General features: G+C 33.2%; 1 long non-coding RNA gene across 1 annotated transcript; it reads right to left on the bottom strand.

The window, feature by feature from the left end:
* Positions 1 to 20,237: 20,237 nt before the first annotated feature.
* Positions 20,238 to 71,749, bottom strand: LOC129615836 (uncharacterized). Its single transcript, XR_008697489.1, has 4 exons — positions 71,625 to 71,749; positions 30,387 to 30,446; positions 30,150 to 30,329; positions 20,238 to 20,379 (listed from the first exon to the last, which is right to left on the bottom strand). It is a non-coding gene; the product is annotated as an uncharacterized LOC129615836 (long non-coding RNA).
* Between the last annotated feature and the right edge of the window lie 340 nt (positions 71,750 to 72,089).

The following is a 72,089-nucleotide window of genomic DNA, read 5'->3' as shown; positions in this document are numbered from 1 at the left end:
GCCCCAGATCCCCTCCGCGCCAACTCATCGGCAACTTCGTTGCCCGCATGGCCACTATGGCCCGGCACCCAAATGAGCATCACTCTGTTTTCCGATGCCAGTTCCATAAGTGCAGCAAGGCAGCTCCAGACCAGCTTGGATGTAATCTGAGCTGAACGGAGCGCTAGCAGTGCAGCCCTGCTGTCTGAGAACACATAGATGGTGCGGTTTCTATACCCCCTTTCCAAATTGATTCTCAGACAGATCTCTATTGCATGTATTTCGGCCTAGAACACTGTGCAATACGGGTCAAGGGTTGCATATACAGGCGTGTCCGAGCGGACACCGTATACGCCCGAACCCACACCCGACTCCGTTTTGGACCAGTCCGCATACCACACGCTCGAGCCCGACCTAAGTACCGGACCACCCCGATCCCATGTCCATCGATCAGGAAACAGAACCCTGTACTTGTGGTCGAAGTTGTACCGCGGCAGACAGGTATCTGACATGGTTATCCTTAGAATCGGATCGCCCTCAATGAAGTCTCTGTGAGTTCTGTGGGCCAACTTTAGCCCTGCCCCGTCCTCGCCAGAGAGAAGTCGGTAAGTCACCAGCCGAGCTTCCTTCAATATATGGAGGTGCAGTGGGGGCAATCCGATCATCACCTCCAATGCAGTGGTGGGAGCCGTCCGCATCGCCCCGGTCACTCCCAGGCAGGCCAGCCTCTGTAGCTTTTCCAGCTTGGCCCGCACACCCGCCTGCTGAGCCTTACGGCACCATACAATCGACGCATAGGTGACGATCGGCCTAGCAAGGGCCGTATATAGCCACAGTGCTATTCTGGGACCAATTCCCCAGTCCCCCCGATGAAGCTCCTACACGTCCACAAGGCCGCCGTAGCTCTCCCGATAACTCTATCGATATGGGTATTCCAAGAGAGACGATCATCCAGGGTTACCCCCAGATACTTCACCTCCCTCGAGTAACTAATACGTTCACCAAACAGAATTGGGCTCGTTAATCTGTTCCTGCTTCTGCGTCTGGTGGAGGCGACCAAAGTGCTCTTGCTTGGTTTTATATTTAACTCAACGCCTTTGCACCACCTTTCCACAACATGTAAAGTTTGCTGTAGAAGATCAGAAATAGTGCTCTCAAATTTTCCCCCCACGACGAAGGCCACATCGTCAGCGTATCCCCAGACACGCGCCCCGGAGCCCTTGAGAGCACCGATTAGATCATCCACTACAACGGACCAAAGGAGAGGCGAAAGAACCCCGCCCTGCGGACATCCTTTTGCAGCGTAGATGAAGAGTATATCGTCAGCTATGGCGGACTTAATAATCCTATCCTGTAGCATCCGATTAACCCATCTGCTAGTCGTCGCATCAATCCCTCGTTTGTGCAACGACTCACAGATGACATGATATGGGGTGTTTTCAAAAGCTCCCTCTATATCAAGGAAGCAGCCAACTGCCACCTCCCGTACTTCCAGTGAGTTTTCAAAGACCCCCACCAGACTCTGCAGAGCGAGTACAGTAGACCTTCCCGACTGATAGGCGTACTGAGATTCGTGCAAGGGATTGCTTCCCAGTGCATCGTCCTGTATAAATCTATCAATCACTTTTTCCATGGCTTTCAATAGAAAAGAATGATTGGACGGAAAGACCTTGGGTGGTTGCTTGGTCGCTTACCCACCTTCGGAATGTACGTCACTTTAGCCACCCTCCATGCCTGAGGGATGTAACCCCACGCATAGCTGGCACGAAAAATTTCCAACAGTGCTCTAGCGATATGTTGGAAACCCCTCTGCAAAAATGCAGGATATATCCCGTCATCACCTGGAGATTTGAAGGGCTTGAAAGAGAAAACAGCCCATCTAATCCTGCCCATCGTGAAGACTAGACGGGATCGTTGCCAGTCATCCCTCCTGGGTCAGGATGCCCTCGGTTCGATGACCACATTTGAGTGATTCCGAAGAATCTCCGAGTCAGGAAAGTGCGTTGACGCCATAAGCTCCAACTTTTGCCTTCCGTTCTCAGTCATGGAGCCACCAGGACGTTCCATTAGGGCCAACCCGCTAGCATACTTTTTGGAAAGCACCCTGTGAAGACGCGCACTGCTGGGGAGTTCATCAATGCCCTTGCAGAACGCCCTCCACGAGATTCTCTTCGCTTTCCTAATTTCTTTATTGTATTTTGTGAGTGAGTCCTTATACTCTTCCCACGAACCTGACGCCTTGGCCTTATTGAATAGCTTTCTGGTCTTTAGTCTAAGCCTTGAAAGCTCTTCATTCCACCACGGGCACTTCCTATAGCTCCGCCTCGGCTTAGCGCGGCAGCTCCCGTGATAGGCATTAGTAATAGCCGCCGTCAGGGCCTCGCTGGCCAGTTCGATATCCATCACCGTCCTGACAGAAGTAGGAACGAATCCGATCCCATCCATGAGGAGCGTTTCGAATTGACTCCAATCTGTGGATTGGGGCACCCGGTAAATTTCTTCTGCCAGGCTCCCGGAGACCATGATATCAAACCTAATCTGCCTATGATCGGACATGGATGTCTCATTTGAGACATGCCATCCACCAACCCTACTGCCGATAAATTCAGTGCAAAGGGTGATGTCAAGGACCTCTACCCTAATTGCATTTATGAATGTTGGCCTATTGCCCTCATTCATAATCATTAATTTATTGCTATATATAAATTCAAGTAGGCACTCACCTCTTTTGTTTATATTGCTGCTTCCCCAGACGGTGTGGTGGGCATTGCCATCACTTCCTATTATGAGTTGGAAGTTCCTCCTTCCACAAAAGTCCACTAGATCTTTCAGTTGCTCGTCCGGGTGGGCACAGTCCCCCGGGAGGTAGGATGAGCACACAATGAACTCTGTCCAGCCCCGGAGGACTTCACCTTCACCAACGCAGCCACTTGATCCTTAGAACAGTAATCTGGAATGGGAAAATATGTTAGCCTTTTACTAAACAAAATGCAAGCCCTAGGCCTGCCCCCAGTTGTATTATCATACAATAGCTCACCTGTTAGGCCCTTAACCTGATCCTTCACTATGTAAGGCTCTTGGATAAGGGCGATATCGAGGTGATCCTTCATAAATCTATGAGCTAGAACATCAGTGGATGCCCTAGCATGCTGTAGATTTATTTGGATGAACCTCACAGCCATATTATTTTCTCCGGCTCTTGTCTATGGGCTTTGGCCCTTTAGACAAAGGCTTTACATGAGCCTTACCTCCCATTGCCGCCTTTTTACACATCTTGGTGGGCGCCTGCCCTGCCACAGCCTCTTTTGCCGCTCCAGGTGCTACGCTAGCCTCTCCAACGGCAAATACCGAAGCAGTTCCGGGCTTCCCAATGGGCTTGAGCCCTTTTGGTTCCCCCGGGACCCTTGTATTTGGCGTGCTGGTCGATGGTCCTTCCGTTTCCCTTGCCGCCATTTTCGGAGCGACTTCAGACTTTCCAATGAGTTTTGGCTCTTTTGGTTGGCCCGAAGTGCTCGTCGTTGTCGCGGTGGGCACTTGTTTTTTATTTTGTCCTGCCCTGCTGCCAGCACCTTGAGAGGATTTTCTTCTTTTAACCCGAACGGTAACACGGAAGAAATTCAGGAAGAGTCGGAACTCCGCTTTCCGTAGATCTTCCAATCCGGAATCATCCACGGAAAAGGTGATGGAGCAGCCCCCGTCCTTTTCCTTATTCATCCTCAGCACCCTCCAGGAACTTATCTTGAGGCTGGGATTTTGCTTCCCTATCCTACTTAGAAATTTGTCCTTGGAGAGACTGACGGTTGTCTCGTTCTTTGGTACGTAGGTGACGCAGACATGCTGTTTGGGCATGCCGTCGCCATCCAGTACCACGACATCGCAACCGTCCCAAGGCTTTATCTTCCTGCAGACACTGGTTATCCACTCCCTGGTGTTTTGATTGTTGCATGTTACGGATATCCATCCGTCCCTTTGCAACGCTGCAGTGAATTGTGGATGAGAGTCCACAACCCTATCCATTTCATCAATGATGGCTACTTTGATTTTCCCCATCTGGACTTCGGATAGCCTTTCCTCTGGATGCAGTCTATGAGTGATGGCCACCTTGACCTGTGCTACTGCATCCCGATAAGAAGTCATTTTCGGGTTTTGTTGAGGAATGTTCCCAGGGACCTTTTCCTCAACATTGCCCTTCATCGACCTCTTCTTTGAGGGCCCTGCATCAGGGGTGTTGCTTTCCGACCTTTCCCTCTTTTGGGGATGGTCGGCCACAACACCCGATCCGCAGGCCTTCAGCTTTTCCAGCCTTTCCTTCTCATATCTGCGAGCTTCCTCTGGGGACATGCCATCCCTGATATAAGCCGCGATACGCCGCTTGGATGCACCAGAGAAATATTGTTTTTTTTCCCTGATGTCCAACCTTTTCAAGTGCTCCTCAGTTTTTTGGATAATAGGTCCAAGAGGATCCTGATTATCCGTCTCCATCGGAGGCGCCGCCTTTTCCTCTACTGGCGTGAGAAGGAGTTCCTCCTCTGCGTCAGTCGAGAGAAGCTCTGGTTCCGCAGACCCTTGAGCACTAACTCTGTTTGTATTAATGTTGTCCTTAGTATTGTTGTTGTTGTTGTAATTGTCACTGTTGTTATTGTTGTTGTTGTTGTTGCAGTTGTTGTTGTTGCAGTTTTTGTATTTGTCACAGTTGTTGTTCTTGTTGTTGCTGTTGTTGTTGTTGTTGTTATTATTGTTATTGTTTGCGTTCTCCATCTTGTTTCCACGAGTAGCGCGGGAAAGTGTAGTCACCCATGGCAGAGCCCGGCATACCATGGGAAGGCTCGTTTAAACTGGAGGGCACGTGGTATCCAGAGTCCGCATACTAACGACTAAGCTCCCCCTTAGCCACGCAGTCATCGGCATATGCCGTTCCACCTTGACTTGGGACGCCTGTCGTCAGCCGACGTATAGATATAGGGCTGAAACTCACAAAGCAAGAGGCTCGCCGCGAGACATGACCACGACACGAACGTAACTTTGATCGTTTCAATCACCCCTTTATCCTCCGCCATTACCGGGGCCCACCACTAGGAGGTGACAGCGCGGTTTTGGGCCCCAAACAAAATAGTAAGTAATGTTCAAAGGTTCTGTTTTTATTTTGTATTGTTTGTTTTTGTGGAGCTTACTAGTTTATATCCCAAAGGATTTCTATATCGCTTCGCCATTTTTTTAATTCTATATTCTTTGGTTTCATTCCAGTGGAACTCTATATCGGCCCAAGTACAGTTGTTTGATAATGTCGCAACTTGGGGCAAACAGCATGTCTGCGTCACCTACGTACCAAAGGACGAGACAACCGTCAGTCTCTCCAGGGACAAATTTCTAAGTAGGATAGGGAAGCAAAATCCCGGCCTCAAGATAAGTTCCTGGAGGGTGTTGAGGATGAATAAGGAAAAGGACGGGGGCTGCTCCATCACCTTTTCCATGGATGATTCCGGATTGGAAGATCTACGGAAAGCGGAGTTCCGACTTTTCCTGAATTTCTTCCGTGTTACCGTTCGGGTTAAAGGAAGAAAATCCTCTCTAGCTGCTGGCGGCAGGACAAAATAAAAAACCAATGCCCACCGCGACAACGACGAGCACTTCAGGCCAACCAAAAGAACCAAAACTCATTGGACAGTCTGAAGTCGCTCCGAAAATGGCAGCAAGGGAAACGGAAGGACCATCGACCGGCACGCCAAATACAAGCGTCCCGGGGGAACCAAATGGGCTCGAGCACATTGGGAAGCCCGGAACTGCTTCGGTATTTGCTGTTGGAGGGGCTAGCGTAGCACCTGGGACGGCAAAAGAGGCTGTGGCAGGGCAGGCGACCACCAAGATGTGTAAAAAGGCGGCAATGGGAGGTAAGGCTCATGTAAAGCCTTTGTCTAAAGGGCTAAAGCCCATAGACAAGAGCCGGAGGAAATGATATAGCTGTGAGGTGCATCCAAATAAATCTATTTGGCTAACGCATTTTCACATTCCAGATTGTTGTTCTAAGGATCAGGTAGCTGCGTTGGTGAAGGTGAAGTCCTCCGGGGCTGGACAGAGTTCATTGTGTGCTCATCCTACCTCCCGGGAGACTGTGCTCACCCGGACGAGCCACTGAAGGATCTAGTGGACTTTTGTGGAAAGAGGAACTTCCAACTTATAATAGGAAGTGATGTCAATGCCCACCACACAGTCTGGGGAAGCCGCAATATAAACAAAAGAGGTGAGTGCCTGCTTAAATTTATATATAGCAATAAATTAATGATTATGAATGAGAGCAATAGGCCGACATTCATAAATGCAATTAGGGAAGAGGTCCTTGTCATCACCCTTTGCACTGAATTTATCGGCAGTAGGGTTGGTGGATGACATGTCTCAAATGAGACATCCATGTCCGATCATAGGCAGATTAGGTTTAATATCATGGTCTCCGGGGGTCTGGCAGAAGAAATATATCGGGTAACCAAATCCACAATTGGAGTCAATTCGAAATGCTCCTCGTGGATGGGATTGAATCCGTTCCTGCTTCTGTCAGAACGGTGATGGATATCGAACTGGCTAGCGAGGCCCTGACGGCGGCTATTACTAATGCCTATCACGGGAGCTGCCGCGCTAAGCCGAGGTGGAGCAATAGGAAGTGCCCGTGGTGGAATGAAGAGCTTTCAAGGCTTAGACTAAAGACCATAAAGCTATTCAATAAGGCCAAGGCGTCGGGTTCGTGGGAAGAGTATAAAGACTCACTCACAAAATACAATAAAGAAATTAGGAAAGCGAAGAGAATCTCGTGGAGGGCGTTCTGCAAGGGCATTGATGAACTCTCCAGCAGTGCCCGTCTTCACAGGGTGCTTTCCAAAAAGTATGCTGTTTTCTCTTTCAGGCCCTTCAAATCTACAAGTTATGATGGGATATATCCTGCATTTTTGCAGAGGGGTTTCCAACATATCGCTAAAGCACTGTTGGAAATTTTTCGTGCCAGCTATGAGTGGGGTTACATCCCTTAGGCATGGGGGGCGGCTAAAGTGACGTATATTCCGAAGGTGGGTAAGCGACCGCAACCACCCAAGGTCTTTCCGTCCAATCAGCCTTACTTTTTTTCTATTGAAAGCAATGGAAAAAGTGATTGATAGATTTATACGGGACAATGCACTGGGAAGCAATCCCTTGCATGAATCTCAGTACGTCTATTAGTCGGAGAGGTCTACTGCACTCGCTCTGCAGAGGCCGGGGGGGGGGTCCTTGAAAACTCACTGGAGTTGCGGGAGGTGGCAATTAGCTGCTTCCTTAATATAGAGGGAGCTTCTGACAACACCCCATATCATGTCATCTGTGAGTCATTGCACAAACGAGGGATTGATGCGACAACTAGCAGATGGGTTAATCGGATGCTACAGGATAGGATTATTAAGTCCACCATAGCTGACGATATACTCTTCATCTCCGCTGCAAAAGATTGTCCGCAGGGCGAGGTTCTTTCACCCCTCCTGTGGTCCATTGTAGTGGATAATATAATCGCTGCTCTCAGGGGCTCCGGGGCGCGTGTCTGGGGATACGCTTACGATGTGGCCTTCGTCGTGCGGGGAAAATTTGAGAGCACTATTTCTGATCTTCTACAGCAAAATTTACGTGTTGTGGAAAGGTGCTGCAAAGGCGTTGAGTTAAATATAAATCCAAGCAAGAGCACTTTAGTCGCCTTCACCAGAAGCAGAAGCAGGGACAGATTAACGAAGCCAATTCTGTTTGGTGAACGTATTAGTTACTCTAGGGAGGTGAAGTATCTGGTGGTAGCCCTGGATGATCGTCTCTCTTGGAATACCTATATAGATAGAGTTATCGGGAGAGCTACGGCGGCCTTGTGGACGTGTAGGAGCTTCATCGGGAGGACCTGGGGAATTAGTCCCAGAATAGCACTGTGGCTCTATATACGGCCCTTGCTAGGCCCATCATCACCTATGCGTCGATTGTATGGTGCCGGACGGCTTCCACCGCTGCATTGGAGGTGATGATCGGATTGCCCCCACTGCACCTCCATATATTGAAGGAAGCTCGGCTAGTGACTTGCCGACTTCTCTCTGACGAGGACGGGGCAGGGCTAAAGTTGGCCCACAGAACTCACAGAGACTTCATTGAGAATAACCATGTCGGGCACCTGTCTGCCGCGGTACAACTTCGACCACAGGTACAGGGTTCTGTTTCCTGATCAATGGACGTGGGATCGGGGTGGTCCGGTACTTAGGTCTGGTTCGAGCGTGTGGTATGCGGACGGGTCCAAAACGGAGTCGGGTGTGGGTTCGGGCGTTTACGGTGTCCGCCCGGACACGCGTGTGTATGCAATCCTTGACTCGTATTGCACAGTGTTCCAGGCCGAAATACATGCAATAGAGATCTGTCTGAGAATCAATTTGGAAAGGGGGTATAGAAACCGCACCATCTATGTGTTCTCAGACAGCAGGGCTGCATCGCTGGCACTTCGTTCAGCACAGGTTACATCCAAGCTGGTCTGGAGCTGCCTTGCTGCACTTATGGAATTGGCATCGGAGAACACAGTGACGCTCATTTGGGTGCCGGGCCATAATTGCCATGCGGGCAACGAAGTTGCCGATGGGCTGGCGCGGAGGGGATCTGGGGCTGACTTTGTACAGCCGCTGCCTTTCTGCGGTCTTTTCCGTCGTGGGGACCAGGCTTGCCTGCCTGCTGGTCGTCACTGGCGGGACACGAAAGGGTGCCGTCATGCGAAGGTGTTTGTTCCGGCGTGCTCCGGCGGATTCGCTGCGGAGTTGCTGGGGATCAGCAGGAGCCGGGTTCGCACTATTGCGAATTTCTTCACGGGGCACTGCCCAGTGAAGTACCACCTGCATAGGCTGGGGAAGTCGGGCTCCCCCCTGTGCAGATTTTGTGGGGGTGGCGATGAGACCGCCGTACACATTCTCTGCGACTGTCCGGCACTGGCTGTTCGGCGCCGCAATTGTTTTGGATATGGGTCCCTAAGTGTTCGGGAACTGTTGTCCAACTCCCTTAGGGATATCTCCGGCTTTGTGATTGGGACGGGGATATTATAGACGGGAGAGTGGGGGGCTACAATAAATCAAAAATGGCTGCGGTGGCTTGAGAGGTTACTCCTGTCCCACTCGGTTCCCTTCGAATCTACCTATCTATCTAATATCGCATCTAAATCACTGCTCACATTTTCATCAATATTGTCATTTACAGATTTATCTGCGTCAGAAATTTATTAAGTCATTATTGAATTATAGCTTTTTAAACTGCTGAATAACTGGAAGCAATCCTTTTCCCAGCACTTAATTTCGAATCAGTTCAAAATACTATGAACATATTTCAAATGCAGTTTCAGCGATGTTTATGTAAAATCACTTTTTTTGCATATATAACACCTTGCCATTCTTAGAACAAATCTAAAAATTAGCAAATATTTTTCCAATGATTAACCTACAAACTATAGCAAAGAAAACCAAAACCGCTTTTATAAGACAGGAAATCAGAATCATTCAGGTAAAGATATTAATTCAAGTAAAGATTTTTTAAATAAAAAAAAATCTTTTAAAAGAATTTTTTAAATAAAAAAATATAGGAAACAATAAATGAAATACTAAATAAAATGTTACAAACAAGAACGAAAATTCAAAGAAAAGGGAAAAAAAACTAGCTTACCTTCAATTTCTGTTTACTATTTTGTTTCAACTTCTTTTATCACTTTTATTAATTTATCACTTTGATTTTATTAATTTTAATTTTATTTAAATATTCTTCATATATATTTTTAAGCAAATATTTGCGATTCACTTTTCAACAAGTATAAAACCACGTCTTTACCGCTAGAAAACTTTAACTTGATGACGCTTAAGAGCATGTGTGTTTTTTTCTTTTTTATTTTTTTCTTTTTGACGAATTTGTTTTTCAATCCGACACCCTCTTTTGTTTACTTTGTGCAAATTCTTCACATAGACGAAAACTTAATCAATTTGAATTTTGCTAATAAGATTTCGTCAATATGGTAATGCAAACCGGTATAATGAAGAACAGCTTTTCATTATGAAGAAAAAATATTCCTCAATAGAACAAAATTTTATTCAAATTTTAATTTACAGTTTAAACACATTATTATGAAAATATTCGATATTTTAACATAATTATCGTCATATTAACTATTTGTTTTGTCCTATTAAAAAAAATTTTTTTTTCTGTAAGTATGAATAACTGAACTTCATTGCAAAGTTTTTTGTCTTTTACATTTATAGTATAATCACTTTGACAAAACTTTATTCCTAATGAATTTTTTTAATTCTATTTGACATAAAAAAATTTTTAAATTGAAAATTTTTTCCATCAAACTTGGACGAAAATTTTTTGTCAATAAAACGATATTAATTTTTTCAGTTTAGTTATGTGAAACTTTTACAGAAGATTTGGAAAAATGGCTATTGAACACTTCTTTTTAATATTTAGGGCGTTAGTAAACTTTTAGTTAAAATTTCTAGAAAATGTAAATTTGGCTCTTAGTAGAGTTTCGTTTTGCACAATCCGAATTTCCTGAAAAGCTTGTCAGTTAGTTTCGATAAAGATCAGAGCTCAAGTAGAATTTCCATTTCTGGAAATTCTACCAATCCGCTCCGTAGATATGGTAAAAAATAAAAAATCGGGCTCCAGTTCGATTTCGCAGCCCCGATCTTTCCAAAAAATTTGTAGGTTCATTACTTTAAGACTCTAAATTTAAATATCAAATTTTGGGGAAATTTGTTTGATTATTTTCTTTTATATGGGCAAAAATCTAAAATTGACCTGCAAAAATGTGCAAGAAGTCAATAGGTCTTCACCTTGCTAAGGGTAATGGTCTTATTATAAGTTTTCAGACTTTTAATTATGACGTCTTCGTGCAATGGCGTTCTTTTGTCAAAACCATCATTTTTCAGCAAATTTTGAAAGTTTAAACTGATGAGAACCCTTTGTCATGATTTCAGTTGGCTTTTCAACTGAACAAATATATTGCAATAAACCATTTTTCACATCAATCCAATTTCTCGAATCTATGGGTATAAGTCGAGCATGTTTCGTGAATTTAGCGATAGATGTTAAATAAGGTTTGCTCCTAGTACGAAAGCACAAGTCTATATGGACTAATTACAATGGTTAACTTGAAGTTTCTGTAATTTTTAAAAATATAGTTTCAGCGAGTTTCTCTAATATCTGACTACTAATTTATTTTTTGAGAAAAACTTAAGATAAATGTTTTGGAAGGTACTGTAATCATTGATGTCATCAATCATCTCATCCGCAGTTAAAAATATTTATGAAAGTTTCTTTGCCAAAATTGTTATTTTTAAATTTTGCCCATCAGCTGCTTATGGTCAGTGCAAATTAGAAATTCGCGAGTGAATAGATATGGGCGGAAGTATTTGGTAGCCCAAACTCTAGCAAGTTTTAACAATTCGTTTTCAATGGTTCAATACTTGGTCTCGTGTTCACCTCGCGCCCAGTATATAGGACGGTTCTGTTGAGAGAGAACTATTTCAAGAGCAATTAAGATAATAACAAAAGGGTAATAATGAGGTCAAAATAAATTTTTTGAAAAAACCGGGGTACATTAAACTTCAACTTGTAGTAATTAAAAGTTTTAATTTGTTGAAAGCTTGCTTATATACAAATTTATCAGTTTTGTTTCTGCTTTTTTTAGTCGATATATGATTCTCATTGAATGCACTTCAATTGTGATTATAATATAAAGATTAAAAATAAATAAGAACAAAGAAACAAAAGAACTAAAATTTTGAATATAAAAATTTATAATATAATACAAAAAAACTTTTTCAAAGAAAAAATAAAAACTTTGGTGTTTTCGTATGATAGAAAATACAATTGAAAATAATGATAATGATCACACAACATCAAAAAAAAAGAAAAAAATTAAAATGAATGTTAAAACAAAAGCAAATTTATTAAGTGAAAATGATCATTTAAAAAAAGAAATTGCAAATCTAAAAAAAATGATTACTAAATTACAAATTAAAAATGTGTTAAAACCTGAAAGTACAAAAATCATAATCAAAATCAATTTGAAATCTTAAGTGAAGAGGCAACTATTGAAATGGAAGAAGAATTGACTAACACACAAACAGATACAATAGATGAATTTATTGAAATAGTACGATCAAAAAATAATGCAAAAAAAAATATAAATCACAAAAGTAATTCACATAGCAACAAAGAAGAAATAATTTCAACCCAGAGTGAAAGCACATGTAGCAACAATAACAATAATAACAACAAACAAAATAATAATAATATTATACGTCATGATGATACAAAAAAGACAGAAAAAAAAACAAACAAAATACCACCAATAATCTTGTATGATCAGAATATACATGATTTAAAAAAAATAATCATAGAAAAATTAAAAATTACTAATTTTAGTTTTAAAAGAATTAATGAAAACAAAAGTATAATGATTCTTAACGAAATTGAGGCTTACAATAAAGTCAAAGAAATATTAAAACAAATTGAAAGTAAATTTTACACATATACACCGAAGAATGAAAAGAATAAAACATTAATCTTGAAAGGTCTATGCACAGAAACTAAACCAGAAGATATAGAAATGGAAATTAATGAGATGAAATTGGAAAATGTCAAAATTGTGAAAGTAATGAGATTTACAACAAAAAAGTCAATAAAAGAAAACAAAATACTACCAATATTTATAGTACAGATAAGCGCTGATAGCGAATTATCAAAAATTTATAGCATCAAAGCAATAAATTATCAAATGGTGAAGTGGGAAAAATTAAGGAAATCAGAAATGACCCAACGTAAACGATGTCAGAATCTAGGACATACGGCAGTTAATTGTAACCTAGAATATCAATGTATCAAATGTAGCAAGAACCATGAGATAGGAAGGTGCCCAATAGAAGGAACACAAGACAGGAACCAGTTATGCTGTGCTCTATGCAATTTGCGTGGTCACCCCGCTAACTATAGAGGATGTCCCATATATAAAAAGTACATGCAGAACATAGAAAAGAAGAGAAATAATCAAAATAATGTAAGAATAAAAAATAGATTTAATAATTATGTTAATCCAAATATTTTATTTTCAAATGTAGTAAGGAATAAAAATAAAACTAATATTATTAATAATAATGTAGAAAATGTAGAATTTAGAAATTATAATAATACTGAATTTAAAAATAATATCGATATGAGCAATAATAATAACAACAAGTTAGACAACATTTTAGAAAAAATAACTATTCAATTATCTAAAATAGAATCCACATTAGATGAACAAAACAAGAGAATTGATTTTCTTTTCCAATTTTCAAAATTTAGAAATGACTAGTAGAGAAATTGGAGAAAATACTTTAAAAATTATATCTATAAATACGAATTCACTAATTTCCAACACCAAAAGATCATATCTGTCATTTTTTTTAGAGCAACAGAAACCAGATATATTGTTATTGTCTGAAACTAAATTGAATCAAAAACATAAAATAACATTCAAAAAATATGAATTCATAAGAAATGACCGAAAAAACTCAACCCAGGGCGGTGGCACTGGCATTTTGGTTCGAAGAGATATAAAATTTAAAACAATAATGAATCCCATAATAAGAAATTTTAAATGTATAGAAATATCGGCTGTAGCTATTAAAATATTAAATAATAAAAATTTATACATAATATCTGCCTATGCCAGCCAAAATTACGCAGATTTATTTAAAAGTGAATTAAATAAGCTTTTTGAAACATTAAAATTAGATAGATTAGAAAATTTTTATATTTTAGGTGGAGATTTAAACGCAAAGCATATAGAATGGTCAAATAGAACAAATAACACGAGAGGTAACATATTAAAATCATGGTTAGAAAATGAAGAATTAAGATACAGATGCATATTATTAAAAAGTAAAAGTCCCACATACATAAGAAGTGGATCATACTTAGACATATTTTTAATAGATGCAAGAATCAAAACAACAAATGATGTAAATACAGATCTAGAAACAATAGCCTTTGATAGTGACCATTATGCAATAATGCTAGAAATTGAAGCAAATATAAATTCCTCATATAATTTTAATGAAAATGAAGTTAAAAATTATAACTTTAAGCATGGAAAATGGAATAAATATAAAAAATACTTATCAAAAAAAATTATAGATATTCCAAAAGACAGAAATTTATCGAATTCAGAAATTGAAATATATATTGACGAGATAGAGGTAGAAATTAAAGACGCGTTTAAAATTCATGTACCTGCGAGTCAAAATGGTAACACAACAGATAAATTTATGACAAAAAGGATAAAAACGCTACAAAAATATAAAAGTTCAATACTGACTAGAATCAAAAACATACAAAGGTTAAGAATAGATAATATACAAAATACTAACGAACTCACAACATTAAAATCTGTGCTTAAAAATATAAATAACCTAATAAAACAAAATATTAAGATAGAATTAAATAAAAAATGGGAAAATACTTTAAAAAATGTAAAACCAAATAGAAATATGTTTCCCACACTTAACAGGCTATTTGGTAAAAATCATAAATCTCCAATTGATATCCTAAAGATACATAATTCTGAATCTGAATTAATAAAAGAAATAGATATTAACGATGCAGAAAAAGATAATGATATATACATAATATACAATAAAACTGATATAAATAAAATATTAACTAAATATATAGAATCTATACATAAGATAAAAATTACGAATACATTTCAAACTGAAAATATTGTTAAAAATACTATAGAACATTTTAATCAAAATATACAAGAAAATAACTTTATTCATTTTAATAGCTTGATCCAAGCTGACCAAAGAGATGCACAAAAATATTTAATCAACATAGAAGATATAAAAATCTTAATTAAAAAAATTAAAAACAAAATATCAACAGGAGTAGATGGGATACCAAATATAGCAATCAAAAATTTACCTAATAACTTTCTCACTTACTATTGCATATTATTTAATAATTAATTAAATAACAATTATTACCCAAAAAAATGGAAAAAAGCTAAAATTGTATTCATTAAAAAACCTGGAAAAGATATAACAAGCCCGAAAAATTTGAGAGCAATAAACTTATTACCTAATATGAGCAAAATTTTTGAAAGAATTGTATATTTGAAAATAGTTAATTTTACAGAAAGCAAGAACATTATACCCACGACTCAATTTGGATTCAGAGAATGACATTCTACAGTTCATGCTGTGAATAAATTAGTACCAGACATATGCTGGAATTTAAATGGAAATAAATATGTAGGAGCTTGTTTAATAGATCTAAAAAATGCTTTTAACTCAATATGGCTGGAGGGCTTGGTATACATTTTAATAAAAAATCAATTCCCTAGTAAACTAATCAAATTAATTGAAAATATAATATATAATAGAAAATTTGTATTAAAAGATGATGTAGATTTAGATACAGAACATACTATCAGTAATGGATTACAACAAGGGACTGTTTTAGCACCAATTTTATTTAATATTTTCATTACTGAAATATTGAACCGATTAAATGAAAACTCTGAAAATTTTTCTAATATTGCATTTGCAGACGATTTGATCATTTATGCTTCAGGAACTAAAGTGTCTATAATTCAAAATAGGCTACAAAATAAATTTAATAACTTACTGGACTATTTTAATATTTGGAAACTAAATATTAATATTAGCAAATACGAAACAATATTTTTTAGACCAAGTGTGGACAAATGCAATAATAACATAAGAAAAAACTGGAGAAAATTTAAAATTAAAGCGGGTAATACTGAATTAACACATAAAAGAACAGTGAGATATCTAGGAATATATTTAACAGATAATCTGAACTTTAAATTTCATATAACTTCCAGAATAGATAAGGCCAGAAAAGCATTAATGATATCAAAGAATATATTTTTTAACAAAACCATAGATCAACGAGTGAAAATAGTTGCGTATCAAGCTTTATTAAGACCAATTATGACATATGGAGCACCAATATGGTTTAATATTAGTGCATCAGTAATGGAACTACTCAGAAAATTTGAAAGAAAATGTTTAAGGTCTTGTACAAATCTTAACCGAAAACCGGAAACAGAATATACCCATTATATCTCAAACAAAAATATATACGAAAGAAGCGGAATTAATAAAATAGATAAAGTTATAATAAAATTAATAAGAAGACATTATGATAGATCGATCGAGATAAAAACCAATACAAACATATATCACTCGTTATTTCCATTAGAAGAATACATCAAAAATACATTAGTAACTGGCTGGGTACCACCAGAAGCATTTATGTATTTAGAAAAAAGAAAATATATAGAAAACGATCAAGGAATACCAATTTTATATCACATCTACAGAAGAGCATCTGATAAAAGAATATTATTCGAACCAAACATGAATTTTGACCACAACGACAATAACAATATGATCAAATATGATACGTACATTCCTGAAAAGGACAGAAAAGAAAATCAAATAACTTATTGGTGGTTAGATAATTGATATTAGCTAATACATTAATCTTTAATAGATTAAAACTATTTATTTTTTTTTTTATTTTTTTCTTATTCTTTCTTTTCTTCGTTTCTTTCTAATTTTAATTAGCCCTTAAGTTTTAAAATAAAATAAAAACAATAAAATAATATTGATTTTTTACCACTTTTTTTCAATAAAAATAAAAATGAAAATGTAAAACTAAGAAACAAAAAATATCAAAAATAAAAAATGTTGATCAAAAGAGCTAAACAAGAAAAACAATAAATAGTTTAGAGATTCCTTTATAAGGAATTAAACTAGCAATATATATTCTAGATATAAAATTTTCTTTTAGTATTTTTTTTGTAAATTGTGAAGATAAAATGAAATGGAATAAATAAAAAAAAAATAAAATAAAAAAAAAAAGTTTCTGCTTTTTTAAGCAAACAGTAGTAGGCTTGGTAATTTTTGCAAAACCTATAGTAACCATCAAACCAACAAAACTTTTTATTTGTTTGGTGGTCCTAGGAATAGGAAATTTGTTTAGTGCCTCTATTTTATTGGGATATTTCCCCTACGGTTACTATATGATTCAAGAATTTTGTTTCTTGTTTCATGAATTCGAATTTAATAAGTTGTGTTTTTAAATTAGTGTCTTGAAGATTTTCTGTAAGCAATCGAAATGTTCTTCTTTGAAATAGTTATTTTTAAGACTGAATCGTATTCTTAAAAATTCATAATATCCACTAATTGTGCTAAATTTTTTTTTTCTACTAGGTGAAAAAATTTTAAAAAACGAAGAAGGACGGCTCTATCTGCCTTTTTCCTACGACAGTGGGGGAGCGTGACTCCTACTCTAAAAAACCACCTAAACTCTGAACGGATAAAACTGGTCCTACAGACCAACTATTACCTCCGCACTAACTTGATTTTTCCGTACAGGAATTAAATACTTTCCATAAGGAATTTCGTGTTAAATCGAATGGTCTTGTTCGTTTAAGTCTTTCTGTCATAACGCCAATGGTTAGCAGCCGAGCTGCTTCCATATTTACATGATGTTCTAGAAGAGCCCTATGCTTTGTAGTACAACTTCTAATTTTATACACAACCAAATGAATTCCTAAGTTCCTGTGGATATCGCTATTACGTATATACCATGGCGCATTTACCCGGCCCCGTAGAACTTTATTCTGGAAGGTTTAAATTTTATTAATGTGAGTCTTCTTGGCACAACCACACAGTTGAATGCCATATAGCCATATTGGTTTAATGACTTGACTATAAATTAATATTTTATTATCAATTTACAAATTGGACTTACGACCTAGGGGCCAGTAATTTTCTCTATATTTATTTTCTAATTCTATGTGTTTCTTCTTTATATGCTCCTTTCACTTTAGCTTGACATCTAAAGTCATTCCTAGGTATTTTGCTGAGTTATGGATCGCTACGTTCGTTCCATTTACGTTAATTTGTTGTGGATTCACTATTTTTCGGTTGGTGAGGTCGAGCAAAGCTCATATATGAAATTTCAAGTAAATCGTTTGAATATTTTCTTCAAAATAGTGAAAAATGTAAAATCGACCCTCAAATCAGTTTGCGAGCCTTTCCAAAAAAATTATATGTTCATTGTTTTAATACGAGGAATTCATATATTAAATTTCAATGAAATCGGTTGATCATTTCTCTTTATATACACAAAAATGTATGTTTGGCCTGTAGTAAACGTCTAGTTGCCGATGCTTGATTTCTTCCAAAGCATAGAAATTTTCGCGGACGGTCGAGCTGAGCTTACATATAAAATTTAAAGTAAATCGGTTGAATATTTTCTTCAAAATGTTCAAAAATGTAAAACAGGCTCGCTAAAAAGTGCAGTTCCCGAGGCCTGATATATACCAAAAGTTGATCAATCCGTGGCATGGTGAAAATAAACTTACATATAATATTTCATCAAAATCGGTTCACCCGAACTTGAAATACACGCGTGCACACAAAGACCGATAGACCGACAGACCGGCAGACCGACAGACCGACAGGTTGCTAAAAATAGTTTATTTACACTTCCCTACTATGGAGAAGTACGTTTCCACCGAAAACTCGATATGCAAAATTTGTTGCCACCACAGCTTACCTATTGTTTACACAGTACGGTCTGTAAAAACACTTTCATTAAAAAAAAAAGTTGTTTTTTCTTTATATTCAAACGAGAAAAAAAATAGAGTTGACCTTGTCAACTCTGTGATACCCGTACGAATTTGTTATCCTATGTGCGAATAACTAATGTGCCATAACTAACTATGACTTTAAGTTGCCGTATTACCATATTAATTTATGCAAAATTTCAGTACTATGTGTTTTTCAAAATACTGTAAGTTGTGTCGTAGCTACCAGAAAGAGCCGAGAAATTTAAACGAATTTTATCAAGCACATCAGCCCTACTAATATATTCGCTTGTGTGAAATTTCAATAGCACAGCTTTTATAGTTTCTGAGATACACCCAAATAAATTTTGAAGTTGTATGGCAGCTACCCGAACCTGTACCCCGATCATGTCCAATTTAAATAGGGTTCTGACACTTACTACAATAAATCATTGGTGAAAATTTGGTGAAATTAGCTCAATTAGTTTTTGAGTTATCGTTCGGACGGACGGACAGACAAAGCTAAATCAACTCAGAATTTGACGCTGATCAAAAACATATCTATATCTAAGATCGTTATTTCTTAGCGTTACAAAGGGTAAGGCAAATTTAGTATACCCTTCGAACATACGTTCGTACGGATATAAATGTAATATAAAATTGACTTTCATTCATTATTATGTATGTATGCACTCAAAATTTTATTTTTATTGTTCGAACGAAAAATTTTAAAGTATTCAACTCTAATGCTTACATATGTGCATACAATGTATACTTGAATAAAATTATCATTTTATTGCTTATGCATAAACCATTTTCTTATTTGAAAAATTTATTTCTGTATTTTTACCCTCATGATTCAATAACACTATGTGTTCAAAATTTATTTCTGTATATCTACCCAGAATTTTGAATATTATGTTTCGTTAGGAATCTTTAAAAAAATATACTTACATGGCATACATTGTTAAGTACTTAAAAATATATAAACATAATATATAAATATATATATAAATATATATTTACATATGTTTATATATAAATATATATTGTTATAAATTTAAACTATTATAACAATATATAATTACTGTAAATTTCGCTTAAAAACTTATAGCTTTTTTACTTCAACTGCTCATTTTCCTCTATTTTTTTTCAGGTACTGGGTTTTTTTTGAAGTTTCCAATCCTGATGACGATATTTATTGCTTCTAGTCCCGATTAGAACGCTTACTGGATTGGTACTCTTATGATTTGACTTTAGTTTGCATTGATATTATCATGCCGAGTTGAGTGTTAATTGCACTACTTATCCCACGAATATATCCGGATTGATGATTCATCCTGGAAGAGACCTAACCAAAACACTTTGCTGAATGACAGACATCGTACTCAGCTTTATTTATACTACTCAGCTGACCACGCCGAGATGAAGTTCTCCTGAAAAAGCTCCTGCGATCAATGTTTTTAATACTTTGTGACATGAAACATAGCGGTAAGCTTTTGGCTATGTCAGTTAAATTTTAAGGAACACTTTTCACATCTCTTGTATTTCTGTATAATTCCTTTACTTTGAAAAATAAAAAAAACAATTTCTTTTTGACATAAATAGCGGTTTTATTAATTTTTAAAATTTGCACAAGTTTGTTTTTTGTTTTTTTCATTACCCAAATATAATTATAAATTTTCTTTTCCAACTAATTATTCTGCCATCAAAAAAATAACTGGGGTGCATTTCTGTAAGATAAAAGATTGTTTAAGTAGCATATTTTGCAGGGTGATTTAGAACACTACACAACAAAGTTCACCAAATAGCACAGTTTCAAAAACAGGTAAAATTTTTGTCCCAAAATGGGTGCCAAATCAAGTTTCGAACAAGATAGAAGTTCAAACGGACTGTTTTGAAAGGTTAGGCAGAAGACTTAAAAATAACAAATTGATTATTTTTATATCTTATGTACTATTGGAAAGGAAAGCAATTGAAATTTTTATAACCTTTCAATTTCTTTTTACAATATTTTGAAAGTTTTGTATTTCAAAATTTGGAAGGCCTTCATAAAACGGATAAATTAAGGAAATTGTTGCTATAATTGATTTATGACTTCGCGGTGGGTTGGGAAGCACAGCAGGCATGCTTGTGCTATGAGTTCACTAAAATCCGTACAAAATTCAGGCATGTCTCATCCAGAATGGACGGCTTCCTGATCTGTGTTTAATTCCAGAAGGACGGAAATGGAAAGAACCGTGGCTGGGTTAATATAATGAAATGTCCAATAATAAGAATATAAATGCGGTAGGGATATCTACAAAAGCGTCAGCAGAGGCCACGGTTTTCGGCAAGTGCTTGGCTGAATGTTCGACACGTTCAGAGAAGTCGCAAGTGGGAAAAAAGATTACTTAGCGAAATTGATGAACCCATTGGCAATGAAGTTAGAAGAAAGACCATAGAAGGTTATATAGAAACAAGGTCCAAGAAGACAACAAAAGTAAAACCTTTGAAGGTAATGTAACAGGTCCGTTACATTAGGGACCAATGGTCGATTACCGTATAAGCGACTTATAGAGCCTGTGTCAGGAGCTGAAAGAAATTTGCAAACTTAAGGCAGAAAATTAAAGGTTATTGTGACAGCAGACTGCCGTTTCAAAAGGCACCGAGAAAGACAAAATATGTGTGATCGTGTTTGAAACAGATGTGGAACAATTTGGCTAGAGAAAGCGTTTGGATTTTTAAAACCAAAAGAGACTCAAAAAAGTCAAGGGTTCACGCCGGTTAATAGTATGTAACAAGAAAAATAATAAATAACGCCGGTAATAGTAAGTAATGTAACTAATTACGCACAGCCAATAAGGATTCTCAAAGATGAAAGTATTAACGTCAAGGCAAACATGATGAACAGCGGTCAACTAAAAATAAATGTTGAAAATGAAAATGAATAAAGACAATTAACTAAAGCTGTTAATAAGGTCAAATTGGAATGGCATACTTATGAAAATAAATTAAAGACAATTAAAGTAGTAGATAAAGGGGATTGAAGAGCGAAAGTGTTATAAATTAAATTAAAAAAAGAAAGCAAAATGATTTAAATACTATTAAAAAGTTGCTCCTTTTTATGTTGTCCTGCGATCACGAATAAGTAAATAAAATAGAATATTTTGAGTACACGAGTCTCTTGAAATAATGGATCTATTCTCCTCTTGTCTATTGAGCCTCTTAGAATTAATGGATCTATTCTGCAATGCAAGAGATGCCAGACGTTTGGTCATTAACAAAGATTTGGCCAAAAAGCGGCTAAATTTCTTAAATGTGGTGGTAATCATATGACGGCAGAATGTAATACCCTGCTAGTTACCGAGGCTGTTTGTTGAATACGGAATTACAAAAATGGAGAATGAAAAGGAATCAGACTAAACGGGTCATGGGTAATCATGAAGGGGCCTCAAAAATTATTAATGCTTCCACATCAAATAAGGTAAAAAATGGTGTTACATACTCATGAATGGCATCCAAAATGGCAGAAAATTATATAGATAAAGACCTAAGAAAGCCATAAACAATAAAGAAATTGACAAAAATACAATGCAAAAACCTAAAGAAATTGACGGTAGTATAAGCAAATGACGCAAGACAAAGTACTGAAAAAATCTTAATGAGATTAACTACTATGGAGAATAGATACACTTACGTGTATCTAGTAACCCGGAAGCGATTTCTGAAAAATGTAATTAAATAAAATATGAATTGGTACATGAAACGCAAATGACGTTCTTAGTAAAAGGCACGAACTGGAGGTTTTCCTTAGAGCTGTACGCCTGTTCTCAGAAACACACTTAGGGAAAGACTTGAATTTATTGGGTTACAGATGTTATAGTTCAATTTGTTGTGGTTAAAATTGAGTTTACCAAGCAGAACTTCAATGTTGATTTAGTATATTGTCCACCGGGATATTACATAAAAAAGGATATTTTTTAAGTATCGGCTATGCGCGGGAGAAACCGATTTTTACTGGGAGGTGACTATAATGCCAAAGACGTGGATTGGGGCCACCAATATTGACCTCAACTAGAGGTAGATGACTAAGGAAAGCCATTCGAGTATTGGGATGTTCCAATCATTCTACTGTCAGTCCGACTTATTACTGCCTACTGATGCTGACAACGTCCCGGATCTTATTAACTTTTTTGTGTCTAAAAGCAAATTTTTTGAACTTGGAAGATGATTTTAATTTGACTAGAGATCAACTAGATTTTGAGGTGGAAGATTCACAGAATCTTGTATTTTTTCAGGCGGAATCTTGTATTGAAACCTGTATCGAATAATTATCCTAAGGACATAAGCGATATAATAGTACAAAAAAAAGGGCTAAACGTAAATGTCAAGTGTTGCGGTACCTAGACTATAAAATGATTGTGAATTAAATACTCAGAAGAAAAATAGAAAATTTTAAATCAGTATCATACGAGATTTATATAAAGGGTTTATCGCCAACTAAAAACACGAATAATTTGTTGTGGAAAGCAGCGAAGAGTACCAAGAAGCCAATAAATCGAATTCCCCCACTAAAAAAAGCAAATGAATCATGGGCAAAATGCAACAGGGATAAAGCTGAACTATTTGCTTGCAAGGATGTTTTCAACCAAATGAACTGAATTTCTTTTGCAGAAGATTTTGATATGGATGAAAGCACTATGGCGTTATTTAATGAAAAGAAAATTTGTTGAGCGATTAAGTCGCTTAAACCAAATAAGGCCTCAGGTTTTGATCTCATTGCTGCTGAGACTTTAGGCAGTTGCCGAGAAAAGCTAGGACTCTTTGGAAAAAATTGGTAAATGCAGCAGTTAACCTGAGATATGTTCATAGTGCTTGGAAAGTAGCACAAGTTGTTCTGATGGGAAAATCGAGGAAACCCTTGAGTGAGGTAAAGTCATATAGATCGATTTCTCTATTAGTAATGATATAAAAACTTTTTTAAAAATTGTTGTTAACAAGGCTTGTGAATATAGTATAAAATAAGAAATTGATTCCAAACTATCAGTTTGATTTTAGAACAAAGCATGCAACAATTGACATATATTGTGGAAACGGCGTTACAGGAAAGGCAAATAGATTCGTCAATATTTTTGGACGTGGCCCTTTTAAGAAATTGATACCTTTGCACTTCGTGGAGTTACTTGAATCATACTTATCTGACAAGGTTTTCCGAATCAAACAGGACGACGAGTACTCTACGCTTAGGGCTGGTGTGCCTCAAAGCAGTATTCCTGGTCCTTTATTATATAAGCCATTTGTCAGATTTAGAAGGTGTAGCTTTGGCCACATTTGCTAACGTTACAGCAATATTGCTAGTGAGATCAAGTGTTGAAGAATCGACATAGAAGTTACAGCAAGTAAGTAACAATAAGAAAATAGACAAATACATGAAAAATAAGGCTAAATGAAAGTAAATCTGTACATGTGAATTTCACGCACAAAATTTAGTGAACCTATCACAATTGAGTTTGAATGGTGTTAAAGTATCAATCCAAAACACAGCAAAATTCCTAGGTAAAATTGGCATTAAAAATGGCAGTTGAAGTTTTTAAGAAGAAGATAACTAAAACTATCTCTTAAAATTAAGATAACTAACTCTTAAGATAAAATCTTAATATTTATTTTATTTCATTAAAAATTAAAATAAAATTTTTCTTGCAAAAATGAAATTTTTAAGATGTTTACTGAATTTTCAGATTATTATTTTTATTAGAATTTTTTCCAACAAATAAAATTTATCATTGGTGATGGGAGCAAAACAAGCCTTAGGTCTTTATAAATATCTATATTGTTGACTAAAAACTTGCTCACAATTCCTCACAGAACTCCTGAAAAGGTTTTTTTGACGACAAAAGTTCCAAAAAACATCAAATAAAAACAAATTTTTATTTCAATTCAAAATTTTGAAATTCATTTTTTTTATCAAAATAACGGCTTCTAAAAATGTCAATGTCCCTTTAAAACGATTATTTTATGATCAAAAATTGATATTAATTTATTATGGCATCTAAAATTAAAGAAAATCATAAATAGTGATATATTTTCGATCTTATACATTTTATAAAGATCTTCAAAATCGCTAAATGTAAAAGGCTTTTTCTGATAATGCTTGTAGCATTCTTATAAAGATTTCTCCACTTTTAATTAATGCTTGATCGTATCTTTTTGAAAGTAGAAGTTATAAGCAAAAAAACTTTGGCATGTAGAAACTGCATGAAAACTCATTAAAATTCTTGTATCTGGGAAATCCGCGATACAGGAATATTTGATACCCATTTTCATATAAAAATTTTACCCATTTTTTGATCCTCTAGCCTTTTTGTTGTATACCGTTTTAAATCACTAAATCTATACATGGTGATTCAAAACAAAAAGTTAGGAGCCAGATACCATCGGTTAGGCATTCGGCAATCAGGGAAAAATTTAGTTCCGAAATGGTTCCATTTTGGCACTATGTTCCCAACAAAAATTAATTTGCGACTGTCTACCAGTTGACATAAGGCTCCGAAGTTGTTGCTGAATCACCTTGTATAACAGGTATAATGAATTATAATGACGAATAAACAATTCATTATCAAATAAAGACCCTATCCAAAATTACTGACGAACACATTAATTAATGAAAGCAACAAATAAATTCTAATAATTAAATGAATTCTTTGAAAATAACGAATTCGCATTCCCATAAAATAACATAACATTTAACTTTTGTTTTTATATTTTAAATTCCCAAAAATTAATATTAAGCTTTCACTAAACAGAATACTGACATAACGTTTTTCCAAATTTTATTCTCTTAAATATTGTTTGCTGAATACTAAGCAATTAGAAACTGAGTACTGGTTTGGGTTTTGAAATTCTGTTGACAGTAATCAAAGTTTTATATCAAATTGCAAAGAAGATTAGAGTACATATTAACTCAAGTTTAGTAAATTATAAAAATTTTGGAACAATAACATTTAATTTATAAAATAACAGGAATTATTTTATATGTAATAAACGAAATGTATGAATGGTTATCTAAAATCAAATCAATATAATTATAAATAAATCATATCAATATAATTGTAAAACCATAAAATATCAAGAACCATCAATGAAACGATATAACTAAAAATAAAAGAGTGTTAGGAGCTTAAAAACTTTGTTTTTTTTTTATTAAAACCGACATTAAATTAACAATCACAGCATATTAAAAATCTGATGTGATCAGTAAATAAACGAATATTGTCTATTTATTCAGTATATAAACGAATATTGTCGTATATTGTCTAGATTACTAAAAGCATTCAAAAAAATTATTAAAATACGTCTTCTATACAAATTTATAGTAATAAGCTTTTAGTTAATATTCTTAGAAATATACAAATTTGACTCTTAATAGAGTTTCATTTTATGCCAATCGAATTCTACAAAAAGTTCGTCTACCGACGAACCTCTTATGACAACCAGAACTTCAATACTAAATTTCAAGAAATTCTGCTAATTAGTTCCGTAGATATAAAAAATATACAATCGACGCCCAGATCAGTTTTAGAGCTCTGATCTTTCAAAAAAATTTATACATTCATTGTTTTAATACCTCAAATTTTAATATCATATTTTAATGAGATGGATTGGTTATTTTTGTTTATATACATAAAAATTGTAAAATAAGCTCGTTAAAAATTTCAGTTCTCGAGGCCTGATATATCCGACAAGTTGATCAATCCGTGTCATAGTCGAAATGAACTTACATATAAAATTTCATCAAAATCGGTTCAGTCGAATTTGAGATACACGCGTGCACATGGGGGGGGAACGGGATAGTATGCGGAACTTAGCTTGATGGGTTCCAGTTACATCAACCACAGCCTATGCTATCTCCACGCCAAGTTTTACCTTCACGAGGTCCTCCCCGTTACGCTGAGCAACTCATTCGAAAGATCAGGTAACCAACCCTGATGGTGTAGGTGAGTCAGCAACAAACAAAACTGGGGGTTTCTTTGGGTCACTTCTACGTTTAGATTTAAGGGCCAAGAAATAATATATGGCAGCGTCTGTTCCTATAGTAGGCGGCTGCGGACAGCGTCTGTACTCTTAAAGATTGGCTGATGAAAAAGAAAGAAAACTATCGTAAACTCTCCAGAAGGCAATGGGAAACCACTGGAGTAATAATCCCTGGAAACATCATATGAATACGTCAAAAAACAAACGGCCCTCAGTCTCCGGCAAAAAGAGGGTGCTAAGAATCCCCGGAGGTAAAACCAAAGCTACAGTAAAAATAGGAACGTGGAATGTCAACAGTCTGTTCGAGCCAGGAAAAATCCATAACACTATTCAAGAAATGAATCGATTAAAAATTGATATACTTGGTATCAGCGAAACCTGGTGGCCAAGTAACGGAGTAAGTTGTATAAATGGGGCAAAATTTTATTATTCCGGTAATAACAATACAAGGCACAGGAATGGCGTCGGTATAATATTGTCTGAAGAAATCGCCAAATATGTTTCCGGCTTCGTGCCGTTTTCGGATAGAGCTATGTTACTGAAATTAGATTCAAAACAGATCGCAATTAATATTATACAAATTTACGCGCCAACAGCGGATAAACCTGACGATGAGATAGAAGAGTTTTATGAACACATAACATATCTTTTAAAACAAACAAAACCTCACGACCTGAATATCATAATGGGCGACTTTAATGCCAAGGTTGGTACCGGAGGAGTAAAAGACGTAGTTGGGAGTTTTGCTCTAGGAACTAGAAACGAAAGGGGTGATCGTTTGGTACAATTTTGCCAGGAAGAGAATTTAAAAATTATGAATACGTGGTTTTGTTTACCTGCAAGAAGATTATATACCTGGAGATCTCCACAAGATTCAAGTGAACATATAGTGCGAAACCAGATTGATTTCATTATTGTGAATAAACGACTTAGCTCATCCATTAGGAAAGTAAGCACATACCCTGGTGCCGACGTTCCATCGGATCACAATCTTTTGGTGGGCAAAATAAACATCAAATTGGCAAGACCAAAGAGATCCAACCGAGAAACCAAATTGGATATGGAAAAGCTGAAAAACAATGAAATAAAAGATCGGTTAGCAACAGAGATCTATGGGCACAAACAAGGGATATCCTTAAAGAAAAATCACGAAACATCCTGGGTACAAAAAAGCATTCCCCTAAACAGAAATGGATGACAGACGAGATTTTGCAAAAATGGATGTAAGGCGTCAATACAAAAACAATAATATTGGGAGTATAAACGCATTCATCGAGGTATCCAAGCTAAAATTAGGCGTGCCAAGCAGGATTGGTTAAAGAAAGAATGTGACGAATTAGAGAAACTGCAACGTCTACATGATGATTTCAATGTCCACAAAAAAATTAAAGAAATCACGGGTACAAATCATAAAAAACTTACCGCTGCATTAACAAACGAAACAGGTCAACTTATAACTGATGTAAATGAGGAACAAAAAACCTGGGAAAATTATGTTCAACAGTTATTTCAAGATCAAAGGAGAACAATAAACAACAATAACACTAACATACTACCTTTTGGATTTCCAATAACAAAAGAAGAAGTTAAAAAGGCCGTATTGTCATCAAAAAACAATAAAACTACAGGTCCGGATGATTTACCAGCAGAAATAATAAAGTTAATAGATTATGATAATTTAGATATATTGGTCAACATTTTTAATCAAATTTATGACACAGGTGATTTCCCAGAAGATTGGCTAAAGTCGACATTTATTGCACTACCGAAAAAAGCGAATGCTAAAAGCTGTAAAGATCACCGTCTGATAAGTTTAATGAGTCATGCGCTTAAAATCTTTCTTAAAATACTGCAAAGTCGAATGTATTCCAAGTGTGAAGCACATATGGGAAAAACGCAGTTCGGATTTAAACAAGGCACAGGCACGAAAGAAGCTCTTTTTGGCGTAAATATACTGGTACAAAACTGCAGAGATGTTCAGAAGGATGTTTTTCTCTGTTTCCTTGATTACGAAAAAGCTTTCGATAGGGTGCAGCATGAAAAGTTGATAGAAATCTTAAGTGCATTAGATATCGAAGAAAAAACTATAAACTGTATCAGAAATCTTTATTGGAATCAGACAGCTAACGTAAAAACTCAACATGGCTTAACGGATAGCATTGCAATTCAAAGAGGTATACGTCAGGGCTGTATTTTGTCACCAATGCTCTTTAACTTATATGCGGAAACTATCTTCGTGGAGGCACTAGCTGATGTGGATGTAGGCGTAAAAGTCAATGGCACGTTTTTAAATAATATAAGATATGCTGACGATACGACGTTAATAGCTGATAATATTATCGATTTACAACATATAGTAGATAGAGTCAACCACTACAGTAACAATTTTGGGCTTAACATCAACACTCAAAAAACAAAATTGATGATAGTTAGCAGAAATAGAAAACCGTATCCTGATGCGACTATTACAATTAACAACAGTCAAATCGAAAAAGTGTCCACTTTCAAGTACCTTGGATGCTGGCTAAACGAGGACTGGAGTTGTATGGGGAAATAAAGTGCCGAATTGAAATGGCCAGGAAGGCATTTCTTAAATATAAGGAGCTTTTCTGCAGCAAGAACCTCAGCATGAAGCTGCGGATACGTTTCGTTAAATGTTATGTCTGGTCTGTTTTATTATATGGTGTGGAAGCATGGACATTAAAAGTAAAAGACATGAACAAGCTGGAAGCATTCGACATGTGGATATATAGAAGAATGCTTAAGATTTCATGGGTAGACCGTGTTTCGAACGAGGAGGTTCTCAGAAGAATGAATGTGACAAGAGAACTAATCACAACTGTTAAACGTCGAAAAACAGCATACTTTGGCCATGTAATGAGGAGTGCGAAATACGAGATGTTGCAGCCCATCGTGCAGGGGAAGATCGAAGGACGCAGAGGAGTTGGTAGAAAGCAACTGTCTTGGCTCCGAAATATTAGGAATTGGACTGGCATATCGGAAATTGGTGCACTGTTAGAATCAGCAAGGGACAGGGAGCGGTACAAACAAATCACACAAACTATCATATGACGCTAACATTTTGTAAAGAATATGCAACACAAGAAGAAGAAGCGTGCACACAAAGACCGATAGACCGACGGAACGACAGACCGACGGACCGACAGTTTGCTAATAATAGTTTATATACACTTCCATTCTATGGAGAAGTGCGTTACCACCATTGCGTTACTACCACTTTTACTAGAAGTTTGAGATCGACTGGTTTACTAGAAATTTAAATATGCGGATTTCTATGTATATTAACAGTTATCTACAAAATAAGATGAAAATAAATGCATTATTTCCCTGAACTACTTCCATATAAATATTCATGCGATAAAATAACTGTCTACTATATTAACTTTACATGTTTTATTTAAATTTATCCCTTTTTTTGAAAATGTTTTTGTATTACCTTTGTTGTGAATTAATTAAAAATTTCACTTACAAATCAGGTGAGGGAGGTGGATAGGCATATGACTTAAATGAATCATCTTTTGGATCCGAATAATGATATCCATGATTTTCTTGAAACTTATCACTCTCATCAACATTATAACGAACATTGTTCAATTTGTGAAGATCAATTAATCGTATCGGTTGTAGTAAAGAATCTTGATCCTGAATGCTGCAATCGTAAATAAATTTAAAAACGCATAACAAAAGGTCTTATTTATGTACTTACTTTGGAATATTAATATCAAGTTCAGTAATGGGATGGTAGCCAAATTCGTCTGCAGTATATCTGAGAAAAGTATTAAATGAAATTAGCTATATTTAAAAATTAATATCCTTTAATTTAATAAGTAACATTGTATTCTATTTCATACTTTTCAGCACTTTTCCAAAAAAAAATTTTGAAAAAAAGTGATTATTAGTTTAGAGCGCTCTATCTGTCCGTCGCTTCGCCTGTCCGTGGATATGTTTACAAAACTTCTATGTTCTTAAAGATAGAAAACTGAAGTTTCATGTACATCTATATATTTTTTCTAGAAAGTTATTTCCGTAGAAGAAAATGTTTACCCATCTCTTCCTCTTTAAAAGTTATAGCGCCAAAACCCGGTTTTTGAGGGCTGGTTAAATGCAACTATAGGCATTTTTAAATTTTGCAAACGCAAATAGGTATTTTTCATATTTAACATTCGCCGTTAAAATTTAAGTTATTTAAAAACCGTTTTCTCAAAATTTTTGATATCGTTTTCCTTTTAGACCTCAGGCTGTAGGTTGTAAAAAATTTTACGGCTTTTAGACACTAATAAATAACGTTGGAAGAAATTTTTTTTATCTTCAGCTATTGCCTCTCGAAATTTGAAAAATTCGAGTTTTTGGCAGCTTTTGTTCCCGAAACTGAAAGCTTTCTCAAATTTCAACAAATGCAGAAAACCAAAAATTCGTTAGCTTTCTGCTAAGGTAAATACCATTTCACCAAAAAATATGATTATTTTTCTTAACTCACGCAATTGACCCGTCGAAAAATAAAAAAAAATGTGCAATATTTCACCCATTTTCGTTTAAATTAACACTCACTATTTTGTTTTCATTTTTTTCAATCATGAAAAATCTATTTAAAATTTACAATGTAATTAGGTTTATAATTCTGTATGTTGCTTGCGAGATCTACAAACTTCTCATTGTAGTCGTTTGGTTTTTGTCTTATTTCTAGATTAATTATTTTATTATTGTATTGTAGCAGAATCTTATGCATTTGCTCACAGATTTTGTGGTCGCTGATGACAATTGTATGCTTTTATAGAAACATTTCGATAATTTTACTGCTTTATGTTCTAACAACAGATGAAAACTTAGTTTAGACAAATGTTTTGACGACAGTTTAAGATTCAATTGGTATAAGTGTCAAATTGTGAGTTTTCTCGGAAGCATGATCAACTCAGAAGAATTATTATTTTATTTTAAGAATTATTAATGGAAAGGTTTTAAATGCCTAAGTTTTGTGAATGAATTTGAGGATCATAGTTCAGAAACTTAAACCCAGCCAATTTCACAGTATTATAAATAGCTCTTGTTATCTACCGTACTCATGTATTAAAATGTCTCAAAGAGCAGACAAAGCGTTTATCAATCATTGGTATTTTATATTATGTGCGACAATTTAATGGTATCGTTCATTCTTTGAGAGCTTATGTAGCTGAAGACAGTTATTTAAAAAAAACTCGTCAACATAATATGCGATTGAAGAAATTATAAGCTAAACTGTTCTTATTAATGAAATTGTTCTAAATTAATAATTATTAACTAACCTCTTATTAACTAAGCTGTACTAAAGAAGTCATTAACTGTACTAAAAAACTTTCAAATATCTGCATAACCCCTAAGCAATGTTATATCAATTCTATTCTAAAGTTTGTCAAATATTTCAAAGTAACTTTCAGTTTAAAATCAGTGACTTTACAGAAAATAATATAAAATATTTAAAAGTTGCTTTCAGAGGAACAACATATTCGTTAGTAAAATTTTTAGTGAAATTTGTGCTGAATTTTTTAAGAACTCTATCCAATATCAAATTTACGAATTGATCTTAATTTCAAATGTGCTTTCCACGAAATAAAGGCCGATGCATACTGTCTTAACTTTATTAGTTGATATTTTTATACCCGTATGTTCGAAGGGTATACTAATTTTGCCTTACTGTTTGTAACGCTAAGAAATAATGGTCAGAGATATAGACTCTCTAAGTGTATGTTTTTGATCAACGTCGAATTCTGAGTCGAATCAGCCTTGTCTGGCTGTCCGTCCCAGCGACAACTCAAAAACTAATTGAGCTAAGTTCACCAAATTTTTACAAATGTATATTAATTATAACACTTAGTACAAAAAACAGACGAATACAAGCTAACTTCGAGCCCAATATCCCATAATCCGTACAATCCTATGCGGCTAATTGGAAAGCTCGACCGACCTCAATTCACTAGAATTTTCTCTGTACGAAATTAGACCCAATAAAATCGAAGCAACCACGTTTAGGGGCAGCCTAAATGGATCAGTAAAACGAAGGAAACGGCTCTGCTTAGTCTCAATACGATCTATATCCATATTACGAAGAGAGGACCAAAGCTGTCATGCTTACTCTAAAACTAGCGTCATGAACTCTTTTAAGAATTTCCTCTTAAGCCTGTAACAAAATCTTATCTCCATAGAATAACGCCTGTGAAAGAAACTTAATATCAAATTTGACTTATAGGACTGTATCAATAAGAGGCGCGATATGATATCCTTCGGGCCATTAGCATTTGCATATGTGATAAAAACTCGGTTGTTAAGTTGAATATTTGCATAACAGAAAAGAAATACAACTTTGAACGAATTTTGTACATTTTTCTAAGTCACTAAAGAAAAAAACTTTGTTTAAAATAAGATTTGCCACCTGTGCTTAAATTGGAAAAAGTACAAATGTTACTTCAAATATTGTTTAAAAATGAAAATTAATATTTCAAATATATGGAGTTTTAGAGTCATGTGATTCCGAAATCTGAAAAGATTACTCTTTTTCTGAGGTTTCCAAATCATATTTGCTAATGCACCTGTCTTTAATAGTCGCGGAGTTATACTTAAAATTTCAAAAAGTAAAAAGCTCAGTCGAAATTGAGTTTAAGTCCCTGTAACTCCGAACCTATTGTGCTGTGAACATCGTCTGAGCTACTTCAGAAGTAGCATCATCATTGAAGCTACTTCTGAGGTGTCAAAAAGTCCCGGTACTTCTGAAAGTGCTAGAGACATGGAATAAAAGGCATTAGATAGGGCTTTGCTTTTTGCGACCCAGAAAAAGTTCTATTTTAAGATTTTCTGAAGAAATTTTTGTATAAAAAAAGCACGTTTTTCTTTTATACTTTATATTATTTGAAATACAAACCGAGAAATAAACAATTTTCCAAAATATACTGATCTCACATATTTTTAGTTCGAAAAAACTAAACAAGCTTAAATAAATGTCAGCTTTTACCAAAGATATCAGATGTTTTGTGGCATTTGAATATTAATGCTTCATTTGTTATTGTCCTGAATATGACATTTCGTCTGTAAATTTTAAAAAAATTATATTTATACACACAATTTATGTACATATGTATTTAAAATTTAATTTCTTATTATTCGAGCGAAAAACTCTGAAATGCTAAATTTTAATATTTATATAGTTTTTTAATATAGGTGATAAAATATCATCGAAAGACAAAGATAGGCATACATATATTTGAATAATATCATTATTTTGTTTTTGCTAAATTTTTTCTTCCTTCGTTATTATCTACCTCGTCGCGGGGAGAGGTCTGATAGCAAAAGATCATCAATCATTTTTCCAACATATCCCTCCTATTGATTCCTATCACTTCAAACTCCTTTGGGCCAGATTAAGAAGCTATACGACGCGTGCCGATAATCAGCTTGGCTGGGGGCCCAATAAATAGCACAGTTACGAACGGATTAGTCGGATACTTGGCGCCTACCTTATTATTTAGCCTTGTCTAGGTCGGATTTCTGCCCAGTTGGACCTCCTTTCTCAACGTGGGACTAGAATGTGATCTTCATTCCTAGGACCGGGAGAATTTCACAGAGCTACCCAAAAGATCTTAGACCTATTAGCGTAACATCATTTTAATTAATGATATTGGACAAGTTTTATTTAGGTGATTTTATAAGAGGTGGATATAGGTGAGGTGGCCAGCGCCAAACCAAAATGGGTTTGAGATCGAAGCATGCGACAATTACAAATGCACTAAATAATAAATATTGTGGGAAGTATTGTGAATTTAGGTGATCTGAAAATATAAAATCTTCAAAAAGATCCGTTCCTTAAGTAACACAGTTGCCCTGCAAAATGATTTTGGGTGTTTGGTTTGATGATAATTTAACGTTTGCTAATCATGATTTGTGTATGATTAAAGTATCGCAAGGTGTATGATTAAAATATGATAAAGTATTATAAAGCGGGTCCACTGTTTGGTTTTATTAAACGCTGGTCAGAAGTGATTAATTATTCTTACATTTTGAGGTCCCTTCCACCATATGAAAATAGCTTCAAAAGAACTCTCCCATTTGTTGTTCTTCATCCATTTGAGAAAACGCTCAAATTAATTAATTTATCAACGTTGAGCAGCAGATGTGATACCGCGGATGTGATGCTCATCTTTCGTCTTATAAAAGTTGAGACAGTCTCTTCGCTGACAGAGTGCTGAATCAGTGTAACAAATTTAAAAACGGTCTCGATTTGACACTAACAAGGTATACCAATGCTGCTCAGAAATAAAGTGCTCAGCCTAATACAGAATACAATGCAAGAAAAAAGAAATAAAGTTGGGTCAAACCTATGATTTTTATTATAACACTTTTCCTTTCAACAAGTGAAAATAATGCTTTTAAAAATAATCTATGTATACCTACTGCACCATTAAAATTATTTTCATTCACATACGAAACTATTTCCAGGATTGGACATATTTACGATGAAATAATTATGCAGTTACTGCTTCAAAAAAACTTCCCTATCTGTTGTTCTTCACCTATTTGAGAATACGCTCAATTTAATTAATACAATTTGAATATTTCGCACCTTATATTTGCTTTTCAAGCTTTTAAAAGCTTTTTCAAATTTCTATGAACGTAAAAAACTAACGGTAAATTTCATGCCATTAAAAAATATATGTAATTATTTTTGTTAACTCTCACAATTAACCCTTGAAATAGAGCATTATGTTAATCCCTCTTTAAATATATTTTTGCTTTATTTCAAAGACTGCATATAAATGGTTCGCTACCAGCAAGGCAAAACATCTTAAGTCGACTGCTTCGGCTTGTCAGACGTTTTGGAGCTTTTGAATTCTAGATCTATATTTCGCTATGACTCCGGTGTCTCTAAACCCTCCCTTTCCGTTTTTTGGATCTGGTAAAACTATCTTAAGTCTTTCATATTTTTCAATTCTGCACAAGGCAAAACTTCTTAAGTCGGACTTAGGATGTTATGTATTTTTATTTTTGGATATTTCTTTAATTATACTAAAAAGGCAAATAATCTTAAGTCGACATAAAATGTAGTGCCTTTTGCAAAACCGCGAAATTTTATTTTCTTAAGTTGACTTAACATGAAACGCGCTTGAAAAATCTTTTAAAATACACTATTTGTCCAAAAAGGAAATCATTAATATGATTTGCCTTAAGATGCTTTGTATTGAAATGCTTTGCTCATTACGTTTTGGACATCTAGTTTTCTTAAGTCGACTTAAGATCTTCTGCCTTGTGCATTTTTCGGAATTTCATGGAGTATGTTAGTGACTTAAGATAATATTACCACGTTACAGTTCATATCTTATGTGATCGTGGTGTCATATTTCTGATATTAGGGAGACTTATTTAGACTAATTGCCATAGCATTGATAAACAATATTTTAACAGATAATAAAAATTTATTACGCTTTCTTTTTTGTTTTTTGCAGGTAACAAAAATTACTTTAATATAAAATTACAATTAGTCTTTTACAGCTAATGAACTAAGTAATTAATTTAAGCATTAGCTGCAATTATTTATTATCAAAATTAAAACTATATAGTTTTAATTTAGATAATAAATAATTTGTCTTCCAAAATTTTCATATCTTTTCTTGTTTAAGAAAAAGGTAAGTTCGTTCGTCTCACAAAGGAATTAAAACTTGAAATTAAAACCAAAAAGAATCCAGAATCCTAAATGTTAAAAACCAGGTACATCTAGCTTTGTTTATATTTCATTAAAAAATTTGCTAATGCTTGAGCAGTGGTTTGTATTCGTAATACGGGAACAGGTAATTTGTTTACATAAATTATTTAAAATATTATCACTTAAAATCACCCAGTAGTCACATATATACAGAGACTCTGTTAGAAAACAGGCATTAAAATGTTTAATTTTTTAAACTAGCAGTTTATTAAAATAAACTAAAATTTATTCATTTTTCACTATTGTTTCACTATACAAAAGGACAACAAAATTTAACTCAATATATTTTTAGGCAACGTTTGCACAACTAAGCAGATATAAAAAGAAACAAAAAAGAATATAATAAAATATAATCCAAATCCGAATATATGACTGTGTTCTGATTCTCATAAGCAAGCTTGGTGCGTACTGGCATGCACACGTAGTACATGAAGCCATAAAACATTGTAATATACACAATGACTTCAAGTACCTACAACATAGCATTTAAGTTATACAGAATTTTTCTGCAAATTATTATTTAGTAAGTATATGCAGGTGTACAAAAAATGTGAAAGAATTGTTATCTTTTACTATATACATGCCATAAATAAGTCTTCCAAGAAAGTAGAAAAAAATCTTGGCTTGAAAATCTTTTGAAATTTCAAAAAATGTGAGAAACTATGTATATTACTCTAATAATATTTAATTTGAAGAAAAAATTTAATGTACATTACTTTTTATTAAAAATATTAAACATTTTATTAGTATAACGTATGAGACAAAATATGTGATAAAAGTATGGAAATTGCTGGCAGAATCATCTTAATTCTTAAAAAAAATCAAAAATTCAAAGTAAAAACATCTTAAGTCGACTCAAGAATGCAAAAAATGATAAAACAAAAAAGAAAAAAAAAACTCTTAAGTCGAGTAAAAACATATTAAGCCAAAAAAAAATTAAACAACCAATTTTGGCATAACATCTTAAGTCCTTCAATTGAACGAAAACAAATAAAGCTAAGAAAACGGCTTATTAACCCAAAAGAGCGGTCTCTCATTTACTTTCTTTACGTGATCAGCATTATAGTTTGTTATATTTTTGTGCATGAGTTTACATTACAGTTTAAAAAACAAGTAGAAATAATAGACTACCTTTAAGCATATAAAAGCATTTTCATGATATACCTACCTTGCCAGTACCAAATCGAGAGCGTTTTTAAATTTGTTACACTGATTTACACAGCTCAAATTTCTCATAATTAGTCCTATGAAAACGAAAAACAAAAGATCAGGAGAACGAGCGAAGTAAATCAGGGTTCGGAAACCGAACTGGGGACCGATTTACATATATTATCATATCTAAGGAACAGATTATAGGAATTTTTTGAAATTTGATATATTTAAGAGATTTTCATAATCTCTTGCAACACTTTCACTAAACCAGGCCATACACACTGCGGTCGGTTATGTGCTGACTACGTCACATTTTTTGCTTATAGCTTCCGTTCCGAAAAAAACAGAAGCTTCAAACGAACAATTTCTGAAAGGGCTAGTAAAGGGCTTTAAAGCAACATATTACTTGATTTTGTATGTTTTAGTGATTTAACACATGGACGAATATGATTTTTATTCAATCAGTTGTAAAGTTTTATACCCATGTAAAAAATTGCTGAAAGGCCTAGTAAAGGGTTTGAAAACAGCATATTACTTCCTTTTGTATTTTATGTACTTTCAAAATATGAAAATTTGAACTTTGAAAAAACACAAATTTTTCCCATTTTGTATTTTTTTAATTTTTTTCACCTCTACAATTTTATGTGAAAGTTTCGGAATTTTTAAATTTTTTTGTTGCAGAGTTTTGACCCCTTCCTTTCAGAAACTGTTCATTTGAAGCGGCTATCTTTTTTGGAACGGAAGTTATAATCAAAAATGCTTGAATAAGTAGAATTTTCGTGAAAATTCGTTAAAATCCCTGCATCTCGGAAACCCTATATTCGGTTTTTCCGAGCCAAGAATAACCGCATAAATTTTTGATGACTTTATTTTGAATGACCTGCAAGTGCATAGATTTCTTAGGAGTAGTGAGTAATATACAGTTCTATTCAAATAATTTTGCAAAGATGTAGAAAACCCCAGATATAGATGACAAATTTTGACTGCTTTTCAAGGACCTAAATTTTGTTATCTTTTCTAATTGATTTTTTCCAATATTTATTTTGAGCTTTGGTGGTTCTGCGTTTATTAAAATGTATTTAGCGTCATTGATTGTTTAATTTTTACTATACCAGCATTCGTATTATTTTGCAAGTTATTGTAGCTGTTTCTTGGAGTTTAAACAGATGTCATCAACGTGTAAGAAGATTTTCGTGGTCAGCTCTAAATCTTGTACTTTCAAAGTATAAAAGCAAGGGTTCCCTAGAACCCTAGAGTGTAATATCCTAATATTACACTCTAGTACCCAACACTCTAATGCCCAACATTTTTAAAACCACTGCACATTTCATCCAGTTGAACTTATTTATCGTGACATTTCAGATTGAAAACAAATTGAAAGCCACGCCTTTAACGCCAAAAGAATGTAGTTTTCTAAGGAGTAAACCGTGATCAACCGTGTCGAATGTTCTTGTGAAGTCCATTAATAGTATTGAAACCTTTTTTCTATTATCGTTTAATTTTTGTGCATGGGAAATCATATCTAAAATTGTTGGCTCAGTATTGGATTTCTTATTAAAATTGTATTGTCTTTTTAAAGCAAACAGAGAAAGGTTCTAAAGTGGCTTAAAAGCTTAAGAAAGTGGCTGAAATTCTTGAACAAAAAAATTTAGAGTTTCTAAGACCTTCACATAAAATTGTAGGGATGAAGAAAGTTAAAAAATTCTAAATGAAAAAAATTAGTGGAATTGGAAAAATTGTCCAAAGTTCAAATGCTTGATATTCCGAAAATACATAAAGTACAAAATCAAAAAGTATGTTCCTTTCAAATCCTTTACAAGCCCTTCCAGAAACTGTTCATTTGAAGTCTTTATCTTTTTGAGAAGGAAGTTAAGCAAAAAAGCTTGGGCAAGAAAAAATTTCGTGAAAATTCGTCAAAATCCCTGTATCTCGGAAACCGTTGGGTTTTGACAACCAAAAAAGTATATACAATACCGGTTATGTGATAGCAACAAATTTTGCATATCGAATTTTCGGTGGGAATGCACTTCTCTATGGTAGGGAAGTGTAAATAAACTATTTTTAGAAACCTGTCGGTCTGTGTGTGCACGCGTGTATCTCAAGTTCGGCTAAACCGATTTTGATGAAATTTTATATGTAAGTTTATTTCGACTATGGCACGGATTGATCAACTTTTGGGATATATCAGGCCTCGCGAACTGTACATTTTAGCGGGCCTGTTTTACATTTTTGAACATTTTGAAGAAAATATTCAACCTGTTTACTTATTTTGGGATATATCAGGCGTCAGCAACTGGACATTTGCTGCGGACCAAATACCCATTTGGATTTCGTTGAAATTTAATATTTAAATTCTTCGTACTAAAACAATGAACATATAAATTTTTTGAAAAGATCAGGGCTCGAAAACTAATTTCGGGCCGATTTTACATTTTTCACCATATCTACGGAACCAATTGATGGAATTTCTTAAAATTTGATATTTGAAATCTGGTTGTTACCGAAATTAACTGGCGAGCATTTCAGGGAATTCGGGATGCACAAAGCGAAACCCTACTATAAGCCAAATTAACATTTGTCTAGGTATGTTATCTATAAGCTTACTAATGTCCCAAAAATTGAAAAGAAGTATTTAACAGACATTTTTATAATGTTCTCTAACACTTTCACTTAGCGTAGATTTTGATAAACGCCTTTGATCCTTCGCTTAATTACCCACCAAACTTTCAAAAAATGTTTTTGTATTTTTGGCAGAGACTGTTTTACTGCAAGGTATGTCCAACCAAGAAATTGAAATGCATACAAATGATTCAACTGAAGAACCTAAAGCATAATTTAGTTGAGTTTAGTTGAGTGCGCAAATTGAAATTCTTTACAACTGGAGGACAGTTTTCAATTAATCAATACAACAATAAAAAATATTGGTAGTATGAAAAGAAAGCTTTGTGTATTTCAGGAATTATCGAATTGGAAAAAAATCAATAACAAAAGCTCAAGAAATCAGAAATAAACCCTAAAACCGACAATACACAATTTACTAGTATGCTGAAATAAATGTTTGCAAAATGTGTTTTAAAAAATTTTCACCAGGATTTTTGGAAGGGACTGTTTTACTGCAAGGTATGTCCAACCAAGAAAATGAAATGCATACAAATAATTCAACTGAAGAACCTTAAGCATAATTTAGTTGAGTTTAGTTGAGTGCGCAAATTGAAATTCTTTACAACTGGAGGACAGTTTTCAATTAATCAATACAACAATAAAAAATATTGATAGTATGAAAAGAAAGCTTTGTGTATTTCAGGAATTATCGAATTGGAAAAAAATCAATAACAAAAGCTCAAAAAATCAGAAACAAACCCTAAAACCAACAATACACAATTTACTAGTATGCTGAAATAAATGTTTGCAAAATGTGTTTTAAAAAATTTTCACCAGGATTTTTGAGAAGTGTAACAAATTTACAGATTTAAAAATATAAATAAATACATAAAAATTTATAAAAATCAAATACGAATATGAAAACATATACATTTGCTTTACAACAGTGCCTTCCAACACAGTTACTAAATGCAAATATTTCATATTATAAATGAAAATTTAGATTTCATATTATAAAAAAAAACTTATAATGAAAGAAGCTCTTAAAAATATGTGGCATGAGAGGTAAAAGGAGAGCAACTGAAATTTCCTCCTGCTCATTACACCCGTACAAACGTATGTTCGAAAGGTATACTAAATTCGTCTTACCATTTGTAACGCTAAGAAATAACAGTCTGAGATATAGACTCAAGTGTATGTTTTTGATCAGCATCGAATTCTGAGTCGATTTAGCTTCCGCCCGTCCGAACGCACCCGACGATAACCCAAAAACTAATTGAGCTAAGTTCACCCAATTTTCAAAATGACTTACTATAGTAATAGCCAGAAACCTATTTAAATTGGATATGATCGGGGTACCGGTTCGGATAGCTGCTATACAACTTCGAAATTTATTTGTCTATATCTTAGAAACTATAAAACCTTTTGTATTGAATTTTCGTATGAATAAATATATTAGCAGGGTCGTGTGTTTGATAAAAGTCGTTGAAATTGTTTCCTTCTGGTAGCTGCCTTCACAAGTTATTTGGCTATATCTCAAAAACTATAAAAGCTGTGATATTGAAATTACCCACCAGCCAATATTAGTAGGGCCAATGAGTTTGATGAAAGTCGTTAAAATTTTTTGGCTTCTTTTGGTAGCTGCCATACAACTTTAAAAGTTACTTGACTTTATCTCAAAAACTATAAAAGCCGTGATATCGAAATTTCACATAATCGAATATATTAATAGGGCCAATGTGTTTTATAAAATTTCGATTGAAATTTGTTGAAATTGCTTGGATCTTTCCATATTAATAAGGTAATATGGCAACTTAAAGTTATAGTCTGTCCCTTAGGCAGCTATGACATATTTATTCGCACATAGGATAGCAAATTCGTACGAGTATGACATAGTTGACCCGATCAACTCTATTTTTGCTCGTTTTTTAATTAAATTTTTTAGCTGCAAACGCTAAAATTGACACTTCGATTTTGTATAGGACAGAACAATAATTCGTACTTTAGTTGAACGTTTATTTCACTTTTTCAAATTCATTCACATTTCAAAACAACAGAACATAAATTATTAGTTCCACGACATAATAGAAAATGATATATGTAGATCATGCAATAATGGAACGAAGAAAGAAAAATTACTCTGGCCAATTCACCATCCAAATTAATGGTATCTACTTGTTAGAACTCGTGGTGTTTTGCTATGTAACATTAGTCTCATGTTACTGAAATGGAAATAAATTTTTTGATTTCGGCAGCTTTTCAAAAAACAAATTTACTTTGAGAAAACTTAATGAAAGTATTGAAAAACTTGTTTGACAAAATATTAAGTGGCTTAAATATAGTCAAACAGATCCTTTCAGTGCAAAAATTCTTTATATGCACTTTTTCCTTTAAAACGGTAAATGTAATTATAAACATAGTATTAAAAATCTTAATGTTAATGACATAATTCATGTTACTGAAAGACCATTTATATCAAAATGAAAAAACGCCGGTTATATTGGAAACCAAACTAGTTGTGTTGGACGTGACAGGGCCATGATTCCATGACTTTCACGAAAATTTAACATATGGTATTATACCAAATTTCAATCCTGATTTAGAAATTTTATACAAGGCTATTATGTTTCCTAAATGAATTGATTTAACATGTTTTTAAGTTTTTTAAACAAAAGTTAGAATTGCAAAATTGATATTTTAGCATTTGATTAATGTAGCATTTTTCCCTTCAACAAATCAAAATACGGTTTTTAAAAACAATCTATCTACATATATCTACATACTAACAAATACCATATATTTAACAGGCAACCAATCTAGTGTGAAATTTTTCGCCAGAAAAACAAACAGTATAATAAACACATATTATGTGTTTCCCCTCTTTTAGCGACATCTACTGAGCTTAAATGAAACATATATAACAATTAACCAATTTATTGTTGTTATACTATTTATTCTTAGAGAGGGAATGTAAAGAAAGATGAAATAATATATAAACAAAAGAAAGAGAAAATTATTGAAATTGTCAAAACAAGTTTTTTTCTAAGAATCTGGTTTTCGTGTGATGTACTTTATGTTATGATATTTGTCTATAGAAATAATTTTTACTTGAAGTTTATTCATTTTTACCTCAATTTATGTTTTTTATGACAATGATTTAAAAAAAAGAAGTGAAAAATCAAATAACGTAGAAATAATACATATATTTCTTCCCTTTTCAGTATAACTTAAGTCACCTAAAATTATATCTTCAGTTTTGCAACAACAGCTTAAGTCGACTTAAATTTGATGAAAATGCAAAAGTAATTTTTCACAAACCGCCTAAGTCGAGATATGCTTTGCAAAATGCTTTTAAAATTTTGTATAACCGCCTATCTCACTTTTTTCATAATCATGCGAATGCTATTAGTTGTTTTAGTTCAGATTATGAGTTAATCGCTTCCTTTTTTAATTATCTTCCGATTAAAAAAAAAATTGGTTCAAAAAACTTCATAACTTTTTATAACCACTAAAACAGACTTAAGTCGTTTGTGCTTGAAGCCACTGATATGATTAGAATGAAAGGAAATTTTTAAAAAAGAAATAATCAACAATGTGTTTGTAAATTTCGAACAGGTGCTGATTCTAGTTCTCAATCTTCAATATACTGATAAACATTGCTGAAAAGATTACTTTTTTAAGAATATGGAAAAAAATCTTATGTTGTCAACAATATCCGGCCGCAATGCTTATTAGTAAAGTATTTCAGAAGATTATTAAAATGCATTTTGAACAATTCTTTACAATTTTAGGGACACTAATAAGATTTGAATTAACATACCTAGAAAAATGTGAATTAGTAGACTTTCATTTTCTTCTGTTCTAAATTATAATATAATGTTATCTGTTCTAAAATCTGTTAATTATCTGTTCTAAATTATAATATTAATTTAAATTTTCGTATAATTTAAAACATAACTTCTGTTTTAAATTATACGAAAAGCTCGTCAGTAGCTTCTGGTGACAACCAGAACTCAAATATGAAATTTCAAGGTACAAAATGTAAAATGGGCACCCAGATCAGTTTCCGAACCCTGATCTTCCCAAAAAATGTATAGATTTATTGTTATAACACCTCGAATTGAAATATTAAATTTCAATAAAATCGGTTGATTATTTCTCTATATATACGCAAAATGTATATTTTGATATATAAAGATTTCACATATAAAGACCGGTTGAATATTTTCTTCAAAATGTAAAGCACGGCCATTAAAACGTCCTGAGGCCTGATATATCTCAAAAGTTGATCAATCCGTGCCATAGTCGAAATAAACTTACATATAAAATTCCATCAAAATCGGTTCAGCCGAACTTGAGATGCACGCGTGCACACATAGACTGACAGAACGACACACCGACAAGTTGCCAAAAGTAGTTTATTTACACTGCCCTACCATAGAAAGGTGCATTTCCATCAAAAACTCGGTATGCAAAATTTATTGCCATCACATTAACACAATGGTGTCGGTAAAAAGACCATGTTAGAATATTATTATACTGCTTAATTAAATACTGCTTTTAAATATAGTCTATGTAAATAAACATTAAATACTGCTTTTAAATACAGTCTATGTAAACCTACCACACTATTTTTTCTCATAAACGAAACTATTTCCAGAATTGCATATATATTAGGATGAACGACTTATAAAACGATTGAAATAAAGCAAAAATTAGTATAAAGAGGGAAGATAATTAATATAAAGATAATGCTCGATTTTAAGGGTTAATTGCGTGAGTTAAGAAAAATAATTATACTTTTTAATGTCATGGAGTTTACCGTTAGGTTCTTGCGTTTGTAAAAATTTAAAAAAGTTTGCCGTTTTGGAAATATAGGGCGTCAAAAATTCAAATTTTACAAATTTTAGGAAATTTTAGAAATTTTCAAAAAGAATTTCTGCTAACGAAATAAACTATTTATAGGTTTAGAGAAATATGAAAATTTTTTATTGAACAATAAAAATTCTTGTTCAATAAAAAATTTCGTCTGCGAAAAGTGGTAAACAACAATTTTAATCCAGTGGTGTCAGATAATTATATAAAATTTGACTCAATACTTATCCCTGAGAGATCTCTGACTATTTAGTTTCGATTTGTCACAACGGACAGATATTTCAAGAAATCTTTGAATTAAAAATCATCTTGAAGCAGTTAGAAAAGCGGGAGAATTTAAGTCTATAAGCAAACTGCTTTGCAGAAAAATTTTTTTACACTTTTTCTAAATTTTACTGAAATAGGAGGCTTATGGGACAATAAATGTCTTTAGCTATGAATGCCTTAATGTGCCTAAGGAACAAGCCTAACCTGAGGACTTTTCATACGACAAGGAAATAACAGAATTATAAGTATGCCTTAACCAACATCATTATAAAAGTGAAGCCAACATTTGGAAGCTACTTAATGAACTTTTCCCTAAGCGAAGTGGCAATTACCAAAAATAGACCCATACTTCTTTTTTAAGATGCGGACAACATTTCAAATAGGTCTGGAACCCTTATTAGATTTTGGTAAACAGTTAATATGAATATAGTAACCATTTAATATAAATATTCTTATTGTATCTTTTCTATATCCTATACGTTATATCTTAGGAATATAATAATTAAATCAAGATCTGAAGTTCTATTTGAGAACGTTAAATTAGATTTAGATTTGACTACAGATTGGTAGGACTACGTTACCGCGGCGTCAAATACTTATTGTAACACCCTGCCACTTATTAAGAGGCAGTCAGAATTATAATTCCCACAAAATTACAGATTGGTACAAGCGCCAGCTCCCACAAGTCCGCTTCCTAACCAGTGTTTAAAAGCAGATAATAAGTTCAGCCGTCTAATCTTCATTATGAAAAAAATTCACAAACGGTCTTCAGGTTGTCCGAATTTGTGCAAATGATAGCCAAGCCTACAGGGGCCCAGAGAGGAGATCCAGTAACAGCTCCTCGGCCCTTTCCGGAGGCGGACAAGGAATAAAGAACCTGGCTTGCCTCATTCGCCCGGCCCCCCATCAAAGAACTCCGGTTGCCGGTGGCCCATACGTCTTCATCTGATAACACGATAGGCCACAGAAAGGTTCGTATTCGACAACGTCCATCATCCACCCCGACCTCGCAAGGGTGTCCACCTCCTCGTTGCCATCTTTAAGAACGTAGGTTTCGAGATATTCCAGTAAACATTTTTATTATAATAAGACACCGGAATAGTTATATTGCAACCTATTAAAAATTATTAAAACATAGTAAAGTGACTGGAATATAAAGCACTAACGGATGTTGGTTACGAATATTAAAAGGAATCGTAGTTAATAATATATTTAAAATTTTCCACAATTGGATGGCTCTAATACAATCTCTTGTCAAAACTTTTTCCAATTGGTAGGAAATTTTTCGTATGAATTTTAATAGTTTTGTACGAGTAATTAATTTTAATTTATTAATTTTTTTAATTTTGTTTTGTTTTGTTTTTTATTTAAAATGTCTGTTAATTACTTCTTTCCAACTTTTAGGACATTTGTAAGCTTATAGATAACATACTTAGAAACATGTAAATTTGGCTCATAGTTGAGTTTCGACATTGCAAATTTTGCTATAGTAAAATATCAGTCATTGTCGTAGTTGTGTAGTAAAACATAAGTTATTCATTCATATAAATTCAATATTCACAAATATAAAATAGTAAATTCGATCTGTAAAAAATGGCAATTTAGCTATGTTTTATAGCAAAAGATTGTATTTTGCTTTTTCTTGAAAGAAAACCAGGTTAACAAATCTGAAATTTACATAAATATGCAAATGTGCACTGCTGCTTTAAAAATTTCTAATTGCAACAACTGAGTGACATTACCACTCAAATTCATATCACCTACTTTTTTCAAATAGGTCTAATTGCAGGTTTACATAATTAGAAGTGTTTCATTTTTAGAGTGTATGTATATACGCCACTAAAAACTCAATTGAAATCAAACAATTAATAGCTTTTTGTGTTTATAGAAATTTGAAAAAGCTTGCGGTTTCGGAAATATAAGGTGTCGAAAATTCAAATTTTACAAATTTCAAGAGGCGATATCTTGAGAGGGGGTGGAGGTGGGAAAAAATTTTCTTCTAACGAAATGAACTATTTGCTAATGTCTAAAATCTCCTAAAATTTCAAGCTTCTACATGCTGGAGTCTAGAAGAAAAACGAAATCAAAAATTTGGAAAAAAAAGACTTTAGATAACGGTAAATTTGAACGGCCATTTTGTTTTTCTAAAGTTTAACTATAGTATACCGCGCTAGGGGAAGCAAGCCGCTGCCTTTATGCGTTTGCAAAATTTCTAAAATGCTTATGGTTTCATTGCAACAAATAGTTAAAAAAGACCATTTTTAGGGTTTTGGGGGGAGATAACTTCTAAAGGGGGGGAGATAGGTAAAAAATTGTGTTCTACGGAAATAAGTTTCTAGTAAAGATCTATGTGCATACAAAATTTCAGCTTTCTATCTTCAAGGGTGTAGAAGTTTTGTAAACAGACACATGGACAGACGGACGGATAGAGTGAAACTAATAAGCACTTTTTTTCAAAATTTTTTTGGAAAAGTGCTAATGAGGTATTATTTATGGATTTCTCGATCTAGTTATTATCAAACCAAAATTGCATTACAATTTGCATTGCAATTTATTTCTGGTTAATTTATAGTATTATCATATTTCGGATTATAATTTCATCTGACAACACGATAGCCCACAGAAAGGTTCGGATTCGACAACGTCCATCATCCACCCCGACCTCGCAAGAGTGTCCACCTCCTCGTTGCCATCTTTAAGAACATAGGTTTCGAGATATTCCAGCAAACATTTTTATTATAATAAGACACCGGAATAGTTATATTGCAACCTATTAAAAATTATTAAAACATAGTAAAGTGACTGGAATATAAAGCACTAACGGATGTTGGTTACGAATATTAAAAGGAATCGTAGTTAATAATATATTTAAAATTTTCCATAATTGGATGGCTCTAATACAATCTCTTGTCAAAACTTTTTCCAATTGGTAGGAAATTTTTCGTATGAATTTTAATAGTTTTGTACGAGTAATTAATTTTAATTTATTAATTTTTTTAATTTTGTTTTGTTTTTTATTTAAAATGTCTGTTAATTACTTCTTTCCAACTTTTAGGACATTTGTAAGCTTATAGATAACATACTTAGAAACATGTAAATTTGGCTCATAGTTGAGTTTCGACATTGCAAATTTTGCTATAGTAAAATATCAGTCATTGTCGTAGTTGTGTAGTAGAACATAAGTTATTCATTCATATAAATTCAATATTCACAAATATAAAATAGCAAATTCGATCTGTAAAAAATGGCAATTTAGCTATGTTTTATAGCAAAAGATTGTATTTTGCTTTTTCTTGAAAGAAAACCAGGTTAACAAATCTGAAATTTACATAAATATGCAAATGTGCACTGCTGCTTTAAAAATTTCTAATTGCAACAGCTGAGTGACATTACCACTCAAATTCATATCACCTACTTTTTTCAAATAGGTCTAATTGCAGGTTTACATAATTAGAAGTGTTACATTTTTAGAGTGTATGTAATTACGCCACTAAAAACTCAATTGAAATCAAACAATTAATAGCTTTTTGTGTTTATAGAAATTTGAAAAAGCTTGCGGTTTCGGAAATATAAGGTCTCGAAAATTCAAATTTTACAAATTTCAAGAGGCGATATCTTGAGAGGGGGTGGAGGTGGGAAAAAATTTTCTTCTAACGAAATGAACTATTTGCTAATGTCTAAAATCTCCTAAAATTTCAAGCTTCTACATGCTGGAGTCTAGAAGAAAAACGAAATCAAAAATTTGGAAAAAAAAGACTTTAGATAACGGTAAATTTGAACGGCCATTTTGTTTTTCTAAAGTTTAACTATAGTATACCGCGCTAGGGGAAGCAAGCCGCTGCCTTTATGCGTTTGCAAAATTTCTAAAATGCTTATGGTTTCATTGCAACAAATAGTTAAAAAAGACCATTTTTATGGTTTTGGGGGGGATAACTTCTAAAGGGGGGAGGTAGGTAAAAAATTGTGTTCTACGGAAATAAGTTTCTAGTAAAGATCTATGTGCATACAAAATTTCAGCTTTCTATCTTCAAGGGTGTAGAAGTTTTGTAAACAGACACATGGACAGACGGACGGATAGAGTGAAACTAATAAGCACTTTTTTTCAAAATTTTTTTGGAAAAGTGCTAATGAGGTATTATTTATGGATTTCTCGACCTAGTTATTATCAAACAAAAATTGCATTACATTTTGCATTGCAATTTATTTCTGGTTAATTACATATTTCGGATTATAATTTTAGTTGATTATATTGAATTTAATCAGTAAATAAGAGTTCGAAATTAATCATTAAGGTAAATTTTATTTCAAAGTTTATTTTAAAGAAAATATGTTTTTGTATACAGAAACCAAATTTTCAAAAATTATGATAGATTTACTTCAAAGTTATGGCTACAACAACATTTTTGTATCGGAAATAGTAAAATGTCGTTTGCAATATTGCAAATTTTCCATATTAAAATATGAAGCGTTGTCATCTTTGTATAGTAGAACACCAGCTAAATACATAGTAATATTTTTCTATTATAAAATAACAAATCTTGTCAACAAAATTCGCTATGTTTTGTAGCAAAATATAATATTTGATTCACTTTGTAAATTTATAATAAAATTTTGGTGATATTGAATGACGCATTCTGCCATATAAAATAAGGCAGCTTGCAAATTTTTTTGGATAAGTTTAACATAAGTATATAAAAGTGTTAATATAAAATTCGTAGGTTACAAGAACAGTTTTGTTTTAGAACTTAACGCTAGTGGAAGTGCACATATTTTTTGAATTTGTTCATTCAAAACAGTGAATTATAAATGAAGTGAATTTAAAAGTACATTATTCAATCAAATTGAATATGATTGTATTATAAATATAATTATTAAATTTAATAAAAATTTGTTTTGGAAATATATTTTTTATATAAACGGCCTATCAGTAAAAAGTCAGTGTTTGGAGAAGCTTCTTCCAGTTTTTTGGGTAAGTCATGTTATGTATATATTATCCAACTATATTATGTATATATTGTACTACATTGCAAGTGATTTTTTTGGAAAAAATTAAGAGAAAACTTTTTAGAAGTGGAAAAAGACATAAAGTAAGCTATTTTATGAATATTTTTTAGTTTTAAACTTGAATAAATATTATGTATATGTATTTTTTTATATCCTGCACTTCGTGAAGGGTATATTAAGTTTGGTATGGAGTTTGTAGCTACTTGAGGGAGTCATCTGCGGTGTGGTCATATATATATATTCTTGCTCAGCGTAAAATTTTACGTCGATTTGGACATGTCCATCCGTCCGATTGCACGATAACTCAAAAACGAATAATGCACTCGACACCAAACTTTCGCAAGTTTTTTCTTTTGTGCCAAGAACGAACCCTATTGTAATTGGACTAATTCGGACAACGGGTTCGGGTAACTGCTATACAAATGAAAGAGTTTATTTTAAATATTTCAAAAACTAATGAAGCTACAAAATTTTGTATACATGTGTCCAATTATATTCTACACATGCTCTAAAAATTTTAATGGGACCAAAATTTTTTAAAATTATTAACCGTTGTCCACTATTTTAATTGGAATTAAAATAATGGACACCGGTTCGGGTGGCTGCCATACAACTCCAAAAGCAAATTTGTATATTCGGAAAATTAATAAAGTCAGATTCATGAGACTTGGCAGTCATGTGTCCAATTATAGATCAGATATATTTCTGAAGTTTTAGTGGAATTGCTTGACAGGTTCGGCTACCTGCCATACAACTCCAGAAGCTAATTTTGAATATTTGGAAAAATAATATAGCCGAATTCATGAAACTTGGCAGTTGTGTGTCGAGTTATAGGGCAGATATATTTCTGAAGCTTTGGTTGAATTGCCTGACAGGTTTGAGTAGCTCTCATACAAGTTTATTTTAAATATCTAAATAAAGCTTATTTTAAATATCTGGACAATTAATATAGTAAGATTCATGAGAATTGGCAGTCTTGTGTTTAATTATGGGTCAGACATATTTCTAAAGTTATGGATGGAATTGCTTGACAGCTGACCAAAAGCTTATTCAAAATATTTGGAAAAATTTAAAGTCAAATTCATGAAAGTTGGCAGTCGGGTGTCCAGGTCAGACATATCCGTGAAGTTTCTGTAGAATGGTTTCACAGGTTCGAGTAATTGTTATACAACAACGAAAGGTGCAAGGTATAATTAAATCGGTTTATTCCACCTGAAACCTTTTTACTTGTTTTTGTTTTCAATAGAAGTCTACCACGCTCAGTATTTTATCTAACGAATACAATGAAACCTCTGCTTAATGAAAGTTAAGTTTAATAAAGCTGCGTCAAACCAATGGTTTGTATTGTACCACTTTCCCCTTCAACAAGTGGAAATACTGCTTGTAAATACAGTCTATGTATACCTACCACGCTATTAAAATTATTTTCATTCACACACGAAACTATTTCTTGGATTGCATATATTTAACATGAACGATTTATGCAGTCTTTGAAATAAAGCAAAAATTAATTTAAAGAAGCATTAACATAATGCTCAATTTTAAGGGTTAATTGCGTGAATTAAGAAAAATAATTATATTTTTTAATGTTATGGAATTTATTGTTAGCTCTTTGCATTTATAGAAATTTGAAAAAGCTTGCGGCTTCGGAAATATTAGGCGTCAAAAATTCAAATTTCAAAAGGCAATAACTTGAGAGGCAGGGGAGATGGAAAAAAAATTTCTTCTAACAAAATAAACTATTTGTTAGCGCCTCCCCAATTATGGGATTTAGAAGAAAAACAACATAAAAAATTTGAAAAAAAAAGGATTTTATGTAACGGTAAATTTTAACGGCCATTTTGTTGTTAGGTATAACTTGTGGGTATAACTTGTGGAGGGGCGGAGATAGGTAAAAATTATGTTCTACGAAAATTATTTTTTAGTAAAGATCTATGTACGTATAAAATTTCAGCCTTCTATCTTCAAGAGTGTAGAAGTTTTGTAAAACCCTAAAAATGGCCTTTTTTAAATATTTGTTGCAATGAAATGGCTTGCTTCCCCTTGCGCGGTACACTATAGTTCAACTTAAGAAAAACAAAATGGCCGTTCAAATTTACCGTTATTTAAAGTCCTTTTTTTCCAAATTTTTGATGTTGTTTTTCTTCTAGACCCCAGACTGTAGAAGCTTGAAATTTTAGGAGCTTTTAGATATTAATAAATAGTTCATTTTGTTAGAAGAAAATGTTTTTCCATCTCCACCCCCTCTCAAGTTATTACCTCTTGAAATTCGTAAAACTTGAATTTTTGACACCTTATATTTCCGAAACCGCAACCTTTTCCAAATTTTTATAAACGCAAAAAGCTAACGGTAAATTCCATGAAATTAAAAAATATAATTATTTTTCTCAACTCACACAATTGACTCTTAAAATCGAGCATTATGTTAACCCCTTTTTATATTAATTTTTGCTTTATTTCAAAGACTGCATATATGCGTCATCCTAAATATATGCAATCCAAGAAATAGTTTCGTGTATGAATGAAAATAATTTTAATAGTGTGATAGCTATACATAGACTGTATTTAAAAGCAGAATTTTCACTTGTTGAAGGGAAAAGTGCTACAACACAGAGCATTGGTTTGACCCAACTTAGGTAATAAAATACCATACTAATATTAAATATTTTCATTTTTATTTCATTCAGATACCATTAGACAACTATACCAATTTATTGCAAATATACTGCCGTACCATGGAATCAGCTGTAGATGTTTGCTTCAAAATAAAATTCTTTCACCCGTTGAAAGGGAAAATGATTTGAACTTCTTACAAAGATGCGTGTACCAGATTAAAGCGCCACATGATATGAAAATAATAGTTTCATCAATTTTAGCCCATTTTGGCGAATTGGCAAAGTATTAATTTTTTAAAAATAATATTTTTAATTACACTTTACGGGGACAAAAGTTGGCATGGGTCCTAGTCAATCTCACATTTTCCTAACATGTGAAGCTGAAAATGCTAGGAAATGCCCTATGAAAACATCAGCTCTGCCAACAAATCCGACTCTCACCTCCTAGAAGGTAGGTAACAAATTATTTGCCGGGTGTCTCCCGGGCAACTTACTTAGTAAGGCTGACGAGAGCGGGTGAAAGCGTACTCGGCGCTCATTCCGGGTTTCGTTGGTTAGGAAGCGCGCGGGTGGTAAATCCAGAAGCGTCTGACCAAGAATAGGCGGCTCCCTGGTCTGCGTCTGATCGCTGAGGGACGGTAGTTTTTGAATCCTGGCAGTAGGTATAAAATGCAGAATTTAATCTTTTGTGCAACGGACAAAACAAAAGGATTTAGTACCCCAGGTGGTAATTCAACTACGTTGGAAAACCCACCCTCTTCGGAGGTTGACTCTGCGGATTCTGGGGAGAGCCATTTATTGCATTTGATTGATCTGTTCAGGAGGAACGCGAAAACCCGGCGTTCACCACCTACATCTGATGTGCGGATTTTAGAAAAGAATAGAAATACAGAAAGTGGACTACCGAATATTCAAGCTCCACAGACCAATAAAGATATAAACATAAGTAAAGCTCAAGCCAAAAAAAGTGATGATCAGAATGCTGACATACATAAAAGGATTAGCCAACTAGAACAACTTTGTGTTGCTATGAAAAACGAGGTTCTTCTACTGAGGGCTGAGAATGAGAAGCTATAGAAAGAGAAACATGGGCAAGTTACAAACAATATGTCTAATGGGAGTAGTCATAAAGAAAACGACGCTGCATCACAAGCAAAGCAGGTGAGGTCAATCTTGGACGCCTACTCAACAGATGAGGAAGAACTCGCCAGAGAAACAGATTGGATCCTAAAGCGAAAAAGGGGCAGTAAAAAACGAAAAGTGGAATCATCCCTGGAAGTGGTTCAGGTGACGATCAACGCTGAGAAAGCGGATGTTCCTGATTCCAAAAATCGAGGCGATGTCACGAAAAACTCTAGGCCGCCTCCAGCAGTCATAAGTAATATGGACATCAATTATAAGGTTAAAATGATAAATAACAATCAGTTTAAGTTTATTGTAAATTCAAAAATAAACTACAGGAATCTTACCAGAGCCATGAATGGATCTGGACTAGAATAGCATACCTATGAAAACAAGCAAGCCAGACCAATAACAGTCATGGTAAGAGGTCTTCAACCCAGTTGTAAACCGAAAGATATAAAGGAAGACCTAAGCTCTATGGGTAACAAGATCTTAGATGTAACCAATAAAATTAAAAAAATAAGAGAAAATGGGAAAAACATTATGGTGCCTCTACCGCTGTTTATGTTAACATTCTCAAATGAAGAAGAGATGAAAAATATTTATGAAATCGATTACATAAACAAGATGAAAGTTAGGATAGAGGCACTTCGAAAGGATAGGACCATTCCGCAGTGTAAAAGGTGTCAAAGGTATGGGCATACACAAAAATTTTGCCAGAGAGAACCGAATTGTGTTAAATGTGCAGACAGGCACTTAACATCAGATTGTAGTAAGCCAGAGAGTACTGCAGCAAAGTGTTCCAATTACTTGGAGGCCCATCCAGCAAACTATAGGGGATGAACTGCAGAAACATAGAAATAACAACAGCAACATCAACTTGAACGAACTCTGAACGGCCACCGAGGCAATTCGCCTCGAGAATAGTCTCAAAAGATGTAACATACAGTGACGTTCTCCAAACGAAAACTGATGACGGTAGCACGTGCAATAAAGCAAGGGCCAGTGACGTGAATGTTTTGTATAAAATGCAAAATATGATGCAGAACATGCTAGATATGATGGACAAAATCTCTCAGAGATTGAGCATTTTAGAGAGCGAAGGGAAAAAATCGAATACCAAAAGACGTGGCAAATGATGGCACGAGGTAATTTTACTATAGCAACATGGAATTGCAATGGTATTGCAAATAAAAAGGACATGCTTGAAGTTTTTCCGCATACACAGAATAGAGACGTATGCCTCGTAACTGAAACACATATTACCTTAAGAAGCAGGATTCGGTTTCCAGGTTATAGAATTTACAACTCGAACCATCCTGGAAATATAGCGAATGGCGGAACGGCAATAATAATAAAAGAAAATGTGGTGCATTGCGATCTGCACCAGATGCAAACCGAGGGAATGCAAATGACAGCGGTTCAGATCACTTCGACTAAGCAAAAATTTAGAGTGGCTGCATTATATTGTCATCCCAGATTTAAAATTACGGCAAAAATGTTTCAAGACGTTCTGACAGACCTAGGCGATAGATTTATATTGGGGGGTGACTTTAACACCAAGCACACTAATTGGGGTTCAAGGCATACTTTAACTAGAGGAAGAGAACTTAGGATAGTAATTGGCGGCACGGAGTGCCTTTTTCACTCTACTGCGAAGCCAACGTATTGGCCAACCGATGTTAATAAGTGTCCAGATTTAATAGATTTCTTCATAACGAAACGGATTGCGAAAAATTTTATCCAGGTACATGATAACTACGATTTTAATTCCGATCATTTGGTGGTTATTCTTGTACTTAAAGGAAATATATTTATTTAGAGCGAAATTTGCGCTGACAAATGGAACTACAGATTGGTCAAGATTTTGCTTAGAGATTGAACGACAAATAGATCTAAGGAAAAGAATAAGAACGACCCAGCACATAGATGAGGAGGCCGAAAACTGTACTAAAATTATTTATTAACGTAAATTTAATAGTTTATATAAAATTATTAATAAACGTTATTAGGAGGGGGACATTAACTATCCCCCACATGTACTAGCAAAAGTAAAACGAAGCTGGCAGGCGAGAAAAAGGTGGCAGTAAACGCGTGATACTGCTGATAAAATCAGATATAATCGTGAATCGCAGCAACTAAGACGTTGTATTAGAAAATACAAAGAGGACTCGGTTGCAGATTATGTTCAAAATTTGACGGCGTGTGAGAAAACCAATTACTCACTGTGGAGGGCAACAAAGAAAATGAAGCAGCCTATCAAACATCTCGCTCCTATTAAAAACAAAGATGGAACGTGGGCAAAAACTGACAAGGACAAGGCAAATGCGTTTGCGGATCATTTGACCGATATATTCTGCCCGCATGACAGCCGGGGCGTGTATGAAAATGAGGAATCTGCTTTTGTTGGGGATAGACTATTCCAATTGTCGGGGAAAGAGATGTTATAGAAGAAATCAGGACTCTTAAACCTAGGAAGGCCCCAGGATTTGACCTAATATCGGCTGATATTTTGAAAGAATTGCCCAAAAGGGATATAACGATGCTTAAGCGCCTAATAAATGCGTGTATAAGGTTCAATTACGTGCCTGAAATTTGGAAAGTTGCTGAGATAATCATGCTGCACAAACCTGGCAAACCTATAGGCAGGGCGACTTCTTATAGACCAATCTCATTGTTGCCAATGATTTCAAAACTACTAGAGAAACTTTTATTGAGAAGACTCCAGCCTATAATTGAAAGTAAAAGGTTAATCCCGAATCATCAATTCGGTTTTCGCCGGAACCATTCAACCATAGATCAGATTCATAGAATAACAGACCTAATAGAAAATTACCTGGAAGGAAAAGCAGTTTGTTCTATCATATTTTTGGACGTGGCCCCGGCCTTCGAGGTTTGGCATTGTGGATTAATAAAAAAACTCAGGCGACTACTACCAAAGCAGTATGTTGACCTGCTCGAATCTTACCTGACTAATAGGGTATTTCGAGTTAAACAGGAAGAGGAGTACTCTTCGCTTAGGGATATCAAGTCGGGGGTACCACAGGGAAGTATATTGGGCCCGATATTATACTTGCCATACACGTGTAATATTCCTGAATCGGAAGGAGTGACAACAGCTGCATTTGCTGATGATACAGCAGTTATCGAAATTGGACGAAATGAAAATGAATCTACACAAAAATTGCAAAGGGCCAGTGATAAGATCTCAAAATGGACTAGAAAGTGGAATATAAAACTTAACGAGCTGAAATCAGTACATGTAAATTTCACTAACAGGAAAATTGACAATTCATTTTCGGTTCAAATAAATGGCGCCTTGGTTCCGTCCGCAAACACGGCGAAGTATTTGGGAATGACGTTGGACGCGAATCTCAGATGGAAGGAGCACATAAAGAAAAAGAGATCTCAACTAGAGGAAGAATACAGAAAGTTTGAATGGCTTTTGGGGAGGCGTTCTAAATTGACAATATACAACATTACGGTATTCAGTTATGGGGCTGCGCTGCGCAGACTCATATCCAATCTATTCAAAAATTTCAAAATAGGATATTACGGGACATTGTAAACGCCCCTTGGTATGTCCGCAATGCCGATATACACAGGGATCTCACGATCCTAAGTGTCACAGACGAAATTAAAAAGCAAGCAGCCAATCATAAAATGCGTTTATCCAATCGTGTCAACATCGAGGCGGCTTGATTGGTCGACAATCAAAACTTAAACGTACGAGGAGACTTAAACGTACGAGACCTCTCGAGTTAGTTTGAAGCTTTTTATCTGGAACAATGAGTACTTAGTACGCTATTGTGCCAGATCAAAGGCTTGTAAATAATTAAAAAAGTTAGAGCAAAATTAATGGTTAGTCGTTTCCGACTAGTTTTATAGTTAATTTTGAGGAGGGTGTTTTTTAGTGGATTAAAGTTTCCTCTCGGTAAAAAAAAAAAAAAAAAAAAAAAAAATTACACTAATATAAATTTTATAAATTTGATAAATTTTTTAAATGTCTTAATTTAAACATATAGGTTTTATTAAAATTCATTAAATTCCTCTTTTTTTGTACACATAAGCTAGTGGTGTACACATGAATAAAATAATGTAGATATTTATATAAGTAGATAAAATAAAATAATTCAATGAACTTAACAATATTTAATGCCTACTTTTAAATTTAAATTTTATTTTTTTAGCGTACTTGGGGTATATTGCAAAATTCAGTGAAATTTTCAGTATGCCACAAGTTTTTTTCCAGTACATTAAATTGAAAGAATGTTTGAAAAAATAAAAATTGGAAAAGTTAATATATTCCTTGTGAGTTTTTGTAACTTTTCTTGGTATAATTTAATTAAAATTTGCAGATATTGCTTTGGAAAATAAGAATATATTATATCTCATATGTCAATATTTCTAATATTATAGCAGAATTTGATATGACATTTCACAAATTGAAAAAAATGTTGCAAAATTCCTCATATTACATGAGAAATCAGCATATTTCTACTTCGAATTTTTAAAATAATTTTAAGTTATCAATTATAGCAAAATCTCGTATTTAACGCCACTATCCCGATATAAGCTATTTTTTTTTCAAATAGCATGGCAAAAATATAGCTGCTGCAGCAATTTGTTTTTTCAGCGTGCTTAAGGTATACTTATAATTATGTTATTTCCCTGGCGCATGAAAAGCCCTCATGTTTCCTAAGGCACATTAAGCTCTTCATGGATAAAGACATTTATTGACCCATAAGCCTCCTATGAAATTTCAGTAAAATTTTAGAAAAAGTGTAAGAAAATTTTTCTGCAAAGCAATTTGCTTATAGACTTAAATTTTCCTGCTTTTCTCACCGCTACAAGATGATTTTTAATTCAAAGATTTCTTGAAGTATCTGTCCGTTGTGACAAATCGAAACCAAAGTCAATTCGTGTCTCAGGAATAAGTATTGAGTCAAATTTTATATAATACATATATTGATTATCTGACACTATTGGATTGAAATAGTTGTTTATCACTTTTCGCACACGAAAAGGTTTTTTTCACGTCAGGTAAATTCCCAAATTGAATTATTTCGAGTTTTTAACAACCATGTCTTTTATTTGGATAAATGAATAACTAGAGTGAATCCTGCGAAAGGTCAGGCAATTTGCGTTGAACTTGAAATTTAATGAACTCGGTGTTATTTGGTCGGCTTGCAGGAAAAGTTAGTAATATTGAAATTCTCTATACGGTTTGTGTTGTAATAGAAAAGTTTTTTAATAGATTTATTATTATATTGTAATTTTTGTAAAGCAGAATAATAAGATCTATTGCAGAGGAAGATAAGTTTAAGTTTATTTTAATACATTCTATGTTTTAAGTATAAAAACTAGAAGATTTTTATATTTTTACCTAAACAATTATTATATTCTATTAAGTAAGACTTGTGTCTCTTTGGGTATATTTTGGTTGAAATAAATAAATAAATAAACTTTATTAATTCTCTATATATTAGAAAAGAAAAGAAATTAAATTATTTGGAGCAACTACAAAAGGAAAAGTTTGTTGAAATTGAAGGTATCCCTAATTTAAATAAAAATAATATGCTCGAAAATGCTCTAAAAATTTTCAATGATGGTGTAGAAGAAAATAAAGTTCCAATATGATTGTATTGAGACATGTTTCATAAAAAGAGTTAGCAGCAAACCAAAAAAAAATAAACTTGAAGGTAATTTGAATGATCAAAATAAAACTATTCTTTGTGTAAAATTTGTTTCTCTGCAAAATAAATTAAGTGTTATGAAGAAAAAGTCGTCTAGAGGAAAGCAGTTGAATTCCGGTTTATTTGGATGTACTAATATTAAAAATATTTATAGACACCATAGTTTTACGTCCTATACAAACGCATTGTTTTCTGCAGCAAAAAAAGTAAAACATCTTAAGCAATTTAAATATTTGTGGTTTGATAATGCTTCTGTCTTGATGCGCAAAAGAGATGGTGATACAGTTTATAGAATACAGACTTTTGAGGATTTAAATAAATTAAAATTGAATTCTTAATTATTATTATTTTTTCTGTTAGTATTTAAATATACATAATATGTGTTCTAATTTAGATCTGAATATTGATCCTCAAGAGTTTGTATCTAATAATTTCACCTTGAATGTTGGTAACAATTGTGAAGGCATATTTCAAGTAGATAAAGATTTTTCATGTCAGTTTTTAATTTACACCAGAATCTGCGAAGTTTACGTGCGAATTTTGATATTTTAGTTGCCCATTTAGAGTCTTTTAACCAAAAACCTGATTTAATTTTTGTTTCTGAGATATGGATATATAGCTACGAGAAGAATGATTTTAGAATACCTGGTTATGTTTTTTTGGCTACCTGTAACGATTCTTATGCTTGTGGAGGTATTGGAGTTTTTATTAAAGATAATATTATGTGTGAAGATGTTATTTACTTAAATATGATGAGTGCTGATATAATAAAGTTTAGTTGTCTTATTAATAATATTAAGTATGTCTTTTTGGGTGTATACAGACTACATGTAAACAATTTGAGTAGAGATGTTTTTCTTGATGATTTAAGTAATTTATTATGTGATATAAATTCAGGTAATTTAATTTCGTTAGGTGACATAAATGTAGATCTTATTGATAATTCCAATTGTGATGTAGATAATTATAAGTTTATCTTGGCCTCATATGGTTTAAATTGTGTTATTGAGCAAATTACACGACCTGATTCAGGCACATGCCTTGATCATATTGCTGTTAGGTTTTTGTGTAATAATTTTGTAAATTGTGAAAGTGGTGTTTTTGATTTTCTGACCATTGTATGACCGCCTTGATGTTTCGTGATGTAACTAAAGCTGTCAATGTTTAGACAATTTCTTCGCATTCTTTCAAAAAAATTGATTTTTTAAAACTAAATTATCTGCTTAGGTATGATTGTTGGGAAAATGTTTACAACTGTGGTGATTCATCTACAGCTTTTAATAGATTTATTGTGATATTAAAAATGCATATTAATAGCTGTATGTCATCGGCGGTCAAGATTAATAGAAATGTAAAAAAACTTAAAGCTTGGATAAGCGATGACTTGGTGCGGAAGATTGAAAAAAAGAATAAATAGATGCTTAAAGCACCCTAATAATATCAGACTCTGTAATTATTATCGTAGATTATGCAACTTAGATCTGAAATTCCTCTTTGTCAAGAGATTTTTGTAATGAATTTAGTAAATATAGTGGTGATATTAAAGGTGAATGGCGTGTTGTTAATAACATTTTAAACAGGTCTACGAATAATAGTGAATGTCTTGAGATTAATATTAATAATTGTATTGTAAATGATCCTTGTACTATTGCAAACTCATTTAATGATTTTTTTTTCTAGTGTAACCGATAATTTATTTCCTAGTGGTTCTTTTAGTGATTGTTGTGAATTATTAGCAAGTGAAGATTTTCAGCTTAACAGTTTTGTGTTTCGCCCAATTTCGGGAATGAAATTACTCAAAATAATTAATTCTTTGAAAAATTCCCATTCCAGCACTGATGATAACATTTCCAATTCATTTTGAAAAATATAGCTTTGAACATTGTCGATACACTATGTTATTTATATAATTTTAGTGTTTGTTCTGGTTGTTTTCCATCTTCTCTTAAATTTGCTGAAGTGCTACCTCTTTTTAAAAAAGGTGATAAGAAGAATGTAAACAATTATAGGCCAATTTCAATTTTGTCTTCATTTTCTAAGGTATTGTAGAAAGCCATTTAGTCCAGAATTCTTAATTTTTTGAATAATAATGAATATTTCAGCGAATGCCAATTTGGTTTTAGAGAGGGTAGAAACAGTAGCGTTCCGCAGGGGTGTGTTTTAGGTCCTATCCTATTTTTGATTTACATTAATAGTTTATTCTCTCAAAATTTTAAGGGTAAAGTAACAGCCTTTGCTGATGACCTTGCTTGTGCGTATGGAACTACTAGTATACTTGATATTGTTTGCGATATTCACCACGACCTAGATATTTTTAGGGGTTTTTTCTGTAGGCATAGGTTTGTAATTAGTAATAAAACAAAAGTTATGTTTTTTAATATAACTTGTCAACCACCGGTAGATTTTCCTTTCATCTTTCATTATGGGGACTGTAAAAACATGCTTCACTGTTCTTTTAATTGCTCTTTACCTTTTCATCAGCATACAACAAAAAAAATAACATATGTTCAAATGGTTGTTCTTTGATTGAAGAAGTTTCTGAGTTTAAGTATTTAGGTGTGTTGATTGATAATACTTTGAAATGGCTTAATCATACTTCCTCTTTGAATTCTTATTTTTAGCTGTTGTACGCAATGTATATTAGTTGAGTAGATGTTGTTCAGAAAAGGTTTTATCGAAGGTTTATTATGGGTTATTCCACTCTAAATTACAATATGGTTTAACTACTTGGGGTGGTGCTTATAGGAACAAGTTACAGCCGTTGTTAATTGCTCAAAAGCATGTAATAAGAATTATTTGTAGGAAAAATGTCAGGTGTGATAGTCTGGATTTATTTAGAAGATTAAAAATTTTACCATTGAAGCATTTATACTTTTATAAAGTTTTAAAAATATTTTTTAAAAGGGGTGGATATTTGCACAGTAGATTCCTTGAAATTCGTAACATGCGTGTTAATTATTTGTCTCGGATTATTGTTCCATATTTCAGAACTACTTTTTATAGAAAATTTTTTCATATAGTGGCGCCACTACTGTGCTACTGTATAATAGGCTTCCTCTTACTTTAAGGCTAACTAGAAAACTATCACTTTTTTTAAAAAAGTAAAGCTTTGGCTTTTAGATTTTAGCCATTGTGAAATTGAAAAGTTATTGGCTGTTTTAAGTTGATTTAAAAGTGTGATGAGGATAATTTGGTCAATATTCGAATCTTTTTTTTGGTATTCTTGTGTTTTCTGATAGTATTTTTCTTAAAGTTTTGCTTTCTTCTGGTTACCCACATTTTCTTTTTCTTCTTTTGTCGCATTTACTTTTTTTACTTTTTTTGCTCTTTTGAAATTATGTTTTAAAGTTTAATATAAGAACTTTTTGCTTTTTAAAATTTTTTTTTAATTTGCCATGACTATACAGTTTCTTTTTTTGTTTTTTTTTTTGCACTTGCATTTTATTATTTTCTTATTTTGATTTTGTTTACCCCAAACTTAATGAACTTTATGAATTAGATATGTATTTAGTGAATTGCTTTTATATTTGGCTTAGTAATAACTTTGAATTTTTACTTTTAAGTAATATTGCTTTATAGCATTCGCATCTAATCTTGAAATTACAGTTTGCTATTAACTATTTTTCATAGATTTAATATTTCACGTTATTTTTGAATTTATTATGGATTAGGATATATAATATTGTAAATATTTATGAAAAATAAAGGAATAATAAATAAAAATAATAAAAATAAAAATATTTTATTTAAAAATATATTTATAGTTTTTTTATTTTGTTGTTGAGCCTATGAATATGCTATATAATAATATAATTTTGAATGAAATCTTTCTATTTGTCTGTTTATGGTACATTTATAAGGTGGTGCTAAAATTTCCATTGCTAATATATCTATAATCACTAATATTACTGAACTAAAAATTAGAATTTAATGATTTTTTATTATCTATAGCTATAATTTTAGGAACTCTAAATACCAAAAGTAAATAATGCAATCAACGATCGTCTAATAACTTTAATTTATTTTGAAGTTATAATTTTTATTTGCCCATTTAGAAAATTTACCAAGTGCGATCAACACTTAGTGATTTTCAGCTTCTTAAATGTCTATATGTAATATTTGTACTGGATATTCAGATATAGGAGTTTTGTTTATTTCTGGATTTTTAGAATGTTTATCATATTTTTATTCTTTACAAGTTGCACAGTTTTTTATTCTTTGTGTAATTGGAGTAATTGTGTTTTATTTTCTTTCCCTTGCGTTACGGTTAGCTCTTTTATTCTCTCTAGTTATTTTTTCTTCTTGTAAATTTTTATGTGTAATGTCGTCTGCATTTTGTTGTGTGTATCTAATTTCGTATTGTTAAAAGTGTATGGGATATATTTCTTGAATTTTACTCATAATTTGTTCTGAAATATATATGAAATCCGGCGGATTCAATAACTTTTGAATAATGATGAAGTTGTGTCAAACCAAGAGTTTGTAATGTAGCACCTTTCCCTTCAACAATCGAAAATACTGCTTTTAAAAACAATCTAGTTACACATTAATCTAGCAAACTATATTATTAAAATTACTATCATTCATATAAGAATATATTTTAAAAAATTGCATATATTCAGCAATTTTTCATGCATATAAAATAAACTAATTCATGCATATAAAATAAACCAAAAAAAAATTAAAGAGGCGCTAACATAATGCTCGATTTCTAGGGTTAATTATGTGCATTAAGAAAAATAATTTTTTTCGGTTCCGCAAATAAATTCGGAAACTGTTGTGCTAATAATTATATACTATTATTTTGGGAATTACTTAAATGATCTTCTTTAAAATTTTAATCTATTTAATTAATGGGTGATTCAGTTTCTTATTGTTTAATTCTAATTTTATTTTTTAATGTCATACAATTATTTATATTTCCGAAATGGCAAGCTTTTTTAAATTTCTAAAAACTAACGGTAAATTCCATGACATTTAAAAGTATGATTACTTTTCTTAATTCACGCAATTAGCCCTTAAAGTTGAGCATTATCTTTATATTAATTTTTATTATCACCCCTCTTTATATTAATTTTTGCTTTATTTATCAATCGTTTCAATATAAACAATTCTGGAAATAGTTTCGTTTATGAATAAAAATAATTTTAATAGTGTGGTATACCTACCACACTATTAAAATTATTTTTATTATAGACTGTATTTAAAAACAGTATTTTCACTTGTTGAAGGGAAAAGTGCTACAATACAAACCATTGGTTTGACCCAACTTTATTTATTTAAATTTTTTCTTTTAATTATTTACTTGTCATTGATAATTTATTAAAAATTAAGTAAATTTGGATCAAACCAATGGTTTGTATTGTAGCACTTTTCCCTTCAATAAGTGAAAGTGATCCCACCATTTTAGGCTCCTACAACCTGGTGTCTAGAAGAAAAACGTCATCAAAAATTTGGATAAAACGGATTTTAGATAAAGGTAAATTTGAACGGCCATTTTGTTTTTTTAAAGTTTAGCTATAGCTAAACTTTAAAAAAATATACTATAGTATATATAATAGCAGATGACGAGCTGGCCAGATGTGGGTCGGCATTGGACGGCTCCAGGGCCGAGCGAGTTCCTGTCCCTATAAACACCATCAAAACTGATATATACCGCTTCCAAGTGGCATGTGCGGACCGCAGGTGGAGGGGCCTGAGCACATGTGCAACGGCTAGGAAGACGTGGCCGAAATACGACCATAAGAAATCAATGAGCCTCCTGGCGATGCCTCGACCGGACATAGCTAAGTTAGTGGCTGTGTACACGGGGCATTTGCCTGTGGGGGATCATGCAGCTAGGCTGGGAATGCCCTTTAATACGTCATGCCGCAGTTGTCGGGAGATAGACAAAAAAGAGACGCTTTTTCACTATCTCTGCGAGTGTCCGGCTCTTCAAAGGGCCAGGTTGTTGTCATTTGGGGAAACGGACATAATGGAACTGGGGAACATTTCTAGTAAAAGTATCGGGGACGTAAATAAGTTCCTTAAAAGAACGGGGTGGCTCTGATCGCTGGCCCTGGACCAACGTACTTTGACAACCGGGTTTCACGAGGCGGTGGTAGCAAAACGGCACGTCAGTGCTAATTGGGGTGTTGGCCAGTTGGGTCGCACCGGCCACTCTAACCAACCAACCAACCATATATAATAGCATACTATAGAATGCCACGATAGGAAAAGCAACGCACTGCCTTTCTGCCTTTCTTCTTTGAAAAATTTGAAAAATGCTTATAGTTTCATTGCAACAAATAGTTAAAAAAGGCCATTTTTAAGGTTTGGGTGAGATATAACTTTTAGAGAGGGGAGAGAGGTAAAAATTTTCTTCTATTGAAATAAGGTTCTAGTAAAGATCTATATACATATAAAATTTCAGCTTTCTATCTTCAAGGATATAGAAGTTTTGTAAACATGTCCAGTGAAACTATTAAGCACTTTTTTTCAAGAAATTTTTGGATGGGTGCTAAAAATATTTTGTTTTTATATCTTTAAAAAATATTTATTAACAGAATATTTTCAGAACTAACTTATTAAACACTTAACACTATTTTAACATAATATTATTAGATTATGAAAGTAACCAATAAAAAATCAATGGAGTGTTATGTGTAACAACATTCCATAATTATTATTGAATAAATTTGTCTGGCTACTTTATGATTAATTTTATGTCGGAATGCATTTTGCATGTATTACAATATTGAAAAGTAAATACAAATCGGACATAATATTAGCGAGAATTTTGAATTTAAAGAATTTGTGCCTAAAATTTAATTTAAAGGATTTTAATAATAATTCAAAAGTAAAAGAATTTTAACAATAATAAAAATTGTTATAAAATTTCAAGATAATCTTATCCAATTCAGCGGTATTTGAAGATATTATCACGTTTTTTTTTAAGAGTCCCTTACCAGTAGAACCGGGCTTCAAGGTGGAAATGGGCCTTAAGCTTAACAGATAGCGGCTAACAAATGCGACACGGAGGACAATATGCGAGTTTTGTTCACGATTATTCTTTTTAAGGAGGACTTCGAGATTAGCTCGGAATCCAAATCACGTGAGGTCCTGCTCTAATTTCAGATCTGAATTTGATGCTAACACGGCCATCATCAGTAGGGCTGCACCAGTTTTTGTAGCAGGGATGGAACGACTCGACTCCAAAACTGTTGAACTGCCTTTGGCAAAAGCAATGCTGTTACAGCCCGTTAACCGTCCAGGAAAAGATGCAGGATCTCTTTGGTTGTCTAGTGATATCCGTGAACATACAAGAAAATCAAGGCGGCCGCATAATGCTGCAAAAACGGGCAACAGTCGATTTAAGTGGAGCAGTTACAGGGATGGACTAAGGATATTTAAATATGCTATAATGAAGGCAAAAAGGAAATCCTTGAGGACTCTTAGTTATTAAGAAAACGGAGGTGCGAAGCTACTTCAGTCGGCCAGATGGGTTACGACATGGCAACAGGCAATGCAGGGCCAGAAGCGGAAGGCCAAGGTATGAGTTTTTGCGCCCGACGATCGGCAGGAATTTGGACAAGTTGTGCAAAATGGCCGAAGCCTTATCAAAGGCCTTGTGGTCGAAGAGGAAGAACACAAGGACGTTAGAAATGCTGGAACTAAGCAGGGAGTATCTCAGTATTGTTGTTGGCATTTTGACTGGAGACTGTCTATTAGATATTTTCCAGGGGTACCGAGATATCGGATAGTGGAAAACACTTTTTGGGAGCAATCGGTTTGAAGGATTGGAGGAACTGTCGAAGACGGCTGTGGGTGACTTTCTAAACTTGTTTAAGTTTCTATCACCCTAACAGGTGGGGTGCATTGCGGAGGTATATCGATGGATCTCATAGTGGCCCGGTGGAGGGAGCCAGTTCCCATCTGCAACTTACTTACTAGCTAATATTTGATTTATCTTTGAACTACAAAAAAATATTTCATAAAATTATAAGACAATTATTTTAACAGATCATGCAGTTTACTTACTCGTATGTTCAGAATCAAATACAGCATGATTTAATAGATCATTCACTTTACTTACTAGTCTGAACAGAATTACATTGTAAAAGAAAATTGGCTTACATTATAAACCATTAGTTTGACCAAGTACCTGTTTTTAATTAAAATATTTAATTCCATTTGATCCCGTATTTACTTATGTTTGCAAATTATGTTTTCAAATATTTATTTTGCAATTTTTGAAAACAAATTTTTCATTTTATAATATAAAAAATAATTTATCAAAAATGTTTTGGCAGGAATCCCGGTTTTATGTGCATATATGCACCAACACACGCGCAAACTGTTATATTTTGTAAATGTTATAATTTAAAGAAAATTTTGCAAACTGTTATAATTTTGCGAACGAAAATTTTTTTAAACTTTAACTCAGTATTCTTAAACTGCAGCCACAGCACACTTTAGGGGGGCCAAAGAAAAAATAATTAAAATTAGAGGGACTCAAGAAATAAATACAAAAGTAATTAATACTACAACTCTTTCTAGAATACAAGCTAAATAGATTATAATTTTAGCTAAGTATAAGTCTAATAACTGAAATGACTGGTTTTGAAATGAAAGTGATAGTAAGTTTGGGAAAAAGCAAATTCATTTTTCCCAGCTTTAATACAAAAGCCAAAAAATCAGCTGTAATGAAAGAAGTTAATATCATCGTTTGTCTCTCATAATAATTTTCCAAGATATACCAGCATTTCATTTTTACTGTAAAATTTTGTTTCTTGTATTTTTTCCAAGTTTTTTATATATCTTCAAAAGTTATTTTATCTGTAAAATTATTTCTTTAAGTATTCGGATAATAAAGTCGTTGTTTACAGATTCTTTTACATTTGAATATATTTGATAGAAAGAATGCTCAATGCTCAATGTGCAATTGTTACAGTGAACCAGGAATTACAGTAACATGTTACTAATTTATTGTTAGTATCATGTTACTGTTAGTATCATGTTATTGTTAGTATCATGTAATGTTTAATTTATTGTTAGTATCATGTTACTGTAATTACATGATTGACTTATGCATTTTTGATTACAGTAATTTGTTCATCTAACACAAGTATTATAATTATATTGTTTTTATAAATGCAATATTTGAATACATCTAGTCATTATTGTATTAAATTCTTCGACTCTTATCATCAATTTCTTTATTGTTCTGCTTTGGTATCGGAATTATTCTTTTTAACTAAATACTCATAAATATTTTAGGAATTTTGAGTGCGAATATTATTAAATTATTTTGCAATTTTGCTTGGTTAAAGTCAACTTATCTTATGCGAAAGTAGTTTTCTCTTTTCAAAACTGTATTTTTAGTAACTGTTCATGTTCTTATTAGTTTGTTCTCGGTCTTCTAAAATAAAAGCTTTTAGTTCTTTAAATGTCTTGTTAAAATTGTCTTTTATTTTGACTACTTGGTTGTTATTATAATCTAATATATTCAAGTGGTCTTCTATGTTTTTCCTATCTTCCTCATTCATTTTTCTATCGTCCGAACAACTGTTTCGAAATATCCCCCACAGGCCACAAGGTTTACTAACTCTCTTTTCCGTTTACTAGATATCTAAATAATTGTTTTTATTTTTCAATTTTTAAATAAACGAAAGTTTTACTTTTGAAGCCTACTTTTTCTTTTGTGTAAACAATGTGTAAAATTATGTTTGACCCTGTTTTTACCGACCGTATTGTGTAAACAACAAATGGCAACAAATTTTGAATATCGAGTTTTCGGTGGGAATGGACTTGTCCATAATAGGGAAGTGTATGTAAACTATTTTTAGCGACCTGTCGGTCTGTGTGTGCACACGTGTATCTCAAGTTCTGCTGAACCGATTTTGATGAAATTTTATATGTAAGTTAATTTCCACCATGGCACGGTTTGATCAACTTTTGGGATATATCAGGCCTCGGGAACTGCACTTTTTAGCGGGCCTGTTTTACATTTTTGAACATTTTGAAGAAAATATTCAACCGATTTACTTGAAATTTCATATATGAGCTTTGCGCGACCGTCCGCGAAAATTGCTAACTTTTGAAAGAAATCAGACATCAGCAACTGGACGTTTACTACGGACCAAATATACATTTTTGTGTATATAAAGAGAAATAATTGACCGGTTTCATTGAAATTTAATATTTGAATTCCCCGTATTAAAACAATGAACATATAAATTTTTTGGAAAAATCAGGGCTCGAAAACTGATTTGAGGGCCGATTTTACATTTTTCACCATATCTACGGAACGAATTGATGGAATTTCTTGAAATTTAATATTTGAGTTCTGGTTAACTGGCGAGCATTTCTGGGAATTCGGGTAGCACAAAGCGAAGCTCTACTAAGAGTTAAATTTACATTTTTCTAGGTATGTTAACTATAAGCTTACTAATGTCCTAAAAATTGGAAAGAAGTATTTAAAAGACATTTTTATAATATTCTGTAACCCTTTCACTTAACTAGATAATATACAATGCGGTCGGTTATGTGCTGACCACATCAGATTTTTTTATTTGTTCTGTCAATATGGACATATTATGTTGTAGTGACTCAATTATGTTCAATAATTCTTTTTTGAAGTTTTTCCTCATAACCTTCCATATTTTTACTAAGTTTATCATTTCTTTTAATTTTTATTTTTAATAAATGTTAGATATTTTACTTTTATCTAGCCTATCTTCCTGAACTTCTAAAGGAATTGTTTTAACTGATAAAATGATAAGTTGGAATAAAATATTTTATGTCTTTATTAATTCGCATTATAAAGGTAATGTTTATAACTGTAAAGTTCTGATTTTTCAAAAAGTATGCTATTTAGAGTTTTTATGACTAGATAGGTTATTTGGTTTTACAGATTTAATTTTTGTGCCTTCGTTTTTGCAAAATTCCTGAATATTTATACTTTTAAATTCATTATCGTATATTAATTCTTCAATCAATAACTTTCTATAAATACGAGTATATGTACGTTATGTATAAAATTCTAATTTTTTTATTATCGTTCGATTATTGTATTGTTTGATTATTGCATCCCTTATCGTATGTTCAGAAGATTTATCAGCAAAATTTAAAAATGAGTTTTTTTGATTTCTAATGTTCATAATATTATTTAGTTAATGTCTGGAGATTTTGTAAGTTGATTTTTTTAACAAGTTTTTTTATATTTTTTTCCTTTCGTGCAAATGTTACAGTTATTAGTGATTCGGTTAGCTAAAATTTTAAGGTTAGTTTTATTTTTATACTTTAGACCTTACTGTGATACATTTAATAAATTTTAATTTGCTATCGTTGAAAAATAATTCATTAAACTCTAATTATTATATTCGTTGCCGTTTAATTTGGAATCAATTGCGTTTTAGCCTTTTATATGTACCTTTTTAATCAATCTGAAATATTGATATGAATAAATTTCAAAATTTTCTTCAGCAGAACGTGCTGCTTGCATGTCTTTCAACCCGTGTTCTTCCTAATCGTTGTTCACGTTAAATAACGTATCTATAACGTACATATTTCTAGGAGTTCTTTAAAATTTATTATTATGTGTTATTTCTGAAAGCTGTTGTTTTAAAATTAAATGGCTTTAAAATTATAAATGCTTTCTGTAAAAAAAATTATTTCATGATTGTCTCTATCAATATTATTTAAGAATTGATATGTTTACCAAAAAAACCCTAATGAAGGACGAAACTTTGCCGCCATAGTAAGGACGGAAGTAATTGGCTGCTCAAACTTTCGACAGAAGTTCTTTGAGAAATGTTAAAAAACACTAGTTTATTTCACTCCATGTTACTACATTTTTACAAAGTTTCTATAATGTATATAATATTATATACACAAAATTTTGCTCTTACTTGACTTTGTATCGCCTACCATCCGCACCAGTGTATGAATAAGAACCACTAACCACAAACGTATTACTATCTCTCAATTTTCCTATTTGCGTCAATTCTATTCCATTTTGAGTTGCTATACTGTAAATGCACAAAAATGTAAACATTTTTTAATTAATTATTCAGTTTTGTAATATTATATTAATTTAAAAATAATATGATATATTATATTATTATAATAATACTAGTGTATTATAATATTACTATAAAAATACATTTTAAATTGTATTAATTTAATGTTATACAAGACGTACAACCAAAAAAAATTGAAATTAGTAAGTTGTTTTCTTGCGTTAGAACTATTGAACCTTTAATGATGAACAATGTTGTTGCAAAATGAAATTCAGAGCAAAAAGTCAAATTTTTAAAGACTTGAAAATGAATGGGAAATTTGAACCGCTCCAAACGGATGAAATTTTGTAGGTA

Source organism: Condylostylus longicornis, unplaced genomic scaffold, assembly GCF_029603195.1.
Source record: "Condylostylus longicornis isolate FDR11 unplaced genomic scaffold, ASM2960319v2 ptg000150l, whole genome shotgun sequence".
NCBI classification, from domain to species: Eukaryota; Metazoa; Arthropoda; class Insecta; order Diptera; family Dolichopodidae; genus Condylostylus; species Condylostylus longicornis.
Note: the sequence above shows the minus strand (reverse complement) of the source record. Positions and strands in the feature narration are given on the sequence as shown.